The 72,089-nt window shown below is 40.1% G+C and overlaps 2 protein-coding genes and 1 non-coding gene across 4 annotated transcripts in view; 1 reads left to right on the top strand and 2 right to left on the bottom strand.

Annotated features, from left to right (window-relative positions):
• Positions 1-17,484: 17,484 nt before the first annotated feature.
• LOC120224054 lies at positions 17,485-17,591 on the top strand. The gene has a single exon (XR_005526454.1). It is a non-coding gene; the product is annotated as a U6 spliceosomal RNA (small nuclear RNA).
• Positions 17,592-26,746: 9,155 nt separating this feature from the next.
• NFKBIZ (NFKB inhibitor zeta) lies at positions 26,747-38,029 on the bottom strand. Its single transcript, XM_039222279.1, has 12 exons — positions 37,587-38,029; positions 35,187-35,326; positions 34,659-34,689; positions 34,435-34,538; positions 33,555-34,336; positions 32,765-32,870; positions 32,248-32,394; positions 32,003-32,066; positions 31,534-31,703; positions 30,563-30,673; positions 30,268-30,435; positions 26,747-27,925 (listed from the first exon to the last, which is right to left on the bottom strand). The coding sequence occupies exons 1-12, from the start codon at positions 37,873-37,875 to the stop codon at positions 27,872-27,874; spliced, it is 2,166 nt and encodes a 721-aa protein (XP_039078210.1). The 5' UTR covers positions 37,876-38,029; the 3' UTR covers positions 26,747-27,871.
• A 21,015-nt stretch (positions 38,030-59,044) lies between these two features.
• NXPE3 (neurexophilin and PC-esterase domain family member 3) overlaps positions 59,045-72,089 on the bottom strand; it is a 45,954-nt gene continuing 32,909 nt past the window's right edge. For both annotated transcript variants that reach the window (XM_039222266.1, XM_039222267.1), the window contains 2 exons: positions 62,988-63,194; positions 59,045-60,432 (listed from right to left, as the gene is read on the bottom strand). In XM_039222266.1, coding sequence (XP_039078197.1) covers positions 59,882-60,432; positions 62,988-63,194 — 758 coding nt within the window. In that variant the 3' untranslated portion in view covers positions 59,045-59,881. The remainder of the gene's footprint in view (positions 60,433-62,987; positions 63,195-72,089) is intronic.

Below are 72,089 nucleotides of genomic sequence, written 5' to 3'. Positions count from 1 at the left end.
AATCTCACCCATTCTCTAATTTTAAAATACTCAAAATGCAATACACACACACACACAGGAATATTATTCAGCCATAAAAAAAGAAGAAAATCCTAAAAAAATTAGAAGAAAATCCTGCCATTTGCTACAACATGGATGAAAACTGAAGGCATATGTTAAGTGAAATAAGTCAGACAGAGAAAGTCAAATGCTTTATAATCTCACATATATGTGGAATCAAAACAAACCAAACTCACAGAAATAGAGAACAGGTTGGTTGTTGCCAAGGGTAAGGCTTAGAGGTAGAGGAAATGGGTGAAAGAGATCAAAAAGGCACAAACTTCTAGTTATAAGATAAATAAGTTCTGGGGATATAATGTACAGTAGGGTGACTATAGTTAGCAATACTGTATTGTATATTTGAAAGTGCTAAGAAACTAGATCTGAAAAGTTCCCTTTGCAGTGTTGGATGTTAAACTTATTGCAATAATTTTGTAATACATATATATATCAAATCATTATGCTGTACATCCTAAACCAATATGAAGTTGTATGTCAATTATATCACAATAAAACTGGAAGGAGGCTCTTGGGTGCCTCAGTGAGTTAAGTGTCTGACTCTTGATTTCAGCTCAAGTCATGATCTCAAGTGAGAGCAAGCCCCACTGTCAGCACAGAGGTCACTTGAGATTTCCTCTCTCCTCTCTCTCTCTGCCCCTCCTTCTCCCTCCCTCTGTCTCTCTCTCTTAAAATAAATAAGTAAAGTTTTAAAAAATGGAAGAAAAAAAGTCTCCTAGACCCTATATCCCCTTTTAAGGCCATCATTTCACATCCAGAATTCTTAAGATTTCAGTGCACATTTGTCTTCATTTCCTTATCTCCTCAACCAACTGAACTGTCACTGCAGCTGATCTCACCAAAGTGATCAACAATCCTCCTGTCACCCTATATGAGAGACATTTGAAATCATTGTATTATGAGATGGCTCTGCAGCACCGGACCCTGTTGACCAGATGAAACTCCTTGAAATGCCATCTTCCTTCACCTTCCTACACACTCTTCCTTTCTGGTTTTCCTCCATCCCCAGACTGAGCCCTCCTCTGACTAACAGCTATTGTCAGTTCTTCTCACTGGGGATCCACATCACCTCTTCTTCTCTAGTCCTAACACAATGTTTATATTAAGTAAACCTCTGGAAATACTTGTTGATAGACAAGCTCCAGTAATGCAATGGTTCTCAACCCTAACTTCTCATTAAATTCATTGGGAACTTTTACAGAGTATCAGTACACCAACTTATAGTATTTCTGATTTAATTGGTCTTGAATGAGTCCCAGGTAACAGTATTTTCTAAAAGATTTTCAGATGAATTTAGTGCTCACCACTAACCTTGTCACCCTAAGCTGAGACTATAAGGGTGGGACATTTGCACAGTACATAACTATCATTTTAGAACCTAACCCTTCAGTTAGAGTTTAGGTGGAGCTTTAGAATTCTGAGACAGAGTAAAATTTAAGGGTCTTGTTAAAAGTTCACATCGAGTGTTGCTTTCCCTTGGCTCACCTATTATCATGCAATCCCAGATTTCTCTTAACCTTGCTTAGCCAGGAGCCCAAGAAACCAACAAAGTCACAAATCATTAGAGACCAACAAATCACACATTTAGTCAAATGAACAAGTGGCCTGATGTCTGCAAACATGAGAGGTTTTTCTTCCTCTCCCTCTGCCAGGATTCTCGGGAGTGCCTTTGCCCCACCTTCCCCCTAGTTTCCAATTACCAACAGGCCCAAACCCTTCCAGAACCTCGGGCCTTTCCCCTCCCTCCTGCCTTGAGGATGCAGAGAGATTCTGCCTGTTACTGTTTAGGAGGAAAGCGTCTGTCACTGGGTTGGCGTGACCAGAGAGGCATATTCACACCGAGGCAGTTTTATTTGTTTCATGTGTTTAATTATTTGACTGCAGTTGTGGTTTCTGGGGGTTTAGAGTGAAGACATGGGGAAGGAATTGGTCAAAAAGAGGGCTAGACGTGTCGAAACAAAACAACCATTAAAGGCTGTGGGACCCAGCCACACTAAAAAACAATTCCATTCACCTAGCCCACGTTTTCCTCCTATATTTTGCTACACACATCTACCCACCCACTTACTTATTTTAGAGAGGGCGGAAGAGAGGTCACAAAGAGAGGTAATGTTTCAAAACTGTATCTTGAATTGTGACCAGTCTATTATTTTAAGATATTTGGACAGTCAGTCATCTTAGGAGCAAAGGGACTGAGTCCTACAGGTCTGAAAAGTGACAGTGAAAGATTCTAGGGATGTCATGTTGACAGGATTTTCAGAGGTCTGGATATACCCCCTCCACCAGATCCTTCTCAGCAAAGCTACAACATCTCACCAGAAAAAAAAAAAAATTACTCCAAAGTTCATTTCCTGGAAGTTCAGTCCTTAATGCAAAACTCAAGGTAGAATTGTATAAGGTGCTCTGTAGCAGGAATGGCTTAAGAAACTAGAATTTATGCAGATGTTAGTATAGATCAGATTCTACATATTTTACATATTGGAAGAGTGGGTTGAAGGGGGAAGATAAAGAGAGGCAGAGACAGGGCAGAGCACTATTTGCATAGGGCAGCAAATTCAACCAGAGTGATTACTGCAAAACAAAGGCAATGGTCCTAGCATTTGCCAGAGGCAAGATTTGCTGTACTTGTTTGTCCACCTTGTGTCCCAAGAGAAAAGGGTAAAAGTTGTTCCATGTAGAAGAGTGCAGCTATCAGTAGTGGCTGACTACTCAAAGCATGTTTCAGTTCTGACTGTGGGAAGAAGTGCCTGAGAGAGCAGTGAGTTCCCCATGCTCTGTAGGCAGGGGTAACTGCCCCTTGGAGTCCTAGGGTGGACTCAAGTTGGAGCCACAGTCTTTAAGATGCTTTTGGACTAAAGAGTCAGTGACAACAGCAACATCAATGAATGGTTTTTCTACCCCCGGGAATCAATAAATCTACTCCATATAAATCTTGCTTCCTCATTCCGATTTAACCTTTTAAAATAAACTAAGTTCATTGGCAGAGTTTGAGGATCTATTAAGTACTCAGCACAGTGGTAGGTTTTCTGAAGGACAAAGTTTATTATGGAGAGAACTAGATTAGAGAGAAAGCTAAAGAATGGAGTCATCTAAATAGGAAAACTAGGGGCGTCTGGGTGGTTCAGTTGGTTGAGCGTCGGACTTTGACCCAGGTCATGATCTCACAGTTCATGAGTGTGAGTCCTGTATCAGGCTCTTTACTGCCAACACAGAGACCCTCTGTCCTCCTCTCTGCCAATCTCCAGCTCACACACTCTCTCTCTCAAACATAAATAAACATTAAAAATAAAAGGAAAAATAACTGAAAAAAATAGAAAAATCAGGAAATTCCAAAACCACCTGGAAATCTTCCTTTTGCCCTAATAATGATCACGGGGTCTCCTTTGTAAAGAATCAGACTGCCCCAGGGGCATCTGGGTGGCTCAGTCGGTTAAGCGTCCGACTTCAGCTCAGGTCATGATCTCACAGTTCGTGGGTTCAAGCCCCGCGTTGGGCTCTGTGCTGATGGCTAGCTCAGAGCCTGGAGCCTGTTTCAGATTCTGTGTCTCCCTCTCTCTCTGACCCTCCCCTGTTCATGCTGTCTCTCTCTCTCAGAAATAAATTTAAAATATTAAAAAAAAAAAAAAATCAGACCGCCCCAACATTGCCTGGGTCCTCCCTGGCATGACTCATTTTCACCCAAGGGTAGGGAGGGCAAAATTAGAGTGAGGTGTTTGTTGGGGTTCAGCCACACTTTTAAACGTACCCAGCTCACACTCGGTTCGGTGTGGGTGTGGGTTATATAGCCGGCTGCCTCTCCTTGGTGATTAATGGAGCTCCACTGAAACCGCCTGTTGTAGGCTCCTCCCTCTGGGATAAGAACCAATGATTCCCAGGCTAGAGCTGAGACGTTGGTACGAAGAAGGCTCATATTTAGTAAAATATGAGAGGGTAATGAAGACCTGGCACCTTGCTAACAGTGTAATCCCTGAGTCTTCCTGGACAGGGAGAGTGTATAATGCAAAAACCCTTATCAGATTCCATATGCTGTTGCTGGGCAAACAGGAAATTCAAATCATACCCTCCTTAGGGTTGCTGTGGACCACAACATACCCTCCACACAGCTTTCTGGTCTTTCTAAATTACAACCTGATCCTGGTTCTTCCCTGACTGAGTTATTTCCAGGGATTCCTCTCTTACATATGAGCTCCTTTGAACCGAATTCAAGACTCTCCAATACCCAGCTCTTGCCTCTTTCTCCAATCTCAGGTCCCCTCATTCCAGGTCTCAAACTCTTGCAAGTCAGTCACACAAAATTCTGTTTTATATCTCTGCCTTTGTTTGTATATTTCTCTCTTTCGATGTTTGGCAACCTGATGAACCCATACTATCCAAAGGTGTGATCAGGGGTTGTTCTGAGTTAGAGCAATGAGGGGCCAGTTTCCCTGGAGTAATATGTGCATGAAACCATCAGGAAATGTCAGGTTCCTGCTAATGATGTTGCCATATGCAAGCCACTCACCTAGATCTTCTCCAGATCACCTAGACTTCCCACTTTTTGTGGGAAATTAGCAAAGCAACACCTATTTTGAAACCATTGTGTTTGGCCCTCTTTGACCCAGAAGGAAGATTTTGGAGGAAGACTTCAGACAATGCTTTTCCTTAATGCCCCTGAGGGGGAAAGTAAAGGCCACCCTTTTCTAACAGGGTTCTAGGTAGCAAAGGCCTACTCGCTACTGCAACAACTACAGAGCATAGGGCACGGATCTATGACAGTCCTACACTACTATCACTGCCTTCCTCTCCATCTTTCTCCCCACTTCTCTCCATCTCATGGACACCACTTCCACCAAGTTCAGTGTTGTAAGATCACTGGGCCCGGATTTAAGATTTAATAGAAAATAACCAAGTTAGTTTGAATTTTTGTTTCTTTAAATCTTTCTATTAAAGCCACATATTGTTTGATACACTGGATAAAATGTATGTTTTTATCCGGCAGACGTTGCTAATATATTTTCTTTTGGGTAATGTATATGCTGTTTTACATCACAGAGCCCACCACCAGTTATTAATAATTCCTCATCTTGGCAAAGTGCATCATATTTTATTCCAGAGCATGCATTATTACACTGAATCTTTGTATCAGTTCCCACTGCAGGAGGTTGCTAAGAAGAAAGAAGAATATGGGTCTGTTATTATTCTTCCCATTTAACAGGAGAAGACACTGGGCTAGATTCTAGTCCTACAAAACTGAAGGAACTTAAGCAAAATGTTTAGAATCTAATAGTTATACTACAACACAGAAGGCAACACAGAATACTAGGGAGTCCCAGAGAGATTAATTTCTAGTTGGGAAGAGATAGGAACTGTCATTATGTAGATCATTAAAGAAGAGTAAGAATTAAGTGGGAACGAAAAGGGCCATATTAAAACCGCTCTGAAATGAAGGAGTAGTAAATACAAATCAATGAGGATAAGGAGGAAAGCCTACTTCATTAGGGACACTATAGGCAAAGACACAGAGCTGGTAAGTATTGAGGGAAGGTCACATAGTTCACATAACCACAGTTAATGGCAGTGTCATGGGAAATAAGTCTGTAAGGTCAGGACGAACTCAATCAAGCAGATCTTTGACATTTTGACTCTGCAAAAGAGAAGCTCTGAGGTCAGAAAATTGTTTTCTTTATAAAAAGCTCTTTATAAAAGGGATTAAAACAATCAGAAATTGCAACTCCTCAGGCAGAATTGCTCATCTTCTCAGCTCATATTTACCACAATTTATGTCACTCAGCCTACCCATCTGCCTCACCTGGCTTCAAATGACTTTAAGCTTTTTCCAGAATCAACTCCACTCTAAAGAGCAAATGCTTTTTGTTTTTTGTTTTTAAGTATTTTTTTTAATGTTTATTTATTTTTGAGACAGAGACAGAGCATGAGTGGGGGAGGGGCAGAGAGAGAGGGAGACACAGAATCCAAAGCAGGCTCCAGACTCTGAGCTGTCAGCAGAGAGCCCTCTACGGGGCTTGAACTCATGAACTGTGAGATCATGACCTGAGCCAAAGTCAGACAATCAACCTACTGAGCCACCCAGGCACCCCTAAGGAGCAAATGTTAACACCCTTGAAGGTATTAAAAAACAAAACATTCTAAAATAGTGAAATCCCAAAAGGTTAAAAATGGCAATAATGTAGAAATATGCTTTCCTTTTGAAGGGAATCGACTGCGTTTGGATATATAAGTTCAAGTATGTTAGTCAAAAAAGAAAGTCCTATTACTTAAGAGTCAATAATGGGTATGTATAAAGTGTATGTGAATCTGTGTGGGAAGGCATATAGATATCAGAGGTATGAAAACAAAGAGTAAAAAAAACACCACATTGAGTGCCAGCGTTTTTCTATCTCTCCGTCAACAACCATAGCCTCTTACTCCTCAGATAAAAGTGTCTGCCATTCCATCACCAACCAAAACCTGAGTAATGATATAACTTGCAAAATAATCATGAGGCACGATAGGGCCTGCCTTTTCCTTAACTACCTCCAAGGCCAATTCATTAATATAAACAATGAACTTCAATTGTAACTAATACATTGAGGAAGATATAAAAAACTTTCTAAAATACCATATTTATTATTGTTATTATTTGGGCTTCTGTGACAAAAAAAGAAAAATATTTACTAATATTTCAGGAATGTTGTAAAATTTAAATCATTCATGTGGCTAACGCTACAGTTCCATAAGTTTCAACCAATGTCCGGTGTTCTTTCTTTAGAATAAGTAAAATCAACTGCAGAAAACTACAATTCATTAACTAGCACTTTATTACATAAAATTTGTCTCACAACTGCAACAGGGAGCTGGCAGAGTAGTCTTTGTATTTTTAACAATTTTTTCTCACTAGTTGCTCAGCAAGGTTTTAGAGTAGCCTTCAGGGAGTCTCACTGGTAAGACTACAGACTCATGTGGATCTGAGACTCATAATTATTCAAATCATGTTTTGTTTTAGTAACTTAAATGTTCTCTTTTTTTGTATTAAATAATAGATTTCCTTCTCCTTTTTTTCTGAAACTCAGCAGTTTCTTAAGTTTCTTATGAAGACGATTTCCCTTTTCTGACCATCCTAACATAGATGTGTGTACAACAATACAAGAGACTCCATAAAAGAACTGTCTTAGTGAAAAAAATGCCTAGAATCAGGACTTTTAAAATGCAAATTACAGGACTCACTGGTCAATAAAAGATTTTTGTCCACAAAGAAGATGTTGTATGATAGTTAAAGCAGAGGATTAATGAAAGATAAGATGAACTGTGTCATGACTGGTATTATTTGCTTTGCCACCTCTTCCTATCTCAATTTCTTCATTATTGGAATTGAGATAACCCACCACGCAGAGTTATTAGGAAGAGTAAATCATGCCACGTCTGGGAAGTCAGTTTATGTAAGTGTCATTGTTATTACAGTGAGAAGTTACCAACTTTGGATAACCTTCCAATAAAATGTACATAGGGCGGGAGTTTGAGGGGTTGGAAAGAGTAAGGGAGGCACTGGCCATGTTGTGGAAAACACTAGGGCCAGAAGCCATAAGGGTGAAGGTTAGAGTCGGGGATGAACGCTCAGGAGACACACATGCTAAAAATTAATTTGCAGAAAACATAAACATTTGTGTCTGCATAGGAACTGATCCTTTAGAGAGTGTTTACCGAGATGCCACCTTTGTCATTGGAGCTCAGCCTTTTAGGGCAATGTCAAATAAGATATTTGCCCACACATGCTTTTGCCAAAGTACAGACAGACAGGAGTCTGTCTGTGAAGAGAAATGCCTCAGGTTGTTTGCTTTTAACAGGCTCAACTTTACCTCCTCCTCCAAATTGGATTTTTTTCCTCCTCACTGTCTCCTGTTAAATCTCATTCATGTCTGTCCTACTTTGGGAGAGTCCAGTCAGTAATGTGGAGTAATTGTAATGTCGTCCTGAAGTGTTATCTACGCAAGCAAGAGTATATAATTTGTTGGGTCTATTGTATACCAAATACTTTACATATGTATTATCATTCAATCCATGTAGGTTATGAGTGATAGCTTTTTACAGGGGAGAACACAAAGGCTTGACAGATTGAATGGCATACTCAAAGTCAAACAACCAGGACATTCTCCCTCTACTGTGAATGGCTCCAATGTCAAGGCTGTTTAGCAGACAAAAGGGCTGTGAGATTTTATGTTCTACCCAAGTGATTCTTTAGCCAAAAACTTTGAGTAAACTTTCTGGGCTTGGTGATAGTATTATTGGGGTAATGCACTCTAGAGACACAAGCGACAGATCAGACTGTCCTCACACACCCCCTTTACATCTGAAGTTCAGTGACGTATTAGGGAAAAGTAGTACTGGATTATTCTGATCTAACAATATACAACCAGATAACCACTTGAAAGAGAAAGGTAAATATGACCCAATATCTCTAAGGTTCCTTCCTCCTTGTATTCCATAAATCCCTGACTTTCAGCCTATTGTTCTAATTTTCCAAACCTAAAGGTAATTATGTCTCATTATTTAAAAATAATACAATTTTTATTAATTTCCTCGGCCACAGAAATTGCTCTTGTCTGTTTCAGGAACTCTTTTCTTTAAAAACAAACCACGGCAGGGGCACCTGGGTGGCTCAGTCAGTTAAGCATCTGACTTTGGCTCAGGTCATGATCTCACAGTCTGTGGGTTCGAGCCCCATGTCGGGCTCTGTGCTGACAGCTCAGAGCCTGGAGCCTGCTTCAGATTCTGTGTCTCACTCTCTCTCTCTCTGCCCCTCCCTCTGCCCCTCCCTCTCTCTCTCTCTCAAAATAAAGACATTTTTTAAAAATTAAGACAAAAAAAAACAGAAAAAAACATGACAATCCCCCATCCTTGTAACAGATAACATTATGTTGAGACATTTCTGCAGCCTACCCTAGGGTTTGGGTGTGCTACCCTCACCCTCCTCCCCAAATATACCAAGATTAGAATAGTACCTGGGAAATGGTTGTTTTTATTAAAGGTCTTTCTGAAAATTTCATGCTTCTCAGCCATATGAAACTTCAGTGAAAATCCTCAGCTATCACCACTTCTCCACCCCTCCACTAGACACCCCAAATTCCAGGGCTCACACCGCAGAAAGATGCTGCAGACATTGAGACTAAGTCTACCACCTTTTGGAAACCTGAGCCAAACCTGGAGAACTGAACCAACCTTTGGGAATTCAACTCATAGCAAAAAGCGGATTAAGAGACAGCATCCCACATATCTGTCCACCTCTTTGGGCAGCTGTGTATCTTTTCTCTCCACTCTGCCCCCATCTCATTGGTACAACCACAAGTAAAACATGTCCAAACTTTAGGTTGGCACTACTCTTACAGCCGGGATGTAAGTGATAGCAGGAGGCTGCAATAATACACTACATTAATTACTGCAGTAGTGCACTCCCCAGCGCATCCGTGGTGCTCCACAAACTCAGCTCAGTGGAAACATGTTTTTTTAATGTTTATTTATTTCTGAGAAAGAGAGAACACAAGCATGGGAGAAGCAGAGAGAGAGAGAATCCAAAGCAGGCCTCAGGCTCTGAGCTGTCAGCACAGAGCTTGACATGGGGCTTGAACCCATGAACTGTGAGATCATGACCTGAGCCGAAGTCAGAAACCCAACTGACTGAGCCACCCGAGTGCCCCTCAGCTCAGTGGAATCTTTATCCCAGCAGAATTTTATAGTATGTTTTCTAGCCCACTCCTTATGCTTTTCCTCAGCCTGACTCCTTCTTGGATTCCACCTATGCTTTAGGCTCATGAGTGTTTTTCACAAGATCACATGGACATCCAGACATCAAAAATGAGATTTGGAACAGATGGTCCCAGTTTTTATGGACTGTTTTTATGCAGGTACTTTGGTCTGTCAGCAAATTCAGAATGCCAGGGACTCCTTCCAGAATGATCACACTGTCCTGTTCTGCTCCAAGAAAAAAGAATTTTCCTTTTCTGTGTATCAAAATTTCCCAGAGAGATTGTTAAAAATACACCTTCCCAGTGTCCATCCCAAACATACTGAGCCATAATATCCAGGAGTAGAAACCAGGGATGTCTGTTTTAACAAGCTGCCTTATAATCCTAGCGAAAATGCAAATTTGAGAAACATTGCTGTGGCCTAAATTAATAATATAAAACTTTGAAATCAGGGTGCTAACCACTTTCTTTCCAACTTAGATCTTTCCTAGAATATATAATTGTCCTAAGAGACGACAGTTTCCTTTCAGAGAGCTCCAAGATTATACTTTCAGGCAAATCAACTGAGAGGAGGCAGATTCCCACTTGAACTCTAATCATGGTCTTAATGAGATGAAGACATAAACAATATCCTCCCTTCTTCCACCTTCCCTCACTTCTGAACAAACCTGGCTGTGACAAATATGATTACCTCATTAATAAGAATCATATCTTATGTTGGTGTTTGCTTTTTTCCAAGAAATGACATGAGCAGATAATTTTAGAGAATTTAATGTCTTCATTTCCACAGAGAAAGACTATATCTCCACTTTAATGGCAAATATGCTGGACTCAAACACCTTGGGACTAAGATCCCTGGGGTGAAAGTCCATAAAGTTAATAGGACTCTGAACACAACAGATAAATAGCTGATTAACAGTCTGACCTGTAGCCAGTCCAAACCTGAACACATGATGATAGCTTTGACTTTACTCTGAGCCTCAATGGAGAGGAAGTTCAAAGTCAGTTAGCCACTAATGGGAAATTCATGTTCACTTTCGACATCTCCTGTTTTTCCCTTTTTTACTTCCATAGTTGTAAGTTGAGTTTCTATACGCAAGCAGACAGCCCTGGGTAAGCCCAGTTGAAATAAAGCCTACTAACCAGGTCATACAGATACAGATGCATAGTGACTGATAAAATGTTGGTGAGAACTTCAAGTGACCACATAAAGTAGAATCATCAGCTTCGCATGAAAATGGGAGAGTAGTTGATCAAAAATTTTCTAAAACAAAAAAAAAAGATAAATGTAGAATGGATTTGTATAAATTATTAAAGTGCTCAGGGAATAATACAGTAAAACCTTTCTTCATGGATGCATTCAGCAAATGTATATTAAGCACCTACAATATGGTCAGCACTGTGTTAGGCACTGAGGATTCAAAGATAAATAAGAGACAGACTTAGCCTCAAAGAGCTGTGTTTCTAGTAAGTGGAGACAAACGTGAGCATTGGTGTGCAACAGGGAACTATGGGTGTTATGGCAGACGGATGACAGGTAACTATGGAGACAAAAAAAGGAATAGCCCAGTGGTGTTTGAGAAGGCAGGAGACAGCCTGTAAAATCTTTAATAATTAGTAGGTGGTCACTGAGCAGATAAAGTGAAGAAAGGCTTTCAGGGCAGCATGAACAAAAACATAAAGACAAAATGTATGACACATTCTAAAATGTTCAATCTGGGGACAACTGGAACATCGCAGAGTGCAAGGAACAAGACCCAATAAGGATGACTCTGAAGAAGTAAGCAGGGGCCTCATGAAGAGTTCTGAATGGCATGCCAAGGTCCTGAGGCTCAATAGGGTGCCTCTTAAGAGCGTTAAGTCTTAGAGTCCTAGAAAGTTCTCTCTGGGTGAAATGTAGAGATGAAATACAAACACAGAAGTACTAGAGGCATGGAAATCAGTGTGGAGGCCATTGCAATGATCTAGACAAGATCATGAAGGGTGAATTAAAGCAGGGATAGCGAAACAGAAATGTGTATAGACGTTAAGAGCTACTAAGAGAGTAAGCAATAATAGGCTACTGACAAAAATCCTACTGACCTACTGTCTCTCTTTTTAAATTTTATTTATTTATTTTTTAGAGAGAGAGTGTGTGAAAGCAGAGGGAGAGAAGGGAAAGAGGGGGAGAGAGAGAGAGAGAGAGAGAGAGAGAAACTTAAGCAGGCTCCACACTCAGCATGGAGCCCAGCATGAGGCTTGATCCCACAACTCTGTGATCATGACCGGAGCTGAAATCAAGAGTCAGACGCTTAACTGACTGAGCCGCCCAGGTGCCCCTCTCTTTTATTCTTAAAAGTAGTCAAATTGTTTACTTAAATGATTCCATGGGGCATAAATTCCATGTGAGGCAACTGTCTATTCATTTCTCTGATAAAGTATATAGGAGCACTACTGAGCAGAAAGACAGCAGAAATATACACAAGCTAGGATGGAAAAGAAAAGAAGAGCCTAGAGTAATGTAAAATGAGCAGTTCTCATGAGTTGCCAGAGGTCAAAGATTGAGGGTAGAATTTGACTACAAAGTTAGGGGGGAGGGGATAGGAAACAGATTAAATTGTTCTGTATCTTGACTATTATGGTAGTTATACAACTCTTTACTTTTGTAAAAATGCCTAGACCTAGATACCAAAAAGAATGAGTTTCTCAGAAGAGCAATATGAGAAGGGAAACCTACTTGCTCTTGGATATGCATTCATTCATTCAACGAATACACATATTCAACAAATAACACCTACTTCATGCCAGAAACTGTTCTGTTAGATATATGGTGGGAAATGGGCCCCATGGGGATGGAGTACAGTGGGAAAGATATCTGTTAAATAAATATTTCTGTAAATTCAATTACAGATACGATAGAAAAAAATAAAGAGCAACATATTATGAAAACATGCAACAAACTTCCCTGAAGTGGTGATATTAAACTAAACCCTAAGGATACGTTAAGTTGACTAAAAGTGAATAGGAGTGGTCAAGGGAGAACACCACATTTGAGAAGACCCTGAGGTAAGAGATCTCACTCACCACATACACTCTCGTGTACTCACACATGCTCACAAATACCCTCACATATTCCCTTCCTCATGTACACATTAATTTATTTTGTGTTTCTCTAACATCTTTTATGCTATGTGAAATTTCTATAATGGCAATTGTTAAGGATTTCCTATAGACTTTCTATGTCTACTACTTACCAGATATATCACCCCAATAAAGCTATTTGGCCTATGTGTACCACAATTTTCTCATCTGTAAACAAGATCATTAATTAGCAATTAATAACATTCAGGTATTAATTAGTAACTGGTACTTAAACATCATGTTATTATAAAGACTAAATTGGTTAATAAAAAATAAAGTCTTGGGCCCCAGGGTGGCTCAGTCGGTTGGGTGTTCGACTTCAGCTCAGGTCATGATTTCACAGTTCCTGAGTCCAAGCCCCACGTGGCGCTTTTTACTGAGAGTGCAGATCCTGCTTGGGATTCTCTCTCCCTTTCTCTGTTCCCCCCTCTACTTGCACTTTCTCTCTTTCTCTCTCTCACTCTTTCTCTCAAAGTGAATAAATCAACTTAAAAAAATTTTTAATAAAAAATAAGGTCTTAAGAACACTATCTGGAATATGAAGTATTCAATAATAGTAAATTATTGTTATTACTATAACTCCTCTTTAGTTTTAAACACTCTTCATTAGAGAGAAAGATGGCTATTAGACTCAATTTTTAGAAACAACATAGAGAAACTACACTCCACCACCACCAACTAACTTCCTATGGATGGGTCTAAGGTCCTGAACCATAGGATGGGATTCATGCAGACTAAAAATGCTTTTTCAGCTCAAAAAGAAACTCTGAGACTCCTCCTTGCTAAATCCATTCCTCTTCATTTAATGTAACCCTTAAAAGCATATCATGTAGGGGCACCTGGGTGGTTCAGTCAATTGCACGTCCAACTTCCACTCAAGTCTCACAGTCCATGAGTTCAAGAACCGCATTGGACTCTCTGCTCTCAGCACAGAGCCCACTTTGGATCCTCTGTTCCTCCCTCTCTGCCTCTCTCTCTCTGTCTCTCTCTCTCCTTCCCTCTCTCAAAAATAAATAAACATTAACTTTTTTAATGTTAAAAAATTTTTAATGTTTAAGAAAATATTTTTAAAGCATATCATGCAAACTTTCACATATGGTTGTGATGGAGCAACCGGTATTGAGCTGGCCTTGTGGCCACAACTAGTAAAATTGGAGATAATTTATGAGGCAGTTGCTTTAAACATTGGAAAACAGGAAACACAACACTATGACCCCTGACAGAGGAAACATTCATAAAGTAAGTCCCATGATTTCCCTGCATCCCTACCCGGGCACAGTTCTCCAACCAAGACACAGCAGGCCAGAATCCAAGCAGAGCACAGTCGTCCCACTGAGTTCAAGAGGCCGAGATCAGAGTGCAGGGAAACTGAAGCGGTCAGAATCTGCAGGGCAAGGCACCAGAAAGTAAAGGAGGGATATTGAGAATAGAGAGAGAGGAGAAGCTCAGAAGTTGTGCAGAAATTGCCCTATAAATCCTTGGTTCAAGGCTAAGATGCACATGTCTATGGTCAGACTCCCTAAGGCTTATGGTCACTATGGAGAGCGATTACCATAGAGACCAGAGTAGGATAGAGATACTAACCAAACAGTGCTAGTAGACATCGAAGTTCTGGCCAAGCTAGAGTAACAAGACCTCGTTATCAATTTATTAATATACCAAGCATCTATCTGAGATACAAGAACAAATTATAACCATTCTCTAGGGTAAAGTCCACTTCAGGCCCACACTAACAAAGTCTAAAAGTAAGCCTTTAAACGATCTGCAGTAAAAACTGAATTCGGAGGTTGAGACCTGCCGAGAGAGGGTCTTGGGAAACATATTGAGCTTTCCAAATATGTACCCTAACAAAGCATAAAGTCAAGCTGACAGAAGTCCAAAGTAATCAACCAGTAAATGAGCTGCCTGAGGGAAGAAAAGGTAACACTCTGAAAGAAAAATAACAGAAGTCTAAAACTTATACAATTAATGTTTAGTGCACAATAAAAAAATTATCAGGCAAACATGACCCATAATCAAGGGAAAAATGCTTGACTCAGCATTATTGAGATGAGGTATTTAGAAGACAAGGACTTTAAAGCAGCTGCTATAAATATGGTTCAAATAAATAAACTGTGTGTGTGTGTGTGTGTGTGTGCGTGTTCAAAGAATTTTTAAAAATATGAAGTTTTTTTTCATATTTTTAAATGAATAATGAATAAAAAGATAGGGAATTTCAGCAGAGAAATGTAAACTGTAAGAAGAACTACATAGAAATTCTAGACAGAAAAGTACAATGGCAAAAAAATTCATTGTAGATCAGAGATGGGAGAAAAATGTTCATGATGAACTTGAACATAGGAAGACAGATCTATAGAAAGTATCCAAACTAATGAATAGAGAGAAAATAGATTGAAGATAAACAGATTCATAAAGACCTATAGGAGAATAGAAAATGGTCAAAATATATGTAATTAGAGACTTAGAAAGTAAAGATGAAAATGGAACAAAATAGACTTTTTAAAAGAAATGACAAAAAGACAAACCACAGATTGGGAGAAGTTTTTGTAGCACATTTATCTGACAATGAACTTAGAGCTAGAATATATTTTAAAACTTTACAACTCAATAACAATAATACAGAAAATCTACTTTTTAATGAGCAGAAGACTTGAACAGACACTTCACCAAAGAAGGTATATAAATGGCTAAAAAGTATAAGAAGAAATGTTCAGCATCATTAGTTACCAGGGAATTGAAAATCAAAGCTACAATAAGATACCATTTGAAAGGATAGCATGTAGAGGCGCCTGGGTGGCTCAGTCAGTTAAGCATCTGACTTTGGCTCAGGTCATGATCTCATGGTTTGTGAGTTCAAGCCCTGCATCGGGCTCTGTGCTAACAGCTCAGAGCCTGGAGCCTGCTTCAGATTCTGTGTCTCCCTCTCTCTGCCCCTCTCCCCACTCGTACTCTGTCTCCCTCTCTCTCTCAAAAATAAACATTAGGGAAAAAAGAAAAAGAAAGAAAGGTTAGCACTTAAAACAACTCACAATACCAACCACTGAGGAAGATACACAAGAGTGGGGTCTCCTCAACATTGCTATTGAAAGTGAAAAATGGTACAACCACTTTGGAAGCCAGCTTGACAGTTTCTTTTAAAGTTAAACACATGCCTATCATATGGACCAGCTACTCCATGCCTAGCATTTACCAATATGAAACAAAACCATATCTCCACACAAAGACTGTTCATAGCAACTTTATCTATAACAGCAAAAATTGGAACAACCCAAACATCCACCAATAGGTGAATGGCTAACAAATTGTGCTATGAACACAATAAAATACTACCTACGGAACTACTAGTAAATGTAACCATGTGGGTGAATCTCAAAAGCATCATGCTGAGTGAAGGAAGCTCAGTGCAAAAGAGCACAGTTGTATGGTTCCAATTATATGATGTGCGAGAGAGGCAAACCAATCTATAGTGATACAAATCAGATCAGAGCAGTGAGTGGAAAGAGGGGTTGGCTGCAAAGAGGTGTGTATAAGGGAATTGTCTGGTGTGATGAAAATGTGCTATATCTTGACTGTGGTGATGGTTATATGGGTGTATGCATTCATTGAAGTATACACTTAATTAAAATGTGTACCTTTCATTGTATGTAAACTATACCTCACAAAGTTGATTTTTTTTTTAAGGTTTTTTTTTTAATTTATTTCTAGAGAGAGAGAGTGAGCAGGGGAGGGTCAGAGAGAGAGGGAGTCACAGTCTGAAACAGGCTCCAGGCTCTGAGCTGGCAGTCAGCACAGAGCCCGACGCGGGGCTCGAACCCACGAACCGTGAGATCATGACCTAAGCGAAAGTCGGACGCTTAACCGACTAAGCCACCCAGGCGCCCCCAAAGTTGATTTTTAAAAAGACAGTTGCCTAACTCTAAATTAGAAGCCTTATCTTCATCATCATCCTATAATGAGTCATTCAGCAGTAAAGTTTACAAGGAACAAATTCTTTATGAATCACACACAGGCACCCCAAATAAATGTCGAACCATTTGTGTTTTACGTGCATGGCTGGAGAAATAGTTGCCCATTAAACTAGCCCCTGCCCACCATCCCTGATTCTGGGCTACAGAAGAAACTGGACCTTCAGTTCTCATCTTCCTCAGCATCTTCATGAATTATTTGTTGACCAGTTCCTGTAATAAGTGTCTGCATTTATCTTATAAGTAAGTTCTACCATCTGAAATCTTGGCTGCTGCAGAGTGTAGGGGTATCTTCCCTACAAAATACCTCATACCAGAGGTAATGGTTAGTCTGACCGCACAGTGAACCAACATTAATGCTTGTCAGATAAGCTGTCCTAATTACCCTCTCCTACTCTAGGAGCCTCTTAAAGCCCTTTTTGAAAACACAGGCAATAAGAGAGCTAAGCTATCCTCTCCTTGAAATTTTCCTATCTGCAGGCAGAAATTGATGAACAAAAAGCAAAGCATCCTAAACTAAGAGCACTGCTAGCCCATGCAATGACCACATGTGCGAAGATGAGTGCCTCCATCTACTGGAAAACCTCCCCCCCCTTACAGATTGGGAGCCTTAATGAGGTAACAGGATGCTCACTTCAGCAGCACATATATTAAAATTGGAATGAAACAGAGAACATTAGTATGACCCCGGCAAAAGGATGACACACAAAATCCTTAAAAACAACAACAAAAACATTCATAGAAAAAGAGAACAGATTTGTGGTTATCAGAGGAGGAGAGTGGGAGTTGGAGAAATTGGATGAAGGTGTCAAAAAGTACAGGCTTTCAGTTATAAGTACTGGTAATGTAATGCACATGACGGCTGTAGTTAACACTGCTGTATGGTATATCAGAAAGTTAAGAGAGTAGATCCTAAGGGTTCTCATCACAAGGAAAAACAAATGAACTATATGAGGTGATGGATGTTAGACTAAACTTACTGCGGCAACCATTTCACAATGCATAAGATGTCAAGTAACTATGCTATCCACCTTAAATTTACATACAGTGCTGTATGTCAATTTTATCTCAATAAAGAATAGCAGGTAATAAACAAAATTTCACTACATACTCAAATCCTATGTTATCTATTGTATTAGTTTTCCTCTGGTGCAGTTTGCATAGCAAATTATCACAAACTTAGCATCTTAAAACACAATCCATTTACTATCTCACAGTTTGGCAGGTCAAAATGTTAAGTGGCCTTGGCTGTATCTCTGCATGGAGTATAACAAGGCCAAACTTCAGGACTGGGCAGGACTGTAAGGTTCTGGAGAAGAATCTGCTTCCAAGCTTATTCAGCCTGTTGGCAGGATTCAGTTCCTTAGGCATGTCAGACTGAGATCCCTTTTATATACATATGTATATATATAGTTTATTTATTTTTGAGACAGAGAGAGACAGAACATGAGCAGGGGAGGGGCAGAGAGGGAGACACAGGATCTGAAACAGGCTCCAGGCTCTGTGCTGCCAGCACAGAACCCGATGCGGGGCTTGAACCCATGAACTGTGAGATCATGACCCTAACCAAAGTCAAATGCTTAACCGACTGAGCCACCCAGGTGCCCCATGAGATCCCGTTTTCTTTCCAGCTATTTGGAAACTACCTGCATTCCTTGAATCATAGCCCCCCTTCTTCTATCTTCAAAGCCCATAATTGTAGGTTTAACCCTTCTCAGGCTTAGAATCTCTCTGACTTCTTCCTCTTCTATGACCAGCCAGGGAAAACTCTCTTCCTTTAAAGGGCTCATGTGATTATATCAGGTGCATCTGGATAGCCTCCTTATCTTCAGGTCATCTGATTAGTAACCTTAATCACATCCAAAAAATAACTTTTGTCAGGTAACATAATGTAATCACAGGAGTGACACCAAGGGCAGAAACCATGTAGCCATCTTAAAATTCTGCCCAACATACTGATGCTAGATTCTGTCCAGGACCACTGACCTCTTTGTATCCCTAGAGATACCATTCACCCAAACATTTTAAAGTTGTCATTAGAGGCGCCTGGGTGGCTCAATCAGTTGAGCATCCAATTTTTGATTTCCACTCAGATCATGATCTCAGGGTCATGGGATCGAGCCCCATGTTGGATTATGTGCTGGGCATGGAACCTGCTTAAGACTTTCTCTCTCTCTGGGGACCCTGGGTGGCTCACTTGGTTAACCATCTGACTTCAGCTCAGGTTATGATCTTGAGGTTCATGTGTTCAAGCCCCACATCGGGGTCTGTGGTGACAGCTCAGAGACTGGAGCCTGCTTCAGATTTTGTGTCTCCCTCTCTCTCTGCCTATTCCCCCACTCACTCTCTGTCTCTCTCTCTCAAAAATAAATAAATATTTTAAAAATTAAAAACAAAATTCTCTGTTTCTCTCCTTCTGCTCCTCTCCCCTGCTCAAGCACACATTCTCTCTCTAAAAATAAAAATAATAATAATAAATTAAAAAAATAAAGTTGTCTTTAAAAACACATGCTACTACTCAGTAATTCAGAGCCTACTTCCCAGATTCCAGTAAACAAGACTGAGATACGATAAAAAATACCAGATTTTAAAATTAAAGGAACTGTGTTTAAATCCCAAGGGTTCAGGGCAGAGAGCAATCAGGATGAGCTGTGAAAAGCACCATAGAAGTGGCACCTGAGCAGAGCTTTCTATGATGCAGAGAATTTTGGTAGGCAAGGGCATGAGCAGAAACAGGAATGAACAGGGCATCACCTGAGTAGTGAGGAGACCCACCTGACAGCCTGAAATAATGGAAGGTCAGACAGATGGAATAAACTAAAGTAAAGATGGCTTTGGGGCACCTGGGTGGCTCAGTAGGTCGGGAGGCCAACTTCGGCTCAGGTCATGATCTCACAGTTCGTGAGTTGGAGCCCCATAATCAGGGTCTGTGCTGATAGCTCAGAGCTTGGAGTCTGCTTTGGATTCTGTGTCTCCCTCTCTCTCTGCCCCTCCCCCACTTATACTCGGTCTCTGTCTCAAAAAAACAAATAAGTAAAAACATCTAAAAAATGTTTTTAAAAAATGAAGGAAGACTAATTAGAATGCTAGGAGAGACACAAATTGGTTATCTGTTAGAAATACATACTGACATTCTATGAGGAGTGGGGAGGGTTTTAACATCTTCAAGAAAGAAGTAAGGGGGATGAAATACAAATGGTAAAATGATTACAAAGGATAACGCTTCCTGATAGGTACACAGAGCTTCAAGACACTATTGAACGTTTCCATAATGAAATGGTTTTCTAAAAAGCCTATTGTGGCAGTCAAGGAATGAAGTCATAAAAACTCAGACATGGCTGATGGAAGAAAAATAGAAAAAGAAAGATTAATTCAACAAATATGTTGGCCTTGATAACAGATTTGATATAACTTCAGCTGAGGGAAGGGAAAAAAAAACTGACTCACTTATACAGTCTTGGAAATAAAATGTCTTAAAAAGGAATCTGTGAGCCTGAGCTTTCAATGAAGTGTCCTCATCAGTCTGTATGATCAGACTGATCTAAACTTTGTTTAGTCTATACAAAAAATAATTTTGTAAGGCCCTAGAAGTGTCTCATTTATTTATTTTTCTTTTACACATTGCAATGTAATATATTAATTTTAACATTTTCCACAAGTTGAGCCCAGAAACTCATCTCGTTAAAAAATTATCCAGGGATCTTTTGGGTACAAGCACCCAAAAATCCCAAATGCTTTCTTGTTTTCCCAAGTGATATATTTGTAATTGTCTACAAAACTACTATTCTGAAGGTGAACAGTTCATATTTCCATACCTGCAAGAGCCTAAAAAGGAGAATTTTTTAAAAATTTTAATGTAATTTTAGAAGGAATACTTCTTGGGGCAAAAAGGGAGAGAAAGGCTTTTCAAAGATGAATGAAAGTGATACCCAAAGTAAAAATAAAGTCATTCAGAGCCATTTCAGAAAGACAGGCTTTGATGGGCAGATTCTCACTGAGACAAATAAATGCTCAAGCTCACACCCTAAGCCCCTGAAAGATGGAGCTCACCTGTGGAGTAGCTGACATCTGAGGCTTCCATGGCTCGGAAGGCAGCCCACACTATTTGGCTTCAGATACAGAGAAAAGGCCATGTGCATTAAGACCCCATGAATTGAGAAAATAAACAATGATTTCAAACTTATGCTCCAAATCAATTAAGCTAAGGAATCTAGTATTATTTCAAAATCTTAAATTTACTCTATTGTCAAGCCCAAAGGTACGAAACTGTTCAATAGGAAATATATGTTGCATTCAGCTACCAAGAGGCACCCAGAGCTATTGAAATCCCTATTTTCAATTAAATATCCAGAATCCTGCCACTTGAAAAAGTAATATTTAGACCTAAAAGACTATATTTCAATGGGCTTGGGCAAAGTGGATCAGTATTTACTGTCTGAAACCATCGACTTCCTGGAGTTGATCTTTCACTTTCAAATGTCTGTGGTTTCCAGTGGTGCCTACCTCGATTTTATCATTGCAAGGTCAGATGGTCAAAAATGAAGGCATGTAATTTATGATCATTGCATTTTACATGGGTAGCTCTAGGTAGTGTGATCAAGGTAAAAAGTAGCAAGTTTATTCACATGTGTACCAGAGAATGCAACAACTGCTGATAATCAAAGAAGCTTTGTTGTAAATTTCAAGTAATTAAAGTTCTTTTAACCATTATAATAATTCTTTAAGTTTATTGATTTATTTGAGAAAGAGACAATGCAAGTTGGGGTGGGGCAGAGGGAGAGAGAGAGAGAGAGAATCCCTACATAAGCCCCTTGCTGCCAGCACAGAGCCAGACGTGGGGTTTGAATTACTGAAACCATGAGATCATGACCTGAGCTAAAACCAAGAGTCAGATGCTTAACTGACTGAGCCACCCAGGTGCCCCAACCATTATAATAATTTTTAAATTACAGCTCAATAATTATTTTACTGTTTCTACTAATTTATCAACATTAAATGAGTCTACTGGTCAATGGCAAGTATTGAAATGGAGATGATATATCCTCTGTTAAGTCAGTTATGTATAAAAATGCTCATAGATTCTGAAAACAAGACTATAGGATTGCTCAAAAAGAAGTATTCCCCTTATCATTTCGTGAAAAGAATAATGATAGGAGAAAAGATGATGATCTTTCCCTGCTGTAGTGTGTTAAATGGTGGCCTCCAAGAAGACATGTCCACATCCTAACCCTCAGAACTTGTGAACATTACCTCATTTGGGAGAAGGGTCATTGCACATGTAATTAAGAATCTTGAGATGAGGTCATGCTGGATTATCCAGTGGGCCCTCAATCCAATGACAAGTGTCCTTTAAAAGGCACACAGAGAAGGAGAAAGCTACATGAGATGGAGGCCGAGACTGAAGTGATGTCACTACCACCAGCCAAGGAACGCCTGCCTGGAGCTGCCAGAACCAGGCAAGGACAGATTCTCCTCTAGAACCTTTGGAGGAAGTGTGGTCCTTCTGAAACCTTCATTTCAGAATTCTGGCCTCCACAACTGTGAGAGAATAAATTTCTCTCAATTTCAACCACCAGGTTTGTGGTCATTTTTTACATAGTCCTAGGAAACTAATGCCCCTGAGGCTGAAAACCAAAATAACTCTAGAAAAAAGTGTTTTCTGAAAGCAGAAAACAAAAACAAACAACAACAACAAAACAGATTCGATGACTCCTGATCTCTCCTTCAAAGCTAGTTTCTATGGGGGCACCTGGGTGGCTCAGTCGGTTAAGCATCCAACTTGGGCTCAGGTCATGACCTCACGGCTCATGAGTTCAAACCCCATGTCAGGGTCTGTGCTAACAGCTCAGCCTACTTCAATTCTGTGTCTTCCTTTCTCTGCCCCTCCCCTGCTCATGCTCTGTCTCTTTCTCTGTCTCAAAAATAAATAAACATTAACAAAATTTTTTTCAAAGCTGGTTTCTATGACATGGGATCCAACGTGGCTAGCATATAGCAGGCATTCATCAGTTTGCTGCCTTATCCCCTTGAGTATTCCAGCAGCCCATTCTGTTACCACCATATGGCCACTGCCAAGCCACACATCTTCAGAGTCAGCATTTCCTAAATAATTTAGACAAACTGTGCACTAAAATCATCTTCACATATACCTGCCAGGAACCCTGAGAACCCTGGAAATTCTGACTCAGGAAGTCTGGGGTGGGGCCAAGGTATTTGCACATTTATTTATTTATTTATTTTATTTTATTTTTTTAAATGTAATTCTTTTTTTTTAATGTTTTATTTATTTCTAGGAGAGAGAGAGAGACAGCGTGAGCAGGGGAGGGTCAGAGAGAGAGGGAGTCGCAGACTGAAACAGGCTCCAGGCTCTGAGCTGGCAGTCAGCACAGAGCCGGACGCGGGGCTCGAACCCACGAACCGCGAGATCATGACCTAAGCGAAAGTCGGACGCTTAACCGACTAAGCCACCCAGGCGCCCTGGTATTTGCACATTTAATAAGCTTTACAAAAGATGCTGATATCCACTGAAGACCGAAACCTTGAACCTTGGGCATTCAGCAGCTGGACTAGCTATCTGGCTCTGTCTCATTCCAAAACCCAGTTGGATCAATAGGCCAAGGGAAGAGACCATGGGGCTGGAGGACAAAGAATAGACCTAAGAAAAATGGACACATTTAGGGGCAATCTTGAGTCTTATTCCACTTTGAAATGCACCATCCATGCAATGTTTCTGGGTCTATGCAGACTCCAAAGGGGGTTAGAAAATATACTGTAATCAGAGCTGGTGTAAAGCTGAAGTATGAAAGTATTTCTGCACTAAAAATGTTAAACTCCATGTGAGTGATAAAATATTTATTGAACTATAAAGTATGCTGAGAAAATATACATTAAAAAGAGAGCTATAGGGTGGCTCAGTGGGTTAAGCATCCAACTTTGGCTCAGGTCATGATCTCATGGTCCATGAGTTCAAGCCCCACATCAGGCTCTGTGCTGACAGCTCAGAGCCTGGAGCCTGCTTTGGATTCTCTGTCTGGGTCTCTCTCTGTCCCTTACCTACTCGCACTCTCTCTCTCTCAAAAAAATATACATACATACATACATACATACATACATACATACATAAAAGAGCTACAAAAGTAAAGTCAATTTAAGAAGTCTATTTACTGGGGCGCCTGGGTGGGTCATCGGTTAAGTATCCAACTCTTGATCTCAACTCAGGTCTTGATCTCAGGGTTGAGTTCAAGCCCTGCATTGGGCTCCACACTGGGTGTAAAGCCTACTTAAAAAAAAAAAAAAAAAAGAGGAAGTATTTATTTACTCTCTACTACATGTCAGATACTATGCTACTCATCAGATCTGATGATGAATAAGATGGTCACTCCCCTCCTCTCAAGGGCAAATCCAGGGCACTACCAGGAAAAACAAAAACCCAGTAGTCTGGTCTTAACTAATCTGAAACCTCATATCCAGGCCTGATCTCAGAGGAACCATTGAGAACCTAGCCAGTGGGTAAAGTTGATTTCTCCCTAAGGTCACATTCAATACAGAACTGATGTTATCATCAGTGGATGTGGTACTGAGTTTAAGAAGTTGACATTTATTAAAGGTTAAAGGAGTTTGAGGAAATTCTCTTTTCCTGATTAAGTAAAAACAATTAAATGTTACCAATTTGATTAACAAATAGAACTGGAAAATTTGGTCGCTTGAGGGGATTCCTTAGTGAAATACCAAAATTATGGTACTAGAGTTAGTCCTTTACATTTTCTTAAATTTTTTAAAAAATGTTTTATTATTTAGTTTTGAGAGAGAGAGAGAGACAGAGGGCGAGTGTGGGAGGAGCAGAGAGGGAGATAAGAAGAATCCGAAGCAAGTTTCAGGTTCTGAGCTGAAGCCAGATTCTTAACTGAGTGAGCCACCCAGGTGCCCTTAGAGTTAGTCCTTTACAAAAGGAACCACCTGATTTTAAAAAGAGCATAACTATGCCCATTTTTGTGAACATATCTTTGATGTCACTGTTAGATTATATGGCTGAGTCAGGTTCAAAACTATAATAGTCATTGGTTCATTATTACTTAATAATAGAACTCTGGCTCGAGGCATTACTTCTGCCCAGTTATCAATGATCCCAATCAGTATCTACATACATTCATTCACTCATTTAACCAATTCATTTATGAGTTTCTTCTACGTGCCAGACACTGAGATCTCAGCAGTGAGCATGCAGTCTTGGTTTCTGTGGGACTCATTCTTCAAAACAATATCCATCAAGAGCAGCCCCACATACCTCTGCAGCAGAGGTATGTTATCAATCACAGCACCCTCTCCTGCAAAGCCCCTGGATGGCCTGAGGATGCTTCTCAACATGCCCTTCATGAGAATGCTTCCAGTCTGAGGTAGAACACAAGATGAAATTGGCCATCCAGATGCTAACAAAACTACACTGAATCACTGGTGGATCCCCCAAAATACTATTGCCTTGGTTCATATCATTTTCTCTTTCTGTCCTTTTTACCTCTCTCCTCGTCATCTATGAATATCCAAATCTACTCTTGTGAAGGTATGGCTCAAATGCTCTACCTTAAAGTCTCCCTTGTTTTCTCCTTTGAGATATAAATTCTTCTGAATCAGTATTTCTTCCCCCATTTATGTTACCTAACAAAGTGCATGTCTTGTCTCCCACATATACATCTTAAGAAATATGCCTTTTATCTTTTCTGTCTTTGAATGCCTCATAATGTTCATTATACAGCTTTGCACATGCACACACACAGAGATACGCAAGTCATATGCTTCCTAAACACTGGTTCAATAAGTTAATTATGAGAGAATTTGGGATTAAGAGAACAGTTAATCTCACTTGAAAAAAAGCTCACTGTGTACCTGTTTCACAGGGATGTTATCAGTTCTAATGTTCTGGTTATCAGGTTGCATTGAAAGGTAATGAAAGAAGACAAATTATATTTGACCTAGAGAAATATTTGACCTACAGACCTACATTTACAGAAATAAATGACCTACAGTAGATTCCTAACCTGAGCCATGGATTCTTGGTATCTGTAAAGTCTGATGTTGTCTACAGAATTTGCACATATATGCATAGGTGCACTTTTCCAGGGAAAGGATTCATAGCTTCTACCAGATTCTCAAAAGAGGTTATAAGAATAGAATGTATGTGCAGTAGCTGACTGACACTGACAGATGTTGGTATGTTTGTTCTCACACCATGTCAAAATGGCACATTGGGAATGAGAAGGACCCCATTTACTGATCTTCCCAGGCTCGTAGCTCTCAGGATGATTCTGGTAATCTCCAAACTGTTTTTCCTATGCTCACTGTTCCCAGAAGATAACGTATGAAAAATAGTCACAAACATAAAGAATTAGCTTTTCTGGTACATAAATTTCTAAATGATCAACAGTATCTATTAAGGTTTCATAATATTTTCAGAACCCAATAAACCCTCTATGAACTTGGCAAAGAAATTTTTTATGTTAAATCACAAATACCTTTAGGAATCATATTCTCAAAGAAAGCCAAATTAAAATACATTAATTTAAAGGTATTTAGATTAGTAATTAATAGCACTTTTTCAACCTAGGGAAATACATATAAAGGACTAGGAAAAGAAAATACACATCCTGAAGATGAACATCCTTAAGATTAACTGAATTAATGTTTATTTAAGTCCATGCATGAATTTTTCCATGAGTTCATAATACAGCTATATTTACAGATACTAAATAACTATAACTAACTTTTGTCCACAAGACATACTGAATCTAAACAATGTGATCAATCTCCAAAGGTTATTTTTTTAAAAAGGATTTAGCTATGAAGATGATTTGTCAGTCAGTTGCTTGTGGGACTTCTCATTAAAAAAAAAAGGGGGGGGTTTAATGAATCAAATTTATTACAGTGAATTAGTGTATGAAACAAAGCCAAATACATTCCTTGGTGTATGCAAGGGGTAAAGCAAAATAATATTAATAGAATCAAGGTTACTAAAAAACATGGCATTTTTCTCTGAATAGTAATATAAAACATCACTGTGTATTAACATTATTTGATAATAGAAAACCAGTAAGACATGGTTCAGTGTTGACTTTTTGATGTTTCAATAAAGGTAAAACAAAATTCTAACAAGTAAATTACAAAATCTAGAAAGTGAGCCATCAAGAGGTGTTCTCTTTAAGAGCATGCAATTCATGACAAATAATTTGTCTCATCTCAATGCATGAATAAAAGCATATTTACAATTCAAATGGCTCTGTCAGCCAGGAGGAGAATGACTCTCCATCTGTTTCATCTGCAGAGATGGTAGACAGACGATGATTACACAGCTCTTTGGAACATGTATAATTTTTTTAAATAGTGACAATTCACTTGTTCTTTTCTATTTTGTTGATTTACACATTTCAAATGCGGCCATGTCAATGACCAAATATGTACAAATACTTCAAAAGACAAAAACAACAACTATATACAATTTGCCAAAATCAAATTTTAACCACGGTACATTTCATCTAGTCCAGACCCTAGACATTTTCCGACACCAACAACAGCTATCAGGTACTGCGTCAGTCCAGATGAAGCCTCAACACTACAGATTTATTTTTTCTCTTTCGAATGCTATCACCTTTCTTTAAAAATACATTTACAATTTACCTACTTTTAAACTGGCAATAGCTACACGAGCAATGCCCTACGCCACAAATCAAAGCCCTGTCCTACCCAAAAGCTACTGTTAATTGAAGTCAATTTTACCATTCAAGATTAAATTCAGATGTGTAGATCCCAGATACCTGGGTATGAAATATTAAAATCTGCCAAAAGGAATTAGATATTTTTCTTCTTTTCCTTTAACATAACCCACTATATAATAGTGAACTAAATAGGTTTGTTTCATAGAAACAACTTACATTTGCCAATACAGGGCAAATGGTCTATGTACAGATACATTAGGACTGCCTAACTGACAGTGAGTGTTGCCGACGAGGCTCCAAGTCAATGGAGCTAATATGGTGGAGCTCTCTGCTGAATGGACTTTCCCTTCAGGATACGTCGGATCTGGAAGAGAAATAAACAGGATCTGTGAGGTTTATTTTTTATGTTAAAGTACCATTTCCTTCAGAGTTTCATTCCTTTTTCATGTACTCTACAACACTCGTGTCAACTTGTAAGTAAATATATGAAGAAATATGAAACAATACATGTCGAGACTTTAAGGTGACTTTAAAAATCCTACTATAGGGGTGCCTGGGTGGCTCAGTCGGTTAATCGTCCAACTTCAGCTCAGGTCATGATCTCACAGTTTGTGGGTTTGAGCCCCACGTTGGGCTCTGTGCTGACAGCTCAGAGCCTGGAGCCTGCTTCGGATTCTGTGTCTCCCACTCTCTCTGACCCTCCCCTGCTTGTAGTCTGTCTATCTCTCTCAGAAATAAATAAAAACATTAAAAAAATTTTTTTTTACATCTTACTATAACTCCTTTCAAGGCTTATTACAGATCTATAATGCTCTCTGAGTGCAAGAGAGTAAAGCATCTCCATTAAAAATTACCTAATGTTGAGGGGCACCTCTGGTGGTTCAGTCGGTTAAGAATCTGACTTTGACTCAGGTCATGATCTCATGGCTCGTGGGTTCAAGCCCTGTGTCGGGCTCTGTGCTGACAGCTCAGAGCCTGGAGCCTGCTTCAGATTCTGTCTCCATTTCTCTGCCCTCCCCTCCCCCAACCCAGTAGCACTCTGTCTCTCTCTCTCTCAAATATAAATAAACACTAAAAAAAAAAAAAACTACTTAAAGTTGAAAATCTCCAATAGCTTAAGTAAGCTATATAATCCTTTCCTAGTATCTACTCCTGCTATTTGTAAGAACATTTAATATAAGGCAGTAATGGTGGTATATTATAGTATCTCACCTATTTTGAAATCAGCTTGAACTATCAAGAACCCAAAACCCACTTCATACACACATAAGCATATCTTTAAAAAGCCTTCAAATGAGGATGGTTGCCATGATATCCAATCAGAGCATCTGTGCATAATATATAACTGGTGATTAACTTTATACCCCAGTCTGACAAACATCACTATATGGCTGCACACCACACACAGGAAGCAGAGGCCAAGACTGGGTGTAAGGCTCTGCTACTCAATGATGATTTCCTAGTCAATGATGATTCCTATTTGTGGGATCTCTGAGTCCCCATTTTCTCAGCTGAACCTTTACACTGCAAAGTTTTTGTAACTATTAAGTGGTACAACATACATGAAAACTCTTTACGAATTATTAAGAAATTCACTTTAAGTTATGAAGAGCTCTACAAATAGCAGTTCCTGCAACATTATGGTCACAATGAGGGCTATGAATCAAAGAAAAGGCTAAATTGAATTCCATAGGTTTTATTTTGTGATTATCAAAGTTTGTAATGACCTGCCCATAGTCACAGGTACCCTCATTTATCCCAGGGAAAGATTTCCATAAAAAATATCTTAAGTTCTAGGGCACACGGGTGGCTCAGTGGGTTAAATGTTCAGCTCTTGATTTCAGCTCAGGCCATGGTCTCATGAACCATGAGATGGGGCCCTGCACTGGGCTCCGTGCTGACAGCATGGAACCTGCTTGGGATTCTCAGTCTCTCCCTCTGCCTCCCCCACCCCCACCAGCCACATGTGTGTGCTCTCTCTGTCTCTGTCTCTCAAAATAAATAAATAACTTAAAAAAAAATAAATATATATATATATATATATACATATATATATATATATATATATCTTAAGTTTGGAAAAGATTCAGTTCTTATTATCAAAACAAGTTGAGTCATGTGAAACTCTTCAACAATTTCCAAAGATAATATATAACCATATAAGTAAAGCATAACTTTGTTTAAAGTATTTCTAGGTTCTGAATTACATAAACAACCTTCCATTTCCTATTTAGTATCAGTTAGTAGATAGAAATAACTGTAACGGCCAATGTTTACTAAGTACTCACTGCGTCCCTGGGACTACCCCGCATATTCTACAGAGACTGACTCATTTCACACCCAGAATCTGAAGGCCCATTACTTACCAAAACTAAGACTCTCTTTCCTCGATGTCTGCAGGAACCCTGGCACCTCATCTTTCATCAGCTTCCAAAACCTCAAACCATTCTGAGTGATTCTACACCCAACTTTGTGTTATAGGAGAAAAGACAATCTGACTTTTGACCATTTTGAGGCCATGGATAACCCTCAACTTTCTTCCTCTTCCGTTAGAAACAGAGCAATGGACTCCAACGTTGCTACAAAGGCACTGTGAAACACAGACACTGACAGAGCACACGTGAACACCACCAGCTGGCCTCTGCCCTGCACAACCTCATCTAAAGGAAGATGTTTCAGACCGAATGCCCCTTCTGTAGCGCTCACCTGTTCCCCCACAGGGCCATCAGGAACCAAATGCACTGGCTGTTCATTCTCCAAGTTCCGAGTACTTGGGTCTGCTCCTTTCCTCATCAACAGGCGGACCGCATCCAATTGTGCCACCCGATACTGAAGGCTGGCAGCAACATGGAGGGCGGTGTTTCCATTGTAAGCCTAAAGACAAAGAGATAAAATGACACCTATCAGAAGGGGAGGTTTTCATGAAAGCGGCTCAAAAGCTTGAAGAAGGTGCAAAGGTCACTCCATGGCTAGCGCAGTTACTGAAGCTTTCTAAAAGTACCTTTGCATTCACAAAAGACAGGCAACTGGGCAGCTCCAGAAAAAGACGAATGAGTTCCAGGTTTGCTTCTTCAGCTGCCAAATGCAAGGCTGTGCGACCACTTTTACGATCCTTAGCAAAGACAAGAGGGGAAAAAAATGAACATCTAGATGCCACTTTTGGATATGGTTCTTACCCAGGCTCACAAGTGTCTGATTCACCGTTGGTGATTCACTGTGAACACTGTCTTCTCTGCAAACCCTTCCTTCATCCCAGACTAAACAAAATCTTATTCCTCCTAAATTCCCCATCAATTTGCCTATATGCTTCTGATCACAGCCTGCTCTTACATACAGGGTAGCCATAAAATATAGAAACACAGACAATTCTATTTTATCATATGCTGTAATATAATACAATAAAATTTACTATGTATTCACCTGTGTTTCCAGACTTGGTGGCCACCCTGTGTAGACTTACACTTAGCTGCAGCTCTCACCTCTTCCACTTCCCAAGGTCTTAAGTATTTTTTCCCCAGAGCTCCCAATTCAGTGCCTTGTACATAGGAGATACTCCATAAATAAACCTCAAATTTAAAGAGAATAAAATGTTTTCCAGCTTAAAAACCAGAAGATTAAGTCCGGATCCTACATCAATACAGCAACCCTTACAAAAGAGCGCCACTCTTGTTATTAGTATATGAAAATGGACACCAAAATGATACTATCAATTTCAAGCATTTTCTTTTCCTTTCAAACAAAGATTAATTTGTTTCACAGCTCAATGATCTTTTGAATGATAATCTACAGGTTAAAAACAAATAAAAAAAGCTGATGATTTTAAAATCTAAGCTTCTTAACAATTCATGCATTGCTACTCACTCCATTAATTGAAATACAGGAAAAAGTTTTAACTTATAATTGGGAAATAAGGTCTTTCGCTCTAACCACTTTTCTTCCCTAGTCCGTCTCTAAACTCTACTGAGAATTTACCTTAGCTTCCACGGCCGCTCCCATTTGAATCAGACATTTAATGGTGTCAACCAGGCTCTTATTCTTCAGCAAAAGCTCCTGAACTTCAGGTGAATGCGGCTGCTGATTTCTCTGCAGTTCGTGCACCACAGCATTGTGGGCCACAACTGCACAGTGTAGAGGAGTCAGGCCTACAAAAAGTACAATAAGCAGTGGTCAAGCAGTGGTCAAGCACACATCAAGTATTTCAGTTGTTCTACGATTACAGACCTTGAGGATGGGCTCTAAAATGACCTACAAAGTAGGCTCCACAAGAACCAGGAAGGCAATCCAAAGATTCCCTCCATTGGGTCTTGGTGCTAATTTTATCTATAGAATACTTTAACTTTAATCACTGCCCTTCCTTCTTGGTATAAAACTTAATACCCTCGGAACTGATGGGCTCCACTCTCTACATGGCTTTTCATCCAATAAAATTTCTGTTGCTTACCATCATAGTTAGTTGCCTCAAGATCCAAAAACTGATTGCTCTTCACTGCTCCCTTCTGAATTGCCTGCAACATTTACAGACACATGTTAGCAAAAGACAAGTTAAACAAATACTTATCTATTAGTATTCCCAAGAAATGAGTAGGTTGGCTAAAAATATACATCTCACAACAGGCAACCTGTGTCTGACTTCTACTACCCAAGCCCTATCTCTTTGGCCCTGTGACAGCAGAAGCAGCCTCCTACCTGAAGCACCTGAGAGTGACCTTTCTCAGCACAGACATGCAGAGGGGTTCTTCCCCAGCAGTCGGTGGTGTTCACCTGGGCCCCAAGGTTCACCAGATCCTGCACAATGAGATGCTGATTGGCAGCCACTGCCACCTGAAAGGCGCTCTGTGGATATTCAGAGGAAAGAAAGATTTTTTTTTAAATACATAACACTATCCTGACAAGGAATATGAACATAAACTAAGACTGAGGGGAAAATCCCACATAGAGAAATAAAGTACTCTAACACAAGGAAACTACAATAAGCTAAGGGCATGGCTTTATTATACCCAGTTAATCTTTGGTCAAATAACTACAAAGTTAACATTAATAACTTCAAGGTTGACAGTGGCAAAGAGTCAACATCTCAGAGTTAATATTAACTGAATTCTCTTGGTCCACAGCTCTAAAAGGATCAACACATAAATATGAGACTGGTTAGTCTTCTCTTCACCATAACCACATCTCTGCCATTTCACTCTGTCAAGATCCTCACCTGTCCATTGTGCTCTTTAATATCCAACATGTGAAGCGCATTCATCTTTCTTGCGAGGACATAGGAAAGTGCCCTTCTCCCCTGAGCAACGGCAATGTGGAGGAACCTGGGAAGCAAAGAGAAGAGAATTACTCTGACTTCACTAAGTTCATCTTTAAAAAAATAATAAAAATTTAAATTCCTCCTTTAGCCTCCTTCCTGACATGCTGGTGCACTTGAATGAAACTTATAGAGCATAATTTGTCTTTTCTGCTAGATTGATAACACATCTGAGTTGCAACAGGATATGTTAAGCTACCAGAAATAGTTAGAATGCCAAGCACCATGCTGATCGCTATAAACTAATTATCTTTAATATTCCTAAAACCCTATGAGGGAGGTCTTTTCATTTTACATGTCAAGAAACTCAGGCATAGAGAGGTTAAATAAGTTGCCCACGGTCACAAAGATGTCATGACAGATCAGGATCAATCTACAAGTCAACTCACAATTGATCATGACCAACTACTCATGATCTGTTTTTGTTCCACAGACACAATCTACCCTGGGCTTTCAAAGCTTATTATTGAAAGAAGACACATAAACAGGTAATCCGTTCAGCCAGAAAATAAAAGAAAGGAAAACGCTTGAAATATTAGCTGTCATTGAACAGCAATTTCTACCTGCTCTAGGCATCCCAATTAGCCACTTCCTAAGGTCTGGCTTGGTGTGCCCTAGAGAAATTCTGTGCCCATTACTTCTAACAAGTATGGTTTGCCAAATTAGGTACATGAGAGAAAAGGATACTCACGTGTCACCATCTGCATCCTTTGAAAGAAACTGATCTTGAGAGATATTTGCCAATTTGCTTTCTTCCTGCTCTACTTGCCACTGGAAAAATGACTTCCCTAATTGTGTGGTGTTCATTGGATTTCCGATGATGTTCGGGAATGGCAGCGAAGTGCCTAAAGGCGTAGAGCCCGCGTCATGCCCCACCATGGCCTCACAGGCACCGTGTGGCGTCATGTTGAAGTTCTGCAGGTGGGCATCATTCTGTTGCTGAACACTGGGGGGATTTTGAATGGGAACAGCAATATTCTCAGATCCCTGACTATTCAGAAGGGATGCAAAACTTTGATCTGGGCAGAACTGTGGTTCTTGACCCTGAAAGAGGTTTGATTCATAGTTGGGGGACTGGGACGTTCTGGAATAAGGACTGTATTCCTGAGTTGGGTTGTGGGTGTAGTGCTGTGGTGGCGGCAGCTGTTGCAGGTTCTGGCTCTGTGGAGAATACTGGTACAGGGTGGCCTGATCCATCAGATGTGGGGAGTCGCTGACTTGGAATGGCTGGTACTTCTGAGGTGGAGAGAAGACCTGCCCTCTGTGGAAGTCCTGACACTGCTCTCGGGGAGAGCCCTGGGGGACCCCCACAGGGCTCATCCAGCTAACTTGGACAGTATTCAGGGAAACTGGGCTACATTCATTCTTAATGTTGATTATGTTCTGAAGCAGATCGGCACTGCTGTCCTGTTTGGATTCACTGTGATGAACATCTTCCATGCTCTCTGCGGGTGTTGGTGTTTGAGGTGGTGTCTGGAAAAGAAGAAAAAGTTAAGTTACAGATTCTCTTTCAAAATTATTCCAGGAAAAATCTCCAGGGGGTATTCAGAGGAAACTGGTGAGATACTTACCAAAAACTGGGTATGTAATAAAGCTGGCCTTTTGCAAGCTGGTCCATCAGTCAGTGAATCAGGTCCTTTCCTTTTCCCACTATATGACAGTGTGCTCTTCAATTCTATACCCAAGAAAGGAATATGGAATCTATGATCACTCTATTTTCTAGATTTTACCCATAACCACACTACATTATTTCACTCTAAAGCCCCTCATTATTATGAATAGAAGGAACTCTTACCTGTGAATTGCTCTCTGTTCACACTTTGTGTCTATAAGGAAAAAGAGTTTCTAATTTAGTACATATTAAATGGTTTTCTGCTTAATAAACATCAATACACAGACTTATCTCTACCACTCTTTACAGTTCACCATAAATCTTTGATAGTTATCCTAGCAATATTTATTTTCTATCTTAATTTTCATTCCATCTTACAACTCTACCCATTCTCCTTTCACCTTAGTTCAACTGAGGTCAAGACAAAATTATTAAGGCCATTAGACGTTTTTCCCTTTCTAGTCAAACTTTTCCATTTCCGTTGATTCTTTGCTCCCAAGTTGCCTTCACGTATTCATTCATTAAATTTCTCTTGTTTGCCCAGTACCAGGCTAAGTGATAGGAATACAGCAGACAGAGATCAATGCACCATCTATCCAATGACTCCGGTGTGGTCTACAAAAGAGCTACTGGACCCAGGTCAGAAGAGAATAATAACTACCCTAACAGAATAACCTCCCTGCCTTGACCCAAAACAAAAAGAGGTACCACCTTAAAATCATCCACAGCTTGGCCAGAAGCCTTCTGTTTATGACTTCGGATATGCAACAGGAGTTCCTTCACTGAGTTCTTCACACGAACACCTTGAAAGGGTCCTCTCTGCTGCCTTCCAACCCCCATATGGGGTTCAACTGTTCGAAAGAAAACAAAACATACCCCAATTAAATCTCTTCACAGACACAAATCCTGATCATCTCAAAAGCATAGCTGTCGAACGTATGAAGACCCCAACAAACAGAGAGCAAAGCCTTTCCAACTCACTCTGGTCAATGACCTTGCATGTCGGTCCCCAGCCCTACTTAAGGGTTCTTCATTTCCTAATACCTTTCTCCCCCAGGCACCCTATGAAAATAAAGCTCAAAGAACTGGGGTTTCAGGGGGCCCTGGAGCCAACAGATAAACCCAAATTAAGCTTGTTTGTCTTTTAGCCCCATCCACCCAAGAGACTCAATCATAGATTTTGCCACCCTCTCATAAATCTGTAATTATTCTTGACTTCTGAAAAACCTTGAGGGAGCAAGGAATAAATGATGGATTTTCAGCTTTTACAAACAAAGCTTTATGTCCACACAGAAGTTTAAAAAGTCTAATAATTCCACTCCCCTAAGAAAGCACAAAACAAACTTCCTCCAAAGATGTCAATGTGCCAAGGTATAACAATTAACAATGTCTTAGATTTGTTTCTTAGGATTTCCTTCAGTTCAGCTATGCCAAGAAAGCCGTTTAAATTCACTAAGCTAAAACACATTTCGTCATACACACACAGGATTTCCCCTCACCAGTGGTTTGTGGAATTGCTCACACAGGCCTTCTAAGTTAAAAGAACATAATCTCATTTCATATTTAAATTTTTAAATGTACTTTAAAATGTAGTCTATGAGTAGAGCATTCCGCTTCTGACCACTAGTATGTCATAACCTCTTGGGATGAGTTGAACACAAAGAAAACATGGAAGAAGTCAGGAAATGAATAATTGAGCCACTCAGTTGAGTAGGAAAAAGTAAGAAGATGGGACAAGAAACAATGCCTAATTTGAATAGATCTAGACATATCAAACATATGAGAGGAAACCACTCAGTGGTGGGGCAAATTAAACAATGAGTTGATTTTATGTTTAAGTTTAGGAAAATCTTGTCAGAATCTAACAGCATGTCTCTGGAATGACAGTAGTTTATAATTCAACGTCACAGAGAGAAAAATTCAGTTTCAGAAATCCCCTATGTCTATGTGGTAAACCAAGGAACGAGCAAAACAGTTTCGGCCAAATGAAGGCCAAATGTGAGAGAAAAGGTTCTAACACACACACATACACACACACACACACACACACACACACGCGCGCGTGCTCACGCACTTTTTGCATATGCTAAAACATACCTACATTTAACATACAGGGAGCACTTTATAAAATCGAGTGGCTTAAATTACTTTTTAAGTGAAAATAAAAACTCACTTTTTAAAATAAAAGATAAGCAAAACAGAAGTGGCTAGCAGTAGGGAACACCTGAACAAGAATGTTCTTTAAAATCATGCTGATTAAACTTTCTAACACTTGAGATTATCTAGACTTTCTTTAGTCTGCCCACAGTGTCATCCTGTTTTCCCCCAAGTTATGCAACTCGGCTCTTTAAGAAAAGAAACTAAACAATTCACAGCAGAAGGAAACATTAATCCCATCTCGGCTAGATTTAGCTTAACCATTCTAAAGCACACAGAAAAACAAGACCGCAGAAATTCAGGGCAGACTTCCTAAACCCGAAAACATCACACACTAAAGGCGTTATCTGAGCTGGTTTTTAGTCCAGTTTCATCTCACATCTTCTTAGTTTCAGTTTCCTTTCTTTAACATAAAATCTTTTTACTTAAACTTTCCACAAATACTTAGGAAAAATGAAGTAGACCATAAACACAGTACTCAAACCTCACTGATAACCCCAAATTATACCCTATACCTACATCCGATCCAAACACTAGCCACAAATTATGTGAATTTACAGTTTAACAAAGCTTAAAAAAAAAAAAAAGGAAAGAAAAAAGTAGAGTGTGAGAAAATCTAATGTGATTCATCCTCAACCCCAGAAGTCAGAGGTCTGCTCTTAGAGGCGCTTTGAGCTACCAGGCCAACTGGATGGCGCCCGGATCTTAACACATGGTCAAAGGGCATCGAGTTGTATCAAATGCCCTGGCACAGAGCAGGTCTTCCAGTAATTGCCTAGCATATGATGATACTGTGATTATATACTGCCGCTAAGGAACGCGCAGAGGCCACCTAACTCCGGGTCGAGGTACTTCGCACCTGGGTTGCTCTGACCCTCCCCTCCCAGCGAGTGGGCCTCGCGGAGACTGGGGGTGCTGGGGGCCTGGGGCGCTCCCGCCGGGGCGGAGAAGTACCTTGCAGGCGCTCCGCGCGCGCGCCACCTCTCGGCCGGGACTCCACAGCCCCGCAGGAGGACACGGACGAGGCGGAGGAGAAGTCGGAGGAGTCGGAGCCCGGCGAGCCGGGCGCCGAGGGCCCCGACGACGAGCAGATGGCGTCGCAGGCGCCCGGGGCCGCGGCCGGGGGCGATGCGCCGTAGAAGTAGGCCAAGTTCAGCGGGCTGGTCATGAGGCCACCGTCGCCGGCCGCGTCCAGCAACCCCTCTCCACCGCGGCTGTCGTCCAGCAGCTTGTCCACGATCATGCTCCCGGGCTGGGCGCTCGGGGACCCCAGACTCCTGCGCCACTCACTCGCTGCGCGCGACTACCTCCCGGCTGCGGTTCTGACGGGCTCGGAGACCGGCCGGCGGGAGGATGGCGCGGGCACGGGCGCGGCCCGGGGCTGCCCGGCTATTTAACCGGCCTCCAGGGATACGGAGGGAGGATCGCCGCCTCGCCTGCCTCCCCCGAGCCCGGTCGGGCCATTGGCGGCGTCGGGGCCGCCTCCCGGCCCCTCCTCCGGATGCGTCCCGTTTCCAGTAAAATGTACAGGATGAGGCAATGTGCCCTCCGCCCTCTCCCCGCCCGGCTGGCTCCGCCCAGACAGACCGGTTGTTTTCTCCCCCTTCACCTGGAAACCCCGAGCGAGCGCGGCCTCCCGCCTCCCGGCCCCGGTCCCCAGCCCTGGCCGGCCGCCGAGAGAAGCCGCGCCGGGCGCCAAGGAGGAAGGCGCGCGGCGTGGGGCTCTGGGACTGCGGAGGGAGGCGTGGAGGCGGGAAGGCAGCGGTGGGAACAGGTCGGCCCGGTTCCCAGGGGGTGGGAAGTCCTGGAAGCTGCACGTTCCGCACTCCGCCCGCCCTGTCGCCGCCAGCTTCCCGCCTGCTCCATTTAGGGCGTCTCTGGAAGATTCCTAAAGGGCTGTCTCTTCCAGCGCCTCAGAGCAGCTTTTGCCCTCGGAATTTAACGTTTGCCAAAGCGTTTGCCTTTGGCACCCCACTGAGATAGATGTTGAAGCCATTTTTCTGTCCTCAGATTATAATCTGGACTACTGAATTTTGGGGGGCACAGCTCAGGGATTAAAAAAAAAACAAAACAGTGCCTTATACCCCCGTCTAGTTCAGCACTGGAACAAAGCCATTATGGGCCCCCCCCTGGGTGGCTCAGTCGGTTAAGCGTCTGACTTTGGCTCAGGTCATGATCTCACGGTTCGTGGGTTCGATCCCCGCATTGGGCTCTGTGCTGACTGCCCGCTCAGAGCCTGAAGCCGTTTCAGATTCTGTATCTCCCTCTCCCTCTGACCCTCCTCTGCTCACGCTGCCTCTCTCTCTCTCTCTCTCTCTCTCAGAAATTATAAAAAAAAAAAAAAGGCAAGGCCATCGTAGCAAAATGATGAATGTATGTACATGTATATGTCTGTATTCATATATATATATATTAATGGATTTACACAATTTTTTTATTGAAGTTCTAAATCTTGCTGAAACCATGGCTAGCAGTTTGCAGGAGAAAAAAAGAATAATTATGTCCCTTCTTTCACGTACACTATAATCTTGTAGAAATGATAAGGTAGGCACACACATGCTATATTAAACGAAACCGATTATGATTAAACATCATGAAGGATACAAAGTTCAATGAGTGGCCTAAAAAGACAAAACGTGGTGGAGGAAAAAATCCTCCAGGAGGAAAATCTTTGCAAAGGAGGCAGGCCCTAAAGCATAGGTGGGATTTAACCAAAAGGATTTACAGGAAAATGGAACAGCATGAGCAACAAAAAAAATTTTAGGAAGAGTCATAAAAAACTTACAGTTCGTTTCTATGGTAGTCAAAGCAAAGGTGATAACACAAATGTGTCAGGTTACTTGGTGCCTTTGGCTGTCGGAGACACTGGGTCTTTAACACAGCTACATGAAAGAATCTGGGGCAGGCAAAATTAACCTATAAGCAGCCTAGATGTGGAAGACTGAGGCCCTTGGGCCCTACTGCCATAATCCAGGAGAGAAGTGAGCTGACCCTGGTGCAGAGGCAATGAGGAAGAGGAAAGTAAATGGAAAGAAAGGGCTGGGCAGCATTGCTAAGACAGAATCCACAGGTCTGGATGGGCTGGATGTGGGCAGCAATGAAGGGGTCCCCAGTCAGGAAGCGGTTTGGGACAGTATGACCAGGTGAACAGGGATGCCAGCTTCAGATCACAAGCAAATCAGGAGAAGCAAAATGTTAGAGGTTCCAGGAGGGAAGGAGCATGAGAGGGATACAATGAGCTTGAATTGTTACTCGGTATTAATAGGTGTTAGAAGACCCTGGTGGCAGTTGCAAAGTAAACATTTACTTGTTTCTCACAAGTGTTGTATTGTCCCCAAAACTTGCTGCCTTTCCTTCTCCCAGTCTTTGGTTTTGGTAATGTTTAAAAAAATAAAAATAAAAAAGGAAACAATTCCTTTGTATCTGCAGGGAATAAAAGACTCCAGTAATTGCAGTCCTTCAGAAACCAAAATCACTTAAAGGATGCTCCAAATGAGATGTTGGGCTTCCTCAATAAAATCTATGGGATATTTTTTCACCCCACTAACATATTTTATGTATAATAAAGGCCTTAAATGTCCATTCAAATTCATGCACAATTTTTTTTACAAAATTAATTCTCCCCTAAAATTATTTCTGGTTTCACTTGGTATATAAAAATCCAAGTTCAAAAGCATAGCCTCTGGAGAACTCATAAATAAATATGATCAGTGAAAGACTAATATTTCTGAATAAACATTCAAAGTTTTCTATAAAATGTCAAAGTGAGCATACTGTCTGAGAAGACCACAAGCTCCAATGCCCAGAAGCCCACACACAGTCAAGAATGGCAGTTTGTTACTATCACTACAAAAAAAAATTTTTTTAATATACTTTGCTTTATTTACATGTTGAAATATAAATTCAATTTGGTCTATTAGGTTGAATGATATGACACTACCATTGTTCTAACCAAATATGATAGAACATTAACTCTCTGAGAGAGAGCTACCATGTTAGGAGGACTCTCTGGAAAAGTCCGTTAAGGCCAACAGCCAGCACCAACTAGCCAGCTATATGAGAGAGCCTCCAACATCATATCAGGCCTTCAGGTGACTGCGCTGACCAACATCTTGACTATAGTCTTAGGGGCAGCCTTAAGCTAGAACTCCCCCAAAGGCACTCCCAGATTCCAGACCACAGAAACTATATTCAAAAAATGAAGCCTTGAGAATCTGCCCAAGGTCACACTGCTCATCATTGGGGAAGAGATTAAAACCCTTATCTGACTCTAGACCCTGATCTCCCACTCTCTCTCTGCCACTCCCCTGCTCTTTCTCTCTCAAAATAAACATTAAAAAAATGTTTAATAAATAAATAATAAATGAAAAAATAAAATAAAAGGGAGATTACAAGACACATTTCTTCAAGGTTCAGATACTCTGTTTAACATCTGAAGGTACAAAAAAAAAAGATGAAAATGACAGCGAGACCCCTGACTCATAGAAAGAGAAATCTCTAAAACAACTAGAGGAAATTATAAATAAGAAATAAAAATATGGGGGCACCGGAGTGGCTCAGTCAATTAAGTGTCCAACTTTGGCTCAGGTCATGATCTCACAGTTCATGAGTTCGAGCCCCATGTTGGGATCTGTGCTGACACCACAGAGCCTGGAGCCTGCTACAAATTCTGTGTCTACCTCTCTCTCAAAAATAAATAATATAACATTTTCTTAAATGATTAAAAGAAATAAAAATATGATGATGGCTACATTTCCCTTGGCTTTATTTAATGTTAACTATTCAGCTTATTGTATCTTATGCCATAGAATATTTCTGAATAGTATTATGGTGCCTGGTAAGCTGTAACACCATACTGAGGTCAATCATTCAAAGGTTTTAAAAAGGTATTCAATTTTTTAATGTAGATATAATGAACTCGTCAAATGCCAAAAATCATTTGGTGCAACTTTTCAAACTGGAGATGAAAAAGTCAGTGAAGTATCTTAGGCATAAATTATTATACTGCCTTGGCTGAAGAAGTGAACATCATAGGTGAGAGATTAATAAAGCCCAGGAGAATTTATTTTGCTAAATGCCTTCTCAATGAAAAAACAGCAAAAGAAATCATGGCCCTTCCCTTTCCAGTGATACAGCAACTCATCAAATTAAGATTGAACTGCAAACATGAAAGGTGATCTCTCCTGCAATACTGGATTTTTGCCTTAGAAATGGATAGATTTATGGACTGTCTGGACTTGCTATTTTGGTTGTATTCATCAGGTATTACCACTGGCTAATCACCAAAGATCTTTTATAGGAATGCTTGAAAATAAGCATAAGAGGTGCAAAGTGTACAATAATCTTTTTGAATCACATCATTTATCCTGGAACAATTGTACTGACATTTGCACTAATGGTACAAGAGCAATCATGGGTAAACTGCTGGTGCCTTACAAGGCAGTGGCAACAAAGTGAAATAGTGGTCATTGTATTCATCACCACCATCCACTCACAGATTTTTTTTAAAAAAAATCACTTAAGAAAATCCTACATGAAACAGCAAGAATTAATAATTTTATTAAATACTGACCCTTGAAATATGCATAGTTCTAATATTATAATGATTGTCCAGAAAAGCACTTGGTCCATTCGATTCCAGTTTGTGAGTTCAGCTAGTCACTATTTTTCACGGGACACCAATTTTACTTGACTGATAAATTGTGGTTATTCTGACTTGGATATTTGTCAGATTTTTTTTTTTTTAATGAACAGAGAAAGCCTGTGATGTCAAGGAGCCTGTTTAAGATTCTCTCTCTCCCTTTGCCTCTCTCCCCCACCCATGTGCTTACTTGCTCTCTCTCTCTCTCTCAAAATTAAATAAATAAACAAACAAATAAATAAATAAAATGTAACTATTTAAAAATGCACCATTCAATTAAATATTTATTAAGTAATAGGTTGTTGGTATTACAAGGGATACATGTCCTGGGAGCTTATGTAGGGGAGATAGACTCATAAACGGATAATTTATGGAAACCCTGATGGAAGTCTGCATGGAAACACAGAAAAGGGGCTCTTAAGCCAGACTGTGGGTGAGAGTGAGGGTGGGAAAGAGCAAGGTCAGGGAAGGCTCCAGGGATGGTAGATATTAATCTGAAAATTGGGGAAGATGAGCATGAATTAGCCAGGTGAGGAAGGGGAGCAGAGAAGTGAAGTGTCAGAGCTGTGAGAAATTATTCAGTTTGGTATTACTGTGGCAAATGAGGAAAATAGGCTTATGAGGAAGGTAGGGCTTGGATACTTGCCATTCTAAGAGATTGAACTTGATTGTAAAGATCCTATTTAGGGATTCTTCAATGGCTCCCTAAATAGGGTAGACGAATTCTTAGATTTGGTCATAGGTATGGCATGCTTATGACAGTCTAGATTTTTGTTTTAAATATCTGCTTTCATGGGGCACCTGGGTGGCTCAGTCAGTTAAGTGTCCCACTTCGGCTCAGGTCATGATCTCCTGGTTCGTGAGTTTGAGCCTTTCATCAGGCTCTGCGCTGACAGCTCAGAGCCTAAAGCCTGCTTCAAACTGTGTCTGCCTCTCTCTCGGATCCTCCCCTGCTCATGCTCTGTCTTTCTCAAAAATAAATGAACTTTAAAAATTTTAAATATCTGGGGAATTTTTAAGTTTTATTTATTTTTTCAAAAATTTTTAATGTTTTATTTATTTCTGAGAGAGAGAGAGAGAGACAGCATGAGCAGGGGAGGGTCAGAGAGAGAGGGAGACACAGAATCCGAAACAGGCTGCAGGCTCTGAGCTAGCTGTCAGCACAGAGCCTGATATGGGGCTTGAACCCACGAACCGTGAGATCATGACCTGAGCTGAAGTTGGATGCCCAACCGACTGAGCCACCCAGGCGCCCCAAGTTTTATTTATTTTTGAGAGACAGAGCACCCATGCATGAACAGGAGAGAGTCAAAGAAAGAGAGAGAGAGAGCTCCAAGCAGGTTCCACGCTGTGAGCGCAGAGCCTGACATAGGGCTTGATCCCGCAAATTGTGAGATCATGACCTGAACTGAAATCAAGGGTTGGACAGTTAACCAACAGAGTCACCCAGGTGCTTCCAAATAGTTAAATTTTAAATGGTTATATAAGTGCCTGTATAATATCCTCCACCTTGTCTCTTAGTCCCCAAAAGTTAAAACATTGGGTGCATTAGAGCAAGTTTGCCAACTCCTGCTTTAAGCAGCAGTGCTTACAGACCCCACAGTGTCATGGCTGTGAAACCTGCAGATTCAGCTCTAGCACTCTCCGGCTGTGTGGCCTTGCCCCTTAATCTCTGAGCCTCAGTTTACTGACTGGGTGGCTTAAACAATAAAGATTTATTTTCTCACAGTCCAGAAGCTGGATGTCTAAGATGAAAGTGCCAGCAGGGTTGGTTTTCCTGAAGCCTTTTTCACCAGATCCATGTATGGCGTTTTCTGGACTGAACACCCATGGCTGGCACCTCTTCCTCTTCCACTAGAGACACCAGTCAGATTGGGTTAGGCCACAACCTGATGGCCTCATTTTAATTTAATTACTCCTTTAAAAGCCCTGTATCCAAATACAGTCACATTCTGAGATACTGGGGGTTAGGACTTCAACATGGGAATGGGGGTGGGGGGTGGGGACACAATTCAGTCCATAACAGGTTTGATGTCACTGGGTTTTAGAGGTTGTGAAAAGTAGGCGTAAGACTTCAGTTATGATATGGGAGGCCATAGTATCCACTTGTGGCCAACCAGGGAAAAACATAAGTATCATGGCTTTCCTAAGCAAACTTCCAGCTGCTCTTAAATGAGCATTAAGAGAAGTTAATAGGTAGTGAGAATTAAGGGGGGGGGGCGAGGGGAGGGGTGGTAGATGGGAAGAATTGAAGAATTTTTGACAAGAAACTATTAGGATTTTTCTACAGTAGAATGAAGGTGCTGAAAGAGTCAAACCTTTAAGTTCTCTAGAAATTTCTGAAAAATGAAGATAATCATTTCGTGGGGGTAGAGGGGCAAAGGGCGAACATGGCAACCTTGGTTTTAGACCTGTTGATTATACACTTGGCAACATGGAATTCGAACTCAGAGAAAAGGCCAAAGCTGGAGGTAGGAAGCAGGAGTCTTTATACAGGTCAGAGGTGAATTTGTAGGAGTGGGGGAGCTTGCTCAGAGTTCAAAAAACATAGGAGACAAAAACTCGGTTTTCAAAGTGCTTTGCTGTGATATTGGCTTGGAAGATAGTTTTCCAGGACCTCCCTAGCTAAAGTAGCACGCCTGGCTCTCTCCCTTTGCCTTGCTTTATTGGTCCTCATAGCAAGTTATTACCACCTGCCATTATATTTATATAGCTAGCTATTTGATTGTTGTCTGTCTTTTCCAGGAGAACATAAGCTCCCTGAGAGCAGAGACTGTCTTTTCATTCAGTATCCTGGAAGAAGGTCCAGAACATTTTAGGTGCTCAATAAATATTTACTGAATTAGCCTATAAGTAGGTTAATTTTTCTGATCAATAGAATTTAAGTTGATAATACATTGCTAAATGTTGCCTTTTTATCTAAAAATAAAATGTTGTTCTTTAACAAATACATTTGGATAAATGAACATACAGACACATATATTTGAGAATCTTGAAATATACAACCTAAAAACTTAGTTTTGCTTCTGTTTGTGTTTTCCCCAAATTAAGAGCACCTAATCCCTTCTCTCTCTGCAACAGTATTTATTTATGAGAAACTGCCACTTCCTTTAAAAATCCAGGCATTTGAACAATCTGGTTACTCTTATCAGATAATCTGTTTGCATTTACTTTTTTTTTTTTTTTCTTAGCAGGTTATTTGTGGTGTCGTTGGTTGCTGCCAGGTCTCTTTTCTTTTTACTCACTATATCTGTACTTAAAGATCCTTTCATCGTTGTACCTATGTGGGCGCTAACGGAACACCACAACCAGCAGAACTGGAGAAAATTATAAAGAAAAGTGATAAACATATGTCTGTATGGACTGTTGGCACCCACGCAGGTACCATGATATAGGAATCTATACAGCTATAGGTAGTAAAGGCATTTAAACCAAGTCCACCCTCCTTCTCTTTTCTAAGGAATCACAATGAAAGAGAAATCTGAATCATTTGTATTTCATACAGGTGAAGATGTTTGTTAAGCCTTGCCTCTCTTTTTCAGGTAGTCTGAGTGGTACAAATGACACTAAATTACGGGTAAAGTAATTTAAAGCAATAGTTCTCCAACAGATGGAGAATTCCTCCTTAAAGACTATCAGAATCACTAAGGAAGTGTTTTCCAGGGCTACCCAATCCCAGACAGCACCTTCCTGGTGGGAATGTACCATACCTCCCAGGTGCTGGGGGGGGGGGGAGGGGGGGGGGNGGGGGGGGGGGGGGAAGGGGGGGCTGGGTGGTAAGGGGGTAAGGGTTGAGAATCACTGGTCAGGCATTCTGAGAGTTAAAGTGAACAGAACACATGACACTAACAGATGATTGGTTTCTATCACTCCTCTACTCTTTATTAAAGGATTGTGTATTGGAGGTGGGGGGAGGGGGTCGTTTGGCTTTTTTTGTCCCCCAGACCCTATTTGCTAGAATATTATGGAACTTTTAAACCATAAAGGAAAATATAGGCTGATGGGAAGAGGACACTCTGCAGAGTAACAGGACAAGTCTGAAATCTAGAATGAAATTGAGAGGAAATTTGAGCATGCTTGTTAGAAATAGAGAAAAATTAAAAGATGTTAACGAGAGAACTTGTTTACTAAACCTCATGGCCAATTTAGTGCAACTTTGGGAATTGTTTACTATAGTAATAGTTTCCTGACTTACAAATTCTACAATTATGATTTTTTTTTTAAATACAGAGGGCTCCTTTCTAACAAGTCTGCACAAATGTGAAAGTGCTCTGGGGAAAAATGCTATGGAGACACAAGTTATAACTAGGCAGGTTTTGGTCCAATGTGTAATCTACCCCACCCTGGTCCTCCCAACCATACACACACAAATAGGTAGAGATTTACTCAATGACCATAATATAACTGTGGGAATGAGAAAGGAACTAAAATGTCTAGGATGTATCATATACTTTGTATATTATCTTGTGTGATTTTAGCAATCTGATTTAGATAGTAATATCCCAGTTTATACGTGTTTGTGGAATTGTGCTATGGCAGCCCTAGAATTATCTCATCATTCTTCCATTTACTACTCAAGATGCAGTCCTTAGGCGTAATCTTGGAAAACAGCACACTAATTCTTGTCCCTAACTTGTATCTAAGCTAGAAATATTGCTTGATATTCTTCATCCCTTGCTTAAAAGGATAGAGTTTTGAAGCCAAACAAACTGGGTTCAAATCCCAGCTCCATCCACTTAACAATCATGTAGCTTTGATTAACTTCTCTAAGACTGTTTTCTGATCCATAAAATGGAAGTATTAACTGCACTCAGTCAGTATGTAGGTTAAATGAGGTAGTGTACATGATAAGCCTAGGACAACTCCGGGCACACAATATATATTCAATGATGACAATTATAATCATTATCCATTATTCAAAGGTCCATTTGATTGTTAAGCACCTGGCCTCTTTGGACCACCAGCCAAACTTGAAGAGACTATGGAAGAGAATCATGGCATCAATTCTGGACTTGACTACAGAATCTTGATGCCACTGAAAACATTAGAGTTCATGTGATAAGCCATGGGGAGCCATTCAGGATTTTTGAACTGGGAAAATCAGGACCAAAGCCATGTTTTAGGAAAGACAAAGCAGCAGCTGAATGAAGGTGATCAGGATGGACACCCTGCAGTAGTCAAGGTGACAGGTCCTAAAGGATAAAAACAAGGGGGTGCCTATGGGAATAGAAAGTGAGGAATTGTTTAGAGAAATATTTCAGACATAAAATCTATAGAATTGGCAACAGAATGGAAACATCAATGATAGGAGAGAGTCAGAAGTAACTCTAACACCTTAAGATTGATAGAGTGGTAGTACCATAAACAGAAACATGGAAGCCAGGTAAGAGTATGGGAGGCATCAACTTTGATTTTAGCCTTCACATTCCATTCCCTGTGCTGCACTTATCACTGCATCTCATCACAGGTCTGCAGACTAATCAGGGCAGTCTCCATGCTCTTCCCTTCCAGTAAAACTTCAAGAAGGCATTTCAAAATTAATTCACACCAAGACATAAACAGTAATCTTTCCCAAAGGCTATCTGCATTTTAAAAGAGGTCTCCCCAAATGAACCACCATGAAATGTGGATAATGCACAAACATAATTGAGGTATGAGATGGAGAGAGGATGTCCTTCAACATTATTATCACCACACATTTCCCCATCTGTTTGCTACAAACACTTTGGCTGGCTGGAGTCTGGCACCATCCCTAGATTTTGACATTAGTGTTGTGTCCCTTTCTTATCTTAATGCTGGATGGTATTCAATTCCACAGATAAACAAGACTGTTTTGATTGCCTGTTTAAAAGATATGAAACTTCAGCACAGAGCAGGAGGTCTGGGAAGGTCCATGATATATATCAGTGTCTACCACCTTCAGAAAGTTTCAGCTCATCTGTCATGATAGTAAAATATGCTAAGGGTAAATTCAGTAGTCTTGCCCAGTGATCATTTTTGATTTCCTCCAAACCTTGTCTTCCCTAATTAAACCCATCTCCTTTACTCTTGACCACGGTATGAAATAGAAACTTATTACAGTGTTCAAAATAGTATTTCACAGATTAGAAAATAATTTAAAATTCACCTTTTTTTAATCATTCTGGGTTATTCTGGGGTTTTTTTTTCTCATTTTGTGTTGAACCAAAACTCATAAAGTGTCCATGGGCTTATGTTGCAAAGGTGAGAGAGGAAAGTGGAGAAGAAGAGGAGGAGGAAAATCTGAAGGCACACAATTCCCATACTTAAGGTGTTCTCAGTTCAGTCAATCTTCATTTGCATCTGTGGATCACTACTGTAGCTCTGATCCTTTAACATCCCACTATTTCTCTAGGTTTCTTTTAAATGTGGGAATCCATGGCAAGGGATGTACATTTTCAAAAGGATCTGACCCATATGGAATCTAAATACATTACCTCAATTCCCATACGAGTTATTCCCAGCCATGCATTTGTTTATAAGTGTTTACATTATAGTACATAGGGTGAATGTGTAGGAGAGGTTGATTTTTTTTAATAGTCATGGTGGTGAATCATTCAGCAGATTATTTACTCTGATCTTCATATCATTTTCTTTCATATATTCACGATATAAACACTTTTTCACTACACTCTGCCAAATACTGCGCAAAATGAGTTAAAAAGCAATTGTCCTGGTGCTATAGAAAATGTTATAGCAGTTCCTCAAAATATTAAACATAGAATTACCATATGATCTAGCAATTCCACGTCTAGGTATTACCCAAAAGAATTGAAAGCAGGAACTCAAACAGATTCTTGTACACCCATACAGCCTTCATTCATAGCAGCATTATTTAGCCAAAAGGTAGAGGCAAGTCAACTGGTCATTGAGGAATGAATGAATAAACAAAATGGGGTATATCCATACAATGGAATATTATTCAGTCGTTTAAAGAAGGAATTTTTGACACATCCTACTACATGGATGAACTTTGAAGACATTATCCTAAATGAAATAAGCCAGTCACAAAAGGACAAATACTGTATGATTCCACCTACATGAAGCACTTAGAGTTGTCAACTTCACTTCATAGAGACATAAAGTATAATGATGGTTGTTGCCAAGAGCTGAGGATGGGGGGAATGGGAATTATTATTCAGTGGATGCGGATTTTCAGTCTAAGAAGATGAAAATTTTCTAAAGATGAATCATAGTGATGGTTAGACAACAGTGTGAATTACTTAATGCCGTTGCACCATACACTTAAAAATAGCCAAGATGGCAAATTTTATGACATATGTATTTTATCACAATTTCTTAAAATATTAAAAACATTTAAGAATAGGGGTGCCTGGGTGGCTCAGTTGGTTAAGTGGCCAACTTCAGCTCAGGCCATGATCTCACAGTTGGTTTTGAGCCCCGCATCAGGCTCTGTGCTGACAACTTAGAGCCTGGAACCTGCTTCAGATTCTGTGTCTCCCTCTCTGTGCCCCTCCCCCGCTCATACTCTGTCTCTCTCTGTCTCTCAAAAAATGAATAAATGTTTTTTTAAAAAAATTTTTAAACATTAAGGGTATAACAGAAGAAAATATTTCTGAAATAAAGAAATATGGGGGGGAAATATCAGAAACTACCCCTCTTCTGGAAGTAGATACTTTAAAAATCTATGGCAATGATGCAGACACAAAACCAGACACAAACAGAGAATAAGTCAGAGAAAAATCTTTTTGACTCCATTTGACTAAGTATATGTAGAGCATTCACAGATGTGTATACAACCTTGCTTTCATTATCACACCCCCTAAGGAGACTTTTTAGACATTTCTTCCCTAACTGTCCTCTGATGAAAGTTTAGAACTGCAGATACACTATATAACTATTTATGTACTGTTATGGTCCTTTAGAAGGCCACAAACCACTATAATACCTAAGATATTTCCCTCCTCCAAGAATAAATTTTGCCCTCTTGGGGACAGTATCACCCTCTTCGAGAAGGCATGATTTACAGTGTTAGCCACTCAAAAAAATGGGTGCCATGACAAAGAGCAAATTTGACTGACATAATCACAGGACTGGGGATTCACACATACTAACGAATGCTAAAATGTGTCCAAAAGTCTTACAGCAATATTAAAAGTGTCTGCACACTACTAAACTTCTGAACAAAAAGTGAGGAAATCATTTTTAGTATCTTCAAACATCTGGAAGTTGCCATTGTATAAACACTTAGGTGATGAACAAAATTTCACAGAAGTTTAATTCAGATATTTGGTATCGTGTATAGAATGCAGTATTACTGATTTGAAGGGGCACCTGCACCCTAATGTTTATAGCAGCACTATCAACAATAGCCAAATTATGGAAAGAGCCCAAATGTCCATTGACTAATGAATGGATAAAGAAGATGTAATATATACACAACGGAATATTGCTTGGCAATCAAAAAGTTTAAATTTTGCCATTTGCAATAATATGGATGGAACTAGAATGTATTGTGCTAAGCAAAATAAGACAGAGAAAGGCAAATATCATGATTTCACTCATATGTGGAATTTAAGAAACACAACAGATGAACATAGGGGAATGGAAGGAAAAATAAGATAAAAACAGAGAGGGAGGCAAACCATAAGAGACTCTTAAATACAGTGAACAAACTGAGGGTTGCTAGAGGGTTGTTGGGTGGCAGAATGGGCTAAATGGGTGATGGGCATTAAGGAGGGCACTTGTTGGGATGAGCACTGGGTATTATACATAAGTGATGAATCACTAAATTCTATCCCTGAAACCATTAAAACACTGTATGTTAACTAACTTGGATTTAAATAAAATTTAAAAAAAAGAAAAAGAAATGTGGCATTGCCACTGCTGTTTAACATAACCATTAACAATTTACTTTTCTACGTGGTGAAAATGATATATATAAATTTTAAAGAAACATTCCATAGTTTCTAACTATAGACTTTAAGGAGACTTATAATTTTGCTACTCAAAGTGTGGACCTTGGGCCAGCCTATTATCACATGGGAACTTGTTAAAAATGCTGAATGATAAGCTCCGCCTTAGACCTACTGACACAGAACCTGTAGTTCAACAAGATCTCCAGATAATTCTTATGCATATTAAAGTTTGAGAAAAACTGCTTTAAAAGATGTCTATCAAAATTCTTCCTTAATTCATCAGAGTGTTTCATTTTTTAACCCAGTAGATTAATTACTCCACTCTTCCTATATAGAGCCCATAGGAAACGCAAACTAGGAAATCATCATACAAAACTGTTAGAAAATCAACAGATACAGAACAGGCAAATTTCTATCCTGGGGGCTACTCTGAAATAAGGTAATTCAGGTGGTTACTAACTTACTGTACATTAACAGGGATGGTAGGGTGGGTTTGGATGGGTTTGTTAGGCATCCACAGCTCCCCTTCAGAAGCAAGGGCAGTGGGCCCTGGGGGAATCCCTTCTCCAGAGCTGTGACTAGCAGTACTCTTCCAAGCCTTGGGTGCTTAGCACAGAAATGTTCTTTGAGGGGCAAGGTAAGCAAAGGACAGGATTCCTTTTTCTCTGTAATCTGAGTGTTGTGCCCAAAAATGGCACAATCCAACTCATCCACTAACCCAACCAATCTCATCAGTTCTACCAGATTGCTTTACTCTCGGGGGTACAAAAGATTTTCTTACGGTCTTCTTAAAATATGAAGGCTTATGTGGTTATCAACGGCAACTTTCTCAGTTAAATCTGAACAGGAAGTAGGGGGTAGGTAGCCAGGTGTGAGCTAGAGAAAGAGAGGGACCCTGGGAAAATCAGAGCCCTGGAAAGAGGTTGACTTCTCCCCATTGTACTCTGCTAATATCCCAATGGCCTGGTGGCAAGGGTGCAAGCTATAGAGATAACCCCGTCAGATTCAAATCCAAGCTCTCCTACTTACTGCCTAGGGGATCTTGAACCAATTGGTTTAATCCCTCTGACCCTCAATTTCCCCACCTATAAAATACAGCTAATTATGTCTACCTCAGATGCTACTACGAAGGCTAAATGAGATCTTGCTGGTCAACTTCCAAAACAAATGTTTAATAAATGTTAATTCCCTATTGCTAACTCCCCACAAAGGAGCAGTATTTTCATCGACTAGATTTGGAAGGAAAGTGTTTTACCTCACAGTCACAAATGAAAGGAACAGGAAGTGCTTTAATAAGAAACCACATATGCTAGCTTTAATGAGTGGCTTCACCAAAACCATAGGAGGCATGATGCTCTCTGAGCCTGTTAAAGATTACATAACTCTGAAACTGCTAGTCAGCAGAGAGCTGAATTCCCCTCTTAGACACATGCATGTGTCCTTCTCTCATAGAAAACAGTGGAAATTCAAATGTGTTAAAAGCATTCTAAACCACCAAAAAACCTTGGTTCACAAGAAATCACAGTAAAATCCCTATAAGTAAAATTCACAGTAACTTTGAGGCAAATTCAAAAAAATGATTGATTTAAGAGATCTAAGAATCTTATAAATTTTAGAAAACATCCTACTGCCCATTTTGACGACATCAGCCAAGGCCCAGGTAACATCTACACCCCACTAGGTTAGGAATATCCGCCTTTCTCACCCTCAGGCGTTCAGCATCAGGCCAAGAAAGCCAAAAGGTAACGTTCAGCCTCCTGATCTTCCTGTTAACCTGCAGGGGAGAAATCAAGAGGCCACCACATCAGTCAGCTATGAGCCAAAGGGAAATGGTTTTCTCAGGTACAATTCATTGAGGGTCTCAGAACAATAGAAAATCTTCCCCCTCAGCAGTGTTCTCCATGGCTCTTTAACTTCTGAGAGGGTTTCTTTTGCTTTCTGAGAGCAGGACTTCTTTCAGTCCCAAGTATGAGAAAGGTTTGCCTCCATTCCCTCAGTCAGGAAAAGTCTGCATTGGAGCAACTAAATTATTCTGACCACGGTCACCATTTCCATGCTGGAAAGGATGCTGCAAAACATTTGACATTATATGTGCTGTGCACTGATTTCTTGTGCTACTCACCCCAGACTGACTCTTCTGTGGTCCCAGGGTGCTTCACCTGGACCCTGCCCAACTGTGTCTAAGCAAAATGGAGAGGGGATGATGGATCATACACTGTATCCTGAAGCCAAATAAAGATTCAGGGTTATCTGCATATTTAGATGATCTGTGTGCTTGATCCACTCCTCTATCAGAGATTATTGAGGGTAGAGAATAAGCCTTGCAAATGTTTCTGTCCTTTTATTGTCCAAACAATCTACTATGTGAGAGAGGCAAAATAGATTTCACCTGCCCAGATAATGTATTTCTTTCAATGGCAGATTTAAAGTAGGGGAATATATATTATTATCAAGTGCTTAATATGTACATAATAAATGTCATCCTCTTTGGGACACACCTACCCGATAGTCAGTTTATTAATGCATTAATCCCCATGGAGAGAATCTCTAATCCACCCTACCTAGAAATGTGTTTTCATTCACACAAAATTCCTTCAAATTCTTTATACAGATTGTTATAAGTCTGGGGGTCCAGCCAAGTCATCAAACTTCAGAGTTTCCTTCATTCACAAAATTGTCTTGTAATATTTTAATTTTACAGGGTTAACATAAGAGTTAATGAGGGCATTAAGTGAGAAAATATACTTCTAAATCCACACTCATACCTCCTGGGTGATTTCTGCCTTGGGATATCATGGTTCAACGTCACAGACTAAAGATAAATTGTTACATCAGATTTATGACACTTCCATCAGGCATCCTATCCACCCCTCCACCAGCATCTTAGTCCTTCCTGAGCTTTCAAGGCAAACAGATGTGATTCCTGGCCATTACGAAACGTATAGAAACATCCCTGATTTTCTTTCCTCAAAAACCTGCCCCCCAATATTTTACCCCAAACCAAATATGATCGCCCAAATATCAGAGAGTGATTTCAAAGGAAAGAATCTGAATATGGGAAAAGAAAAATAAAAGCGTAGCATTTAAGATACTTTTTCATACCAAATATCAAATAATAAAAATATACCTTTGTGTTTGAAGAGCCAAGTCATAGAAATACGTAAAGGCAAATCAATTGTTTCCAGCTGTAATCAGCGATAATAACCCAAGTACGTGAGAGCATGAGAAAGATGATCAGTTTCCTTTTGAGGTTACATGATAAGCAGCAGCAGTTAAGCAGCCTTTTTCTCTAAAACTCAGCGTCTGACCTCATGGCAAGAGGAGGCCAGCCCCTCTCCCTGTCCCCCTTTATAGCGTGCGCTTTCTCTTCATCACTCTAAATGGGGGCGGGGGAAGCTAAGGACCTATTTTCTAAAATACAGAATACAAACTGTCGTTCGAAAGAAGTTGCGTGGGCACAGAGGAGGGGCTGAGGAGGCGGGGAGGGGGCAACGAGCACTAGGTTTGTGGATTTTTTTCTGCATACTGGAAATTCCCAAGCCAAAAAGGTACCAACCCGAGTCCCGGACATTCCCCGAGAGGGCCGGCTCCAAGAGCTGGACTGGAGTCCCGCAGAGGAATCAGAAGCAAATCTGAAAACAAAACATTTTTCTTAGAGATGTCTTTTTAAACTCTCAGTGAATCCACGCCGGGCACTGGCGTTCCCTCCTCATTTGATTCCCCTCTTCTTATTTAGCTTTTTCTATCTGGCTTCAAGATGGGGGCGGAGGAGAGGTTGGGAGCAGGTAGATACTTTCTACGACACGGCACTTCAAAATATGGCAATCAAAAAGGAGTATCGCGATCGCGTAACTTGAAAGACAAAGGACGATCTGAGACCCATACAAAGTAGTGGATCTGTAACAAGAAGATCACGTTAACTTTCACCCGGGCAGGGGCAGAGGGTAGAGGGGGTTGAACAGAGAATGAATTATTGCACAACACTTAAAGGATTTTGCCTATGACATTTGGTTTCACTGTGACTCCTTTTCCTTCTGGGACACTTCACAGCTGTGCTCCCTGTGTTGCTTGCTGCCCTTTCCGCCAGCAGCGTTACTACTCAGCTTTATAATCAGACAGGAAATGTCTGATTCTCCGATAGGAATCCGCATCTGGAGCTAAACACCAGAAGGTCCTTAAAACTTTAATGGAAGGTCCTTCTTAAAAGAAGTCTGACTTCTTCTCATTTAATAGAGAATATTATAAAGCAGAATATTATACTTAAATTCACATTTTTAAAAAGTTAAAATGTAAATGCACTTTCAAAAGACAGGGTAGACTGTACTTGGTCTAGTTCACTTTGTGCTTTTCTACCTTTTGTATCCAATAAACTTCTGCCTGCAGCAACTCTCTTATCTTCCACCCCCTCTCCAAGGTTCCCGGAATTCCTAGGTGCTCCTAGTACTCAAGAACTGTGGTCTCACTTTCAAAGAGAAAAGGAACACCTTCGAAGTCCTATTTAGTGTACATTGAAAAGTCAGGCATTCTAAGGGCACTGAGAACTGCACTCTAGACAAGAGAATAATGCTTAACACAAGAGAATGAGTACACTTAAAGTGGAATTTCTAGCTGGAGCCTGCTTCAGATTCTGTGTCTCCCTCTCTGCCCCTCCTCGGCTTGCCCTCTGTCTCTCTCTCAAAAATAAATAAAAACATTAAACTTTTTTAAAAAAATGGAATTTCTAGCATAAGCAACTAGCTAATGTTAATAAACTGAATTAACCCAAAGGTAATTCTGAGCACTCTCAGAATTGGAGGGGGGTGGTGTTAATTTCCCTGTGCCTCTCTAGTTGCTTTTTCCTTTAATAGGGCCCAGAAACAGACTCACTTCTGGCATGTAACATGGATATATTCTTGTTAAACATCCCAATGTATCAATCTGAAACTTAATACCTGAAACCAGGAAGTGTCAGTCAATTGGTATTTAATAAAATAGTGGTTGTTCTGAATGGTAAAATGGATTGTATTAGAACGCCAAAGATCTGTTTTGTATTGCTAATGAAAGGTTACTCTTAATAAGATAACGTCTAGAAAATATAATTTGCATAGAAGGGCCTTATTATGGATTCTCCCTTTCACAAGTAGCATCAAATCAATCATTCGAGTTCTAGAATATAAGGAGATCCACTAAGCGATATTACTGCTGTCATTCCAAAATAAAAATCCTTATGAATTGTTTAACCCATATGAAGTTTAGCTCAATGAAATTATATATTAACCATTTTAATATTTTATTAAAAAAAATTTTTATGTTTATTTATTTTTGAAAGAGAGACAGAGACAGAGCATGAGCAGGGAGGGGCAGAGAGAAAGGGAGACACAGAATCTGAAGCAGGCTTCAGGCTCTGAGCTGTTAGCACAGACCCCAAAGCAGGGCTCGAACTCACAAACCATGAGATCATGACCTGAGCCAAAGTCTGATGCTCAACCAACTGAGCCACCCAAGTGGCCCTTAATATTTTAAACCTAAATGTCCAACCATAATGGCCAACTTATGTTAATAATGATAACATCATTAGCTGAACTGTTGGGCAGACTTTTATAATTCAGTTATGAAGACTATTTAACAAAGAAAAATATTTGTATGCTAAATAAAAAAACACAGATACAAATTACATATTATCTGTGACTACAGCTAGGTGGATTTTTAAGAAAAAAAAACCTGGAAGAAAAGGCTAACACAAAAGGCTAACACATTCAGATGATAGAATTATAGATTCTATCCACAGATTTTCTTTGTCTAGATTTTAGTTTTTAAAAATAATGATGCCCTTTTTAATAGAAAATATATAAAACAAACTATGTTATTTTACTAGCAAGCTAATAGTCACTAATGGGTGGTACTAGCCTAAAATAAACTTCTCAGAAGAAATTAAAACATTGTATCTAATTGTTCTGGGAAAGATTTAGGTAATATTCCAAACTCCATGCTTAGGCATTTTTTTTAAAACTTCCACACCAGAGAATGGAAAGACAAATTAGAAAAGGGACAAAATGAATCAGAATACTTCAAGGAACTATGTCATCAAATCTTTAAGAGCTTTTATAACTAAATCAAAAAGTAACAGAAATTGGACAAGATCACAAGAAACCATTTGCACAAACAAGAAATGTGACTCCAAAGCCCTGGAGAAGCAGTGGAAATTGAAATTCTCCTGGGAAGATAACACCTCAGACTCCTCCAGCAATCCTTTAGAAAATGCTCAAAAAGTCCTTTCATGAAAAAGAACATCTCTCTTTACAAAAGTCCGGCACATTGCGGTTGCAAAGGGCTATACACTCTCACATACCCTCATTCAAATCCAAACTCAAGTTCTTCTATAAAATGTACCTAATATCACCTACAGTACTAGATCATGATCAGAATTAAATATTAGAGATTAAGCCCCTGAAATAATAGACAAGTAATATTATTTCCTTAGTTCTATCTTCCTTCTTCCCTTAGTTGGTATTTCTCAAAGTGTAGAATACTACCAATGCATCAGAATCACTGGATGCTTGTAACAAAGGTTGATTCGACAATTCCCTATACTTTTATCAAATATTTCAGGTGATTCTCAGACACTCTAAAGCTTCAAGACCATTAAAATTAAGCAATTTTAATATGTTTTAACTACTTGTTGGTGCTCCTTAGACTCAGAAAATAATTAAAAAATCTTTTCCAATGTATTTTATAAATTTGAAGGTGGCCCTCAAGTCTAAGAAAGGAAGTTGGTTTTTGTTTTGTTTTGTTTTGTTTTGTTTTGAGAGAGAGTGTGTAAGTGATCAAGGGGCAGAGAGAGAGAATCCCATATGGGGTAAGTGGGACTCACCCAAAGCAGGCCTCGAGGTTACCTGATGCGGGGCACGAACTCATGAACCATGTGATCATGATCTGAGCCAAGTCGGATGCTTCATGACTGAGCCACCCAGTTGCCCCACTCTTTATGTTAAAACTCCAATTTCCTTGAGGTGCCTGGGTGGCTCAGTTGGTTGACCATCTGACTTTGGCTCAGGTCATGATTTTATAATTCATGAGTTCAAGTCTGACACTGGGCTCTGTGCTGACAGCTCAGGGCCTGGAGCCTGCTTGGATTCTGTGTCTCCCTCTCTCTCTGCCCCTCCCTCCCCGCAAAAATAAATAAACATTAAAAAAATTTTTTAACTCCAAATTTCTTGACCCATTCTAAGAGTGTATTTTTTCATGCTTTACACATTGGTCTTCATCTCTAAAGCCTCTCCAGTCTCTTTATATATCCATTTAGGGATAACTAAAACTAGACTGTCATCCATTCTGGCTCAAAAAGAAAAGAGTGCTTACTAAATGGTCTCACATTAACTTAAAGTCGTTTAAAATTAATAAGGTAAAGACAGTTAAGTAAAATTGATAATGCTGTTATTTTAAGATAACCAGTAGGAATAGCAGTTTTTTACTTCCAAGCATGAAAGAATGTGTGTACCTTATGTCCCAATCAAGAAGTACTTGTTACAGGGGTGCCTGGGTGGCTCAGTTGGTTAAGTGTCCAACTTCGGCTCAGGTCATGATCTCACAGTTTGTGGGTTCGATACCCAAGTTGGGCTCTGTGCTGACTGCCAGCTCAGAGCCTGGAGCCTATTTCAGATTCTGTATCTCTCTCTCTCTCTCTTTCTCTCTCTCTCTGATCCTCCCCTGCTCATGCTGTCTCTGTCTCTGTCTCTCTCTCTCTCAGAAATAAATAAAATATTTGAAAAATTTAAAAAATAAATAAATAAATACTTGTTACAGATCTCACTATCTAATTTCTAATTAGATTTTCATTTCTAACGTTGGTAAGCAATTCAAACTAACAACCAAAAAATAAACACTTGAAACTGATGGAAGTAACTTGTACAACTTTATAATAAACAACAGGGTTCTGTACATAAGTCAATTCTTAAAACCCTCAAACTTCAGAACACAAAAATAAATTTCCATTTATAGATTTCCCCCTTCCAGTTCCAAAAGTGATTATTTTAAAGTATTCATCGTGTAAGATTTAGCTGAATCAAGTAATAACAACTGGCCAACACACATCAACACAACACACAGATTTCATATACACCGCTTCGTATTTCCCTTTTGCTGCTTTTCTAGATAAAAGCAGGACACTGTAAATGTTCTCACTAGAAAATTCTAACCAAAGATACTTGCCTTTCAAGTAATTCAAAAAGGTGAATAAAGAGGAACTCCTGAGACCCAGCAGGCTTCTGTGTGTCACAGGAGCCCCTAACCATAAGCGTCATGAGTTTATCACGCTGAAGATGGACCAACTGAGCTACTCACACAGATAAGCACAATCTCCTTTACCACAAAAGCTACAAACACTCCACTTCCAACCATTTAGGTCAGAACATTTTTCAATTTTTAACATAGTAATTCCTCCCCTCAGGAGAGGCTAATTCAAACACACTCATTAGTATCTTTGGTTACAAGGGCAATACGGTGCGTAGATGTTGCTAATAATGGTTCTCCCATGGCTATGTAAAGATTGGAAAAAATCCTGTAGGTAGATACAAATGCAACCTGCATTTTCTAAGCTCCTTACAAGTCATTATATAAAGTCCAGCTCTTTTTGAAATTTTGTACATTTCAATAGCAGCTATCTCTCCATGGAGCCACCCATAAACTGTCTCCAATGCAGAAAATGTGATTCCTTCAGTTCCTTCCAGGGCAGGCTAGGTCTCCAGGGGGCACACAAAGGACAAGAACATGTCCAGTTGGTTCTTCACAATAACTTCATCCGGATGTAGTTTGTGGGGTAAATAATGAGCCAGGGTCATCTCCCAGGCATCAACGAGATATACTCCAACCCCTGAGAACATCTTCCGGAGGATGGTGTCCAGCTGGAAGTTGTACCAGTCACTATTGAAAAGGCTCACTTCAGGCCCCAGCTCTTGGGCATTGGCTGTCCGGATGACTATCACAGTCTTAGGGCTTCGATCCAGGAGCTGGACCACTGCTCGGCGGATGTTCCTGAGCCGTCGGATATACACTTCCAAAGGGAAGGTGCTGAAGTGGGACCATATAGCTATGGCAACAACTGTGTTCTTCCCTCCCACGATGCCATTCAGCTCATTTGCCACATAATGGAGCTCATTGCTAAAGACGGTCGTAAAACGGATGGGCGGGCCATGGCAGCGGTATTTGAGCAGGATGTTGTGCTTCTGGTCCACCGCAAGGAAGGGACCCACATTCTTGGGACTACCCAAGTTAAACTCCACTAAATCTGAAATGAGGAAAATTCAAATTTATAAAAATGTTCAAAACAAGCACATATATTATGATCATCTTTTACTTAGTGGCTTAAGAGAACTTTTTTTAAAAAAATCAAAGTACGATAAAAAGGTACAACTGAAAAGGGAATACCTATTTCACTGGCCTCAATGGACCTTCATTCTAACATATTATTTAAACCATCTGTGATAGATTCTATACATATGTCTGTGTACCTCAGAAGCAAAACAACCTGCTTACCTCTAACCATTAGGTCAAGAAATCTTCCTGTTTGCATTGATTGCTGAATATTTAAAAATCAATTTGGTGTTTGTACATTACTGTTCTAACTGATAAATATTATTTATTCCAGGACAAGGGCTAGAAACTTCTACTTTTTAAGTAAAAACATAATAGTAACCAAATACCTTTTGAAATACATGACAGAAAGAAGCAACCCTGTTTCTTTTGAGTTCCAATTTCACCTATGTATGGAAAATCATATTAATGTCTCACAGAATGTCTATCTCTGTCACAAGAATAACAGAGACTATAACACGAGTTAGAGTTCACTTTTCCCTCCCCTTTATCTAAGTTATGTTTCAAAGTCTAGCTCCTCTGAGGTCTTCTGAAGGTCCCAGGAATCAGTCAATATTTCTCTTTTGTTACTTCTAAAAAACCCTGTCTGTACAACTCATCACTTAGCATATGCCCCATAAAGGAAAGAGGGCCTGTCTCATATCCCTGAATGTCCCCTGCAAGTGCCTTACAAAGAACAGACTAAGTAACTTCTGGCAACCCAAGTCAATTAACACTTCCTAAGTACCTATTTAGTGCCAGCCACTACAGTGCTGAAAGCCAGCAATGTTCAGATGGAGAAGTCACAGTCCTTGCTTTCAAGAAGTTTACAGTCAATTCTAAAGAAGTAACATCACACCCTAATTGTCCTACATTCTTCTTAAGGGTTAAAGTTTTCACTCTTCTCTCCATGCAGTCCTAGTCTCTTCTTCTAGATTCATTACTACTTAGCATTGGCTCCATTTAAATAGAATAAACTCAAGCTACCACTTTTTTCTTTTGATTAAAATCAAGCACCAGCGTGAGGCTTTATTGAGTGAAAATCTATCTTGCAAAGGATACAGTGGAAAATAATCATGACACTCAATGTGATCACTGCTATGAAAGGAAATATTTAGCTACGTCATTAGAACTTAAACAAACAACTACAGACTCCCAGAGGGCCCTGCCTAGTCAACATCAAAACATGCTTAGCATTATGCCATACAAATTATAGCCTTTTCCTAGTTTTTAATTTATGTTTTATCAACCAAACTCAGCTGTGTCTGTTTCAATAAAAAAAAAAAACAAACAAAAAAAAACAAGCAAAACAAAAACTGGAATTAACTTTCCACTTTTGGGGATTATACCTACTTCTTCCTCTTTCCTTCGAAAAATTAAATCTGAAATGAAGTTGATATAAAGAGAGAGAGAGAGGGGCGCCTGGGTGGCTTAGTCAGTTAAGCGTCGACTTTCACTTAGGTCATGATCTCACGGTTCGTGGGTTCGAGCCCCACGTCGGGCTCTTTGCTGACTGCCAGCTCAGAGCCTGGAGCCTGATTCGGTCTGTGACTCCCTCTGTCTCTGACCCTCCCCTGCTCACACTGTCTCTCTCTCTCCTAGAAATAAATAAAAATATAAAAAATAAAAAATAAATAAAATAAAATAAAAAGAGAGAGAGAGAGAAACACTACCAATAACTTACAACAAACTATGGGAATTTGCTTTATGGAAAGTCCTGTCCATTTACAACCCTCAAAAACAGTTCCCATGGAATTATTTATCAGCTCTCTAAATTGTAAGCAGGGTGTTTAGTACTGTTACTTGAGGTTCATTCCTTCTCACTCCATCCACACACCTTCCACATAGAGGAAAAGGCCTGTTTGAATAAGGGAGGGCCCTCCAATGAGTGGGACTTTATTCCCTGGGAGTCCAGCAGTGACACCAGGAAGCTAAGAATGCTGGGACTTACCAAGATTCCCTCAGTAGGAGCCAGCTCATCTCAGAATCATATCAATGGAATGCCCAACGGATGACACTGGGAAGGCTGTACTGTATGGATGCATTAAAATGGACCACAGTCTGGCTGCTTCCTTCCAGTTAAATCTATTATAAACTTGGAGTCTGACCAAACAGAACTAGGAGAGAAACAACTGAAAATGTCCACCTCTGTTTTATAGCCCAGAATATCAAAAGTAAAAGACAGCTGTGAGATGATTCTATCTAGCTGCTCCACTGCACACATGAAGAAGCCCTGGGGAGTAAATAACATGTCCAAGGTCACACAGCTCATCAGTGGTGTGAACTTCAATTCCAGTGTTTCCATCAATACATCACAACCCAACCATGGATCATAAACCATTACACATCTCTCCAGGGTCAAGACAACTGTTTAGTCCTACAGAGAAATAATTACTTCCTCACCTGATGCCCTTCCTCTGGCACTGGTGTGAAGAAAGCTGATTTTGTGCATGTGGAAAAGCATGATGAAACAAAATGCAAAGTACCAACCTGGAACAAACGTAGTAAGGTATTCAAACCATTGCCTGATCGTTGAGTCACCAAACAAATACACCACTTTTCTTTGTAAGCATTCTGTAATGTTGTCAGGGTCATTAAACTGGCGCATCTTAAACTTTCTGGGCCTCCACTGATCTTTATAATAAAACCCAGAAGGAAAAGTTCCTGAGCCGTGAGATAGTTCTAGATTGTTGGTTTCTGAAAAGAAAAAGGAAAAAAATAAGATATTCTGAAAGTCTTCTCCAACTAACTATATATGGAAAATATTCCAAGAAACAAAATTATGCCCCCATATCTGTTAGCCTGCTGGTATATGGGTAACATTTCCTGCCATCACATCTCAAAGAAATCCCAGACTTTCCCCTTGCTACAAAAGGTTCTCCTTTGCACAAAAATAGGAAGATCTGAAATTTGTGTGAGAGTATAGATGGACAGAGGGGGAGAAGGGGACTTTGGGCATTCCCTCTGATAATGTACCTTTTTATCAAGGCTAAAAATAAAGGCAAGCAAATACCATGAAAATGTGTAGATATTAAGCATTGTCGAACATTACCCCAGAATAAGTTTCTCATCCAAAGGCCTATGAGGCAAGTAACACCTTAAATTCATATTTTACATATGCCTAGTAATAATAGTCCACTGTTTCTCAACCTAATAAAAGGAAAGTTTTAACCCATGGGTCCGGCAATCAAATATTAATTCACAAATCCACCACTTAATACAGCGAAGAAACCAAATACACACACTCTAAAGAACTATTCCCTACAATACGAAAGGATTGGAAAGTCTTTATGCACAATGAGCAGTATTTAAAATGCAGCAGCCAGTGAGTACTCATGGTTGTAGCCCAGCTGCACATGTCAGGATTGCCGGGACACCCTTCAGAGGGAAAGTCAACACCCTTCTTCCCTAACACCCCCCTTGTAAAATGCTGTTGTAAGAACAACACACTTTAATGCTTCAAAATAAACAGACAGGAATGGCTAAAATTTCTTATGAGTTTACTTTGCAATTAAATATATTATCTCATATGATGCTCACAATAACCCTTTTAAAGTAAGTCCTAATGTTACTCCTACCTTTTAGAACAGCAACTGGACCTAGATCCAGAGCTAGCAAGCAGCAAAGCCAAGACCTGATCTAAGCAGGTGAGCCCCAAAGCCCATGTTCTAACCACTATGCTATCCGTGGGCTATCCCACGTCTCAAAAGTAGAGGTATGTAGATGCCAGCCATTTTCTTTTTAGCTTTTATCCTGAAGGCATACACTTACTCTTTTCTAACACCTATTCAAATCTACAATCTTCAAAAACCACCAATTATTTTATATCACTTCCTTACACACCCCTAAGCTTAAACCTTGACCATAATCCAGTAATTCTACAGTCTCACCTGTTAAACCACAATTCAAAATCCAAATGTTTATACGACTCAGAAGTCTAAATTTGAGTCCCAGATTTGTGACTATTTTCAGCTTATTATCTTGATATTATAAGATAATACTCAAAATTATTTTGGTTCTATTCCCTTCAAAGAAGATGCCCTACAGACAGATAGTGCATTTTTAACCTTTTAATTCAAGCATCTGCTAATTCTTTGAAAGTTCAGGGCTTAAGCTGAAAAGTAAACAGCATTTTAAAAAGCTTTACTTGGAAAATGTCACTGTCAAAGAAAAAAAGGAGAGGGGGTGGGGTAAATATTTATTTGGCTCATTCAAAAACAATTTCTCCACATGTTACCAAAGTGTGACTCTATGTTACCATACCTTGCCCAAAGCTTCCTCATTATATCAACATGTCAAGGTTAACAGAGACAGGGAGCTCCAGACCAGACACCTGGGACCCAAAGAAAACATCTACTAGAAGGGGAATTAAAAGTGATTTTAAGTTACACTTTTTGCCATGGTTCATTCATGAGACTTGACTACTCTGTACCAAATACCTGTTATAAAGGAAAGTGTATATCACACAGGAAACAATTACCATTTCCATTCAAATGTTAATTATATTTACTACTAGAGTTAAGTCAAGCAAAGCAAATCAATTACTGAACTGACATTAATTCTTCACACATGCAGCACTAGATAACAGAGCGAATCTTTAAAGTGTAATGCATGTACCTACATTGCCCTCTTCTGGTCAGCTGAGGCAAAAACATTTCTTATTTTAATAAGACTTTAAGCAGTCTGAAGTTATTTTAAAAGTCTGCATTTCTTGGGGCGCCTGGGTGGCTTAGTCGGTTAAGCGTCCGACTTCTGCTTGGGTCATGATCTCACGGTTCGTGGGTTTGAGCCCCGTGTCAGGCTCTGTGCTGACTGCCAGCTCAGAGCCTGGAGCCTGTTTCAGAGTCTGTGACTCCCTCTCTCTCTGACCCTCCCCTGCTCACGCTGTCTCTCTCTCTCTCTCTCTCTCTCCCCTAGAAATAAATAAAAAACATTAAAAAAAAAGTTTTAAAAAAAAGTCTGCATTTCTTGGAAATTGGAATGCATTTTCACATAAGATATGAAAGTCTCTTAAATCTATAATATAACCCCTAATGAACTATACATGTGGAATAAAAATAACTTTTTAAAAATTTATTTGTGAGAGAGAGAGAAAGCACAAGCAGGAGAGGGGCAGAGAGAGAGAGGGAGAGAGAGAATCCCAAACAGGCTCCCCGTTGTCAGCACAGAGCCTGATGCGGGCCTCCAACTCACAAACCAGCACCAGATCATGACCTGAGCCTAAGTCAAGTTGGACACTTAATCGAAATAGTTTTAAAACAAAAATGAGTTATTACTTAGACTTTACAGTTTTCTTTTTTTTTTTTTTTAATGTTTTATTTATTTCTAGGAGAGAGAGAGACAGCGTGAACAGGGAAGGGTCAGAGAGAGAGGGAGTCACAGACTGAAACAGGCCCCAGGCTCTGAGCTGGCAGTCAGCACAGAGCCCGACGCGGGGCTCGAACCCACGAACTGTGAGATCATGACCTAAGCGAAAGTCGGATGCTTAACCGACTAAGCCACCCAGGCGCCCCAGACTTTACAGTTTTCTTAAATACTGATGGAGAAGGAAGTAGTTTTTGTGTAGTTTTGTGTAGGTGGTTATCAGAGGGAGATAAGATTTTTAGGCAGAATCAGAAGGGATAGTTTCAATTACCTGCAAGTTAAGGTCCCTGCTTCTCTAAAATGTCTTGGCTTTTCTTTAAAACCCATAGCTATTATTTTGCTCCAAAGGGTGTCATCCCATGCTGTTCATTAGCCAAAACGACAGCTATTTGGACCACAGATGAGATAAATGAGAGAGAAGGGCAGAGAAAAAAATTTTTCCTCAACTATCTAGAAAGAGCTGGATGAGAAGAAGACAGTGTGAGTTAAGGGTGGGAGGTATATGTGAGCGCATGTCAGTGCACATACGCAGTCCCTTAACTTTATAGCATAGAATTATCAGTAGAATTAAGAAAAGTAAAAGGCAGGCCAACAGGAGCATATAGTTCATGAGAGGAAAAACAAGACAAGACAGAGAGTCAAACAATCCCTCGCATCAGGGAACACTAAGAGCATCTGCATGCTTGGGTGCCATCTCAGGGAGATGAGAAATGAGGACAGTGTGTGTCGAGCTGCTCAGGCACACCTTGTCAAGCACTGGGGCTATGAGAAGTCCTGGCTACACAGTAGTTATTGTAGCTTGAGTTTACCCTTGCGTCCCCCCTGGAAAACCTTTGGAATTTAATTATTTTCTTTATACTTTAGTCCCCTAAGACCTAAGCATTTTTCAGAGGAAAGCTAAATAAGTACAGGTAGAAATACTTATAGATTCAAAGAATGCTGAAAGGGACCTCAGATAATGACTAGTACAAATGTCTTTTAAAGGTGAAGACCGTATGTCACAGAGAGACTTTACGAAGTTTCCCAGAAAGCGGTAGAGCTAGCTAGTGGTAAACATGGTCCTGTTTACAAAGGTATACATTTCACTACTGATATAGTGGTGGGAGTGGGCTTCCTACCCCCAAATGATGCCAGTCAGTTGGATTTCACATAGCATATGAGCACTTTGATTTTCTAAGTTAACCAAACAAAATGTATTCTGTACCAAGTATTTTTTCCAACAGCTGGAAAGTGGTTGTCTTTATAAATAACTTTGACCAGCAGTGCCTGGGTGGCTCAGTTGGTTAAGCCTGACTCTTGGTTTTGGCTCAGATCATGATCTGATGGTTCCGTGAGTTCGAGCCCTGCTCAGGCTTTGCACTGACAGTAAGGAGCCTGCTTGGGATTCTCTCTCCCCCAACCCACCCTCAGAATAAATAAATAAACCTTTAAAAAATATATTTGTCCACTTTATTGTGATAGCACCTCTACCTTTCCATTTTCTAAACAACATCAGAGTGAGGTCTCATCTACCAACTCATTAGTATAGTTTTCATCGGACAACATAAAACACTATTTTATCATTCATTCCATCATTTGGATGCATTTAAACTAGAGAGTTGATAAACTCTACTACTGCAAACAAACCCAGACATCAGGACATCCTCCCCCACGCCTCCCAGGCATATTAAGCAGAAAAAGAGCTAGACTCCAGTCAGAGGTTCTGGTTTATGTCTGACTCCAATAGGAGACCCCACACCTCTCCAATAGGAGACCCTAGAAATCACTTAAAACTCTTATCTTAGTCATCTGCTGTATTCTCAGAGTCCAGTCTAGCATCAGACACAGAGCAGATGTTAAAATGATGCCTGAATGAATCTCTGGACCTTGCTTTCATTACCTATAAAACGGGTAAACTACTAGTTATTTTGAAGGGCTGTTGTGAAAGTTCAATACTGTAGTAGTATTAATAGTTTTTAATAGTGAAGGGCAACACTGGAATGCTGCAAATAGTCTATATGTTCTAAGCATTCTATGTCTTCATGTGGGTAGTCGTTATTTTATTAGTTTTCTATTGTTGCATGACAAATCACCACAAACTTAGTGACTTAAAAACAAGAGATATTATCACATAGCTCTGCTGAGAATCCAGAGCGTGACAGAGCTGGGTTCTCTGCTGAGGGTCTCACAGGTTGAAATTAGGTTGACGACAGGATTGTGCTCCTTTCTGTAAACGAGAGAAATCTGCTTCCAACCTCATTCAAATTACTGGCCACATTCAGTTCCTCGTGGTGATACTACTGAGTTTCTTATTTCTTTGTGGTTGTCAGTGAGGGAATGCCCTTCAGCTCCCAGAACCTGTCTACATTTCTTGCCACATGGCCTTCTCCATCTCTAGAGCCAGCAACAAAGAATTCCCCTAATATGGAAGCCTTCTCACACTTTTTATCTCTTCAAGAAGAACCTGGTCCCTGCTGAGGGCTTATCCAATGAGGTCAGATCTAACCAGGATAGGATCTCTTTTTTTAAAGTCATGAGACTGACATCCTATCACATTTACAAGTCTTTCCTACACTCATGAGAAAAAGAATTATATAAAGGCAGGGATCAGTGGGAGTCATCTTAGAAGTCTGCCTACCACAGCTACAAAGACAGATAAAAATGTAAAATTCCATTGTACTATATATTTATAATCCATGTGCTCTTTTGTATGTAAGATACACCTCAAAAGATGAAGAAAAAGGGTGCCTGGGTGGCTCAGTCAGTTGCAAGTCCTACTCTTGATTTCAGTTTGGGTCACAGTCCCAGGGACATGGGCTTGAGTCCCATTGGGTCCTGCAATGGGCTCTGTGCTGAGTGTGGAGCCTGCTTGGGATTCTCATTCCCTCTCTTCTCTCTCTCCCCCCCCCCCCCCCCCCCCCCGGCCCTCTCTCTCACTGACTCTCTTCTCTCTAAAATATAATTAATTAATTAATTTTTAATTTTTAAAAAGATAAAGAAAATAGCAAAGGGCTACAAAGATGTTAATGTTTATTCTGTTGCTATTAAATCTAGTTTTACCCCAAACTCTAAGTAAGCTTCCCCCCAAAATATGAACTCTGGTTTAGTTATTGATGAGGTTAGAAGCCATCACGGCTTCTTTCAGGCTATGAAGATCTAGGGACCACAGTACAGGTGCTACTGAAAATTCAGCAGCAATTCTTACACTGGGAAAGGCTGTCAGAAACCAGATGCTTATCCCTGATGAGGTAGTTTCATCTAATTAAAAGCTATGTTTCTTTGCTTTTGACTGGAATACCCATGCATGGGGGTAGACAGGTAATCTCAAACAATTCAACAGACTGAAAATGCATCTTAGAATAATTTTAACTTGCAGGAAGATCAATTAATTAATACTTTTTAAAAATGTTGATAGGGAAATAAAACCATTCCAAACACAGGATTTGTAAGTAAAATAATAAAAGTAGAAAGACTATGAACCCTTCCAAGTCCAGGGCAAATAATACACAAGATGGGCATGAAATATCTTGTGGTGTCAGAGAGTAAGGAAGTACTTAAGGAAAAAAAATATATATAAATATGTACACACACACACACACATATATATGGTAGTACATCAAAGGGGCATAGGAGCCAAACTGAAAAAAATCCCCAATTGCCAAAACTGGAGCAATTAGAGCAACAAAATAAATAACAACTGAATTGGGTAATAATCCAAAGAATGAGATAAATAATCATGAGTCATGAGTCTGGAAGTACATAATTAAATAATGGGAAAGAAAGGACAACTCTTCCTTATAGAAAAATTCCAATTAATAAGTGTCTTAGAAATGAGAGATTAGAAAGTCACCATTAAATACCACCCAAATAATTCCTGCTGTCAAGACCTATTACTGAATGCTAAAATTAGTGGGTGGAAGTATAAGCAGAAATAGGAAGTTTACATCCTGATGTAATACAGAGATATCCAGGATGACTTTGCAATAGTTTCCTGTGGCTACTATAACAAATTACCACATATTCAGTGGCTTAAAACAACACAAACATGTTCTCTTACAGTTTTGGAGGCCAGAAGCCAAAATCAGTGTCACTGGGCCAAAACCAAGGTATCAGTAAGGCCATGCCCTCCCTGAAGAGCAAGGGAAGAATCTGTTCCCTTTCCTCTGCTACAGCTATATTCTTTGGCTCATGGTCTCTTTCTCCATTTGGTAAGCCAGCAGCATGGCATCTTCAAATTTCTCTATGCTTCTGCTGTCACACTGCCTTATGCTTCTGTATGAAATGTTCCACCTCCTCCTTTGTAAAAGGACACTTGTGATTGCATTTAGAGCCCACTCAGATTATCCAGATAATCTCTCCCCATCTCTATACCCTTAGCTTAATCATGCAAGCAAAATTTCCTTTGCCATCCAACATAGTAATGTTCACAAATTTGAGGGATTAAAATCTGGTTATCTTTGGGGGCCATTATTCAGTCTACCACAGTCTCAAAGTATCTCCCCACAATACAGAGAAGAGAACCCTGGCAGACACCACTTTAACCAAGTGATCAAATTTAACATCATTAACATACATATTGACATCATGTTCTCCCTTAAAAGGACACAAGAGCATTTCTGTGCCATTCTTCCAAAAATGCATACTCTCCTTCCAATCATTATAAAACATTAAAAAATCCAAATTTAGGAACATTCTAAAAACTATCTGACCAAAGCTCTTCAAAGTGTAAAGGTCAAGAAAATGTCACAGAGGGAAGACTAAAGAAACATGGTGACTAAATGCAATCTGGGATTCAGCATGGGATTATGAAACAGAAAAAGGACGTTAGTGGAAAAACTCATGAAATCCAAATAAACTCTACAGCGTAGTTTAATGATACTGTACTGATGTTAAAATGTTAAGTTTTGAAAGTATTCTGTGGTTACATAAGATGTTGGCATAAGGGGAAGCTGTGTGTAGGCTATACAGGAACTTTATACTATTTCTGTAACATATTTAAGTCTAAAATATTCTGAAAACAAATATATATATATATATATATATATATATATATTAAAAAAAGAGAAAGAAAGGAATGAAAAGAGGAAGATAGGGAGGGACGGGGAGGGATGTGAGCCCTTGGTTTAGGGTCTTTGAGTGCACCCTGCTAGTTACAGGAGTGAACTTCAGTGAAGTTCTCCTAAGTGGGGTGTCTTTGATGTTAGGTAAAGCCATTGCCCTTCTCTTCTCTTTCCAGTAATGTGCCTGCTCTGAGGAGGTCTTCTCAAAGCCAAGCTCTTCTCCTATTGATTCATAGTTCCTTTCTTCCTCTAAAACACCACCAAAATTCTCACTAGTTACAAAATCTGTCTTCTTTCTAAACAGAACAATACATCACAAACCCACAACCACTTCTTGGCTGAACATCGAGACCTGTCAGGTGCAGGTAAATCATCCAAGGCTCCACCCACTGACCATCTCACGAGACACCCAGAGACAAGGCAGCCAAGCAAGGAGGCTGGGGCTCAGGCAGAGAAGGACAGAGTATGAGGAGCATAGGATTAGGAGGAATAGACATGGAAGCCGAGTCCCAAGTCAATAAAGGCAAATAAGAGTATTTCTGTTAATGATGTTTCATATATGAATCCTTTCAAATTAGTAATTCACTGGCTTTTAGTAAATCAAATATAGTTTTTCATTAGGAAAAGACTGGGATTTCTTGTGGCACATGACAGTGGAGACGAGAGATACAGACTGGCAGTATCCTGGCTGTATCTGGGCCACAGACAAATTTTATTTAGCCCACACAATATTTTAAATGTGTGCAATTGGATGCCAATGTTTTTTTTTTCTTAAATTGTTTATTGTCAAGTTGGTTTCCATGTAACACCCAATGCTCATCCCAACAAGTGCCCTCCTCCATGCCCATCAACCCCCTTTCCCCCTCCCCCTCCCCCATCAGCCCTCAGTTTGTTCTCAGCATTCAGAGTCTCTCATGGTTTGCCTCCCTCCCTCTCCCCCACTATTTTTCCCCTTCTTCTCCCGCATGGTCCTCCGTTAGCTTCCTCCTAATCCACCTATATGTGCAAACACATGGTATCTGTCTTTCTCTGCCTGACTTATTTCGCTCAGCATAACACCCTCTAGTTCTATCTATATTGCTACAAATGGCCAGATTTCATTCTTTCTCATCACCATGTAGTATTCCATTGTATAAATATGTCACATCTTCTTGATCCATTCATCCATTGATGGACACTTAGGCTCTTT

Source organism: Hyaena hyaena, unplaced genomic scaffold, assembly GCF_003009895.1.
Source record: "Hyaena hyaena isolate Hyena2069 unplaced genomic scaffold, ASM300989v1 scaffold_1095, whole genome shotgun sequence".
NCBI lineage: Eukaryota > Metazoa > Chordata > Mammalia > Carnivora > Hyaenidae > Hyaena > Hyaena hyaena.
This window is presented reverse-complemented; position numbering and strand designations above follow the sequence as displayed.

Bases quoted from the DNA above. Each gene is read 5' to 3' on its own strand.
- NFKBIZ (XM_039222279.1), bottom strand. From the start codon at position 37,875: ATGATCGTGGACAAGCTGCTGGACGACAGCCGCGGTGGAGAGGGGTTG. The intron at 35,327-37,586 runs GTACTTCTCCGC...TCTTTCGAACAG, and splicing joins GCGCGCGGAGCGCCTGCAAG to TTGAACCCCATATGGGGGTT. The intron at 32,067-32,247 runs GTAGGAGGCTGC...TAAATGTTGCAG, and splicing joins GTCACTCTCAGGTGCTTCAG to GCAATTCAGAAGGGAGCAGT.